Below are 53797 nucleotides of genomic sequence, written 5' to 3' on the forward strand. Positions count from 1 at the left end.
CTGCAACTTGATGAGACTCAATGACCTCCAGGGTCTCCTCCAAGCAAAATGATTCTGTGATTCTAAGAGCTTGAGAAAGTAAATCCTCACAAAACACTGTGAACCAAATGCATTTGAATACCTATGAATTTTATGTAATGTGGAAAATCAGCAACTCACCTAGTTAGGTAGGATTGGGGATAAAAACCCCAACCAGAAAACAAGGATGTGTTTCCTTCATAGCTTTCAGAGATGTAGGCAGAATTCACTTGTCCAAACTCCAAACTATAATTTTGAGGGTGGTTCCTCAGATGCAATCCTGAACTCCATTCATGACATCTTTTATAATTGGAAGCTCCCAGCACATTTCCCATCTGACATTGAAGCTCCTTGTCTGTGTGGGAGTGGGCAGCTCAGCATCTTGCCCGTGGCAGAGCCCAAGGATTAGAGCACATGGAAGGAATCACACTTCTTCATAAGGTGCTTTTTCCCCTTGGAAATCTGACTTTTCATTTTAGAGATTTATGTTCTATGTAGTCCCACTGTTACTACTGCAACTATATACATACATACATACATACATATATATATATGTGTGTGTGTGTGTATGTATGTATGTATGTATGTATGTATATGTATATGTTTATCTCCATCATGATGGGTTCAGCTGGTCTTGCGGAGTTTGCATTGAACAGAAGGAATTACAAACCCTTTCTGCCCTAAATGAAATAAAAAACAGAAGGGAGAGCTAAAAATCAGTTAAGATGCTGTTGCTGTCTTTGAGAAAACTTCTAGCATTAAAGCACATTTATTTTATTCGTAAACCACAACTGATACTAAGAAATTTTTCTAAGGATTTATTCCCAGGAAGCTTAAATGTCATCTTTTGTCCTGCTGAAATGCTGTCTTGCCCCAGTTTTGAAGCTGGGAGCTCCTTCCTTCAGGTTTTCATCATCAGTGGACACCCAAATGCTAAGGGGATTTCAGAAGTGAGTCAGCCACACTGACTGAAAATGTTTCAGGGACTCAGGAACCACAGAAAAGTGAAGATGGCTGTTGTTATAAAGTTCAATGAGTTAAATATGCAAATAGTTTCCTGAAACTGTTTTAACAAGCTTAATAGCTAAACAGCTATTAGATACAAACTCTCTCCACATGGGAACATTGATGAGGACACTTAAAATCTTTGGGTTTTTTTTTTAAATAACTCACTAGAAACAGAACTACTGTACCTGATTCACATTTTGTTTCATATTTTTTTAGTGCAGTTGCAATTCACTGCAGAAATTTTTGGCACTTGGTCAGAAAATCAAATCAGTCTCTTGGCAGTATTTCTGCCTGTTGTGTTCCTCCTCCATGGTCAGTGTCATGTCAGCCAGCACTTGGATAATTCCTACAAACATAAAGGGCTGCCAGATCATTAGCACAGATCTGAGATATCATTTATTATACTCGTTTCTTATTCAAAGGTGATGATTGGGCTCTTCGCTGAACCTTTAATACATGACAGTAACTGGTGTTTATAGCACAGTTTGCCTCCAGTCTTGGCAGAGCAGGATCCCAGTTTATGTAAGGCACTGATTTTGAGTAGGCCAAACTTGATATTTTTGCCCCATTTTAAGGTAAGCACTTTCTTTTGAGTAGCTTTCAGCAATAAAATAGGGAACAGAACGCTTTATGTAAGCCACAGATAGCCTCTTTTCTCCAAATAACTTATACAACAACGTGCTAAAGGGGTAAAAATAACAATCAAATCTCGGGGCAGTTAAATAATAGCCTGAGACTGAGCAGTTAAAGTGTCTGTATTATTCCTACTTTTTTCCTCTTCAGTCACATTCGAAGCATAGCATGTCTCAGCTGTTTCCTAGGACATGGGAGATGCTGTCCCAGTGATGTGGATTTCTTTGTGTATTTCCTGGGGCCAAGCTGGCCCCACACACACCTCACTGATGAGACCTGGGAGAAGGAACACTGGGAGTCATTCTCCATTATTAGGGTGACTTGTGTTACTTCTCACAAAAACACCCCTGTGTGACTGCTCAGGGCAAGCCAGAGAACTTTTTTCTGCTGAAACTTAATAGCAAGAAACTGAAGTATCTCAGCTTTGTAAGTACAGAGATTTTTCATTAGCTTCTCTCCCAGAACACAAATGTTTCTGGTTTCCCCTCAGACTGTGGTCTTATATGGCTGAAAGTACAGAATCAAGTGTGGTTTTGTAGAGGACATATGAACAAATTACTAGTTACAAGAATTAATCTAATTTTTTTAAAATCTGTTTCAGTCTGTTATTTGTATTTTATTCTGCTTGAAGGTCACTGGATTACTTTTAAGGGCACCACATCAATTTACTGACTTTGTTACAAATTCTGTGTCTATGTATTGGTAAAATCTGGTGTCACTTTAAAGCAATATTTCTTCCCCAAATCAGAGACTCTTTAGCTTCAAAAATTATATAAATAGCATAATAATACTGTCATTGGCCAGTAGTAAAAATAAGCTCTTTAAAATTGTTTGTGCTTAATAATTACTATGGAAGCCCCTCAAAGAGGCAAAAAACAGCACAAAAAAAAAAAAAAAAAGAAGAAAAAAAATTAGGCTTCACTAACAATGGACTGTGCTGTGTTCTGCAATATCCAACTGGATTGTGACAGAGATATACTCTGGCCTTGAACATCTGGGAATCATGGACAAATTCCTTTCAGGATGAAACAAGTCTAGCTTGAGAACATCGAATTCTGCTTGCTCCTCCTCTCTAATCTCTGTATTGGAGCCAGGAGGATGGCAATTTAGTGTGTGATTTTCTAACAAAACTAAAGGCAGTCAAAAGGATTAACATTTTCCAAAGTGCCTGCTTAATTTTGGAGTCCTTGCAAGGTTCTTGCCCACAAAATAATACACTTGCTTGTAAATCTCTTACCCCAAAGTCTCTCAATTTGATGGTGCCACTTCTGATTTAAAAACAAAATAATCTTCAGTTTTGAAATAGCCTTTTTATTCCTGGCAGAAACTGGTAGTTTCTGAATGCCTAATGAGAGCCTAAAAGTGGCATTTAAATAAATTGTATGTTTTGCCAGGTTTCCTCAAGACATTAGTTTGATTTTGGTTATTAAAAACCAGGTAATATAGTCCTGTTTAGCATCAGAAGCGCCATGCGAGTTTCTCACTGCTGTGTTTGAAGCCAAAAGGCCTCCTCTCCACACACTGCTTTTCAACCATCTGAGTTGTATAAATAGTGAAATCTTTTTGTCTCATTTGTAAGGAGCACCAAAGCATGGCATCAGCAACCAGTTTGCTTTGAAGACCATCCTTGTTCCTGGTTTCTTTGGGCTTTAGATAGGGATCTTCTGCTGACGTCAATGGGAGTTGGATGAGACCTCAAAGAAAGCCTGCTGGACTGAAAATCTTGATGTGTGTGTCTAGATTGCCAGTGATTTCACCCTGTCCTGATCAAAAAAGTCACAGAAGTTCTTATCTGATTATCCCCTAGTATTAAATAGAGACAGTGAAGTCAGAAGTAGAACTGAAATGAAGTGTCCAAAGCTGTTACAATTTTGCACTCCCAATAAATCACTGCTCCCATTTCCAGTCGGTTTTGTGCATGGCTGCACATGCCCGGACAAGGCTGGGGGGAATATCTTGGCATGTGCCTCCTATTGGAGGTCCCTCACCTCCATCTCCCAGCCCCATGCTGGGGACAGATCCTGCACACAGCTTTGGAATGCAGGAAGGAATGGTGTTACTTCCATGTGTCTGTAACACTCTGTAGCTGCAGTCTTTCTTGCAAGATGTGGAGCAGGGGCTGTGGTTATACTTTTACACAACAGCTTCAAGAGCTCATCGCTCACTCTACTGATGAGCCGCCCTCATCCTTCAATTCAAGGGCAGGAAATGTAGAGGCAAGGGCAAAGGTTTCGTCTTTGGAGCGGGGAGGATGGGCAGAGGTATCTTCTTCTGGAGGGGAAGAAGATGCTGCCAGTGAAGTGAACTGCCTGGGGACAGCATGGAAAGCCAGCACATATTCCTGGAGGAGGAGAAGCTGCAGCAGATGGTGGCTCACTAGAAACAGATTAAAGCAGCTGGTACAGAAACAAGATGCGGCACTGAGGGTCATTCAGATCCGAAACACACTGTTCCTAGCAGAGCTTGGCTTGGCTGGGAAAGGAGAACCTTGTGCTCATTCCCTCCTCAGCACAAGGAGATTGAAGTCTGTGTGCCCCATCTACCCCAGGAACAGGGACCTCCAAGGGCTCAGATAACCTGAAAAGTGGCACTGGGAGGAGTAGGAGGCAGCAGGGATGAGCTCCCTCTGCGTTGGAGAGATTATTTTCCTGTCACGCCCACTGCAGCAGTGTTCCTGAGTGATGAAGTGTCCAAACCCTGGTGCCAGTTCAGTGTGTGACAGACACACTAATTTGCCCTTCAGCTGTCCCAATATTAAAGCACCAGGAACCTGGTGGATTTTAGGAGCAGGCATTCCATGCTGCAGAGCCTGGCACAGCTGAATCCAGCGTGGCTCACAAGGAACAGGGCCTGCATCCATCCTTAGAACCTGCTTTCACCTGGGAAAATCATCTGTGGGAGAGGCATTTTAGTACCTCTCCAATATTTAAAATTTACATGTGTGATGAATCACAGTACCCTAGAGAAATGAAATCACAGAACCATGAAGGTTATTGGAAAAGACCTCCAAGATTGTTGGGTCCAACTTGTGACCCACCTTGTTACCCAGACCAGAGCACTGAGTGCCACATCCAGTCCTTCCTTGAAAACCTCCAGGGATGGGGACTCCAAACTTCCCTGGGCAGCCCCTTCCAATGCCTGACAGCCTTCTACATTTCCAAATACATTAAGCACTTCCTGAACTGCAAATATATCCTTGCCTAGTCCAGAGTTGGGAGCAACTATTGTCCCCACTCCCAAGACAGTCCTCCCTTCTCCCTCCTTAGATTGTCAGAAAAAGCCTTTTATTGTCCAAAGCATGTTGTTTTGCTTAGGTACTAGGCACACTTTGTACAAGAACAAAGAAATGAAAAATGTAGATATTTGCAGTATGTCTTATAAACCCTAAACTCAGATAAGATTTAAAAAGAGATTTACCCATGCTTGAAGGCATAACCTTCATATTTGCCATTCAAGTGCTTTTTCTGAGGAATATCTGATTTCGTAATGCAAGGAGGTAAAGAACTAAACCTATATTTCCTTATGATGAGTAGCTCTGCCATACAATCATGCACAGTCAAGGGAAGAAAAGGGTGATCCTATTAAATAGAATTTGCAAAATTCTGTTGCATTTTTACCTTTACTGAGAGCAGCAATTCTGGAGTGGTGGGAGGGAAGCCTCTTGTTCTTCTCAGGAGGGCTCCAGACAAGGCCAGGCAGTGTCTGCTCACTTCTCTTGACTTTCAGCTGCTCCACTCTGATTATCTTTTTATACAACTTTCAGTGTTTCTGCTGCTGCTGCTCTGAACTTGGCAGGGAAAGTAGAACAGTAGGACAGAAAGGGTTCTATAGTGGATCAAAGGACACAACTGCCTCTGAAAGCCTTTCCTGGATAAATTACAGCCTATGGGGAAGGTAAGATTCCGGAGAAAGTCAGTAACCATTTGAGAAGCAGCTTTTTCATGTGACTGCAGGTGGGACAAGTCAAACAATATTTGCTTTTTCTACTTTCTGATTGAGTGTAACAACACTGGGGTGTTTTGTTGTCCATGGAATTCAAGATGAGAATTCACAAAATAGGATCTCAATTCCTTAGATGTCTTCCATTCCGGAAAAGAAATCCAGTACACTGGGGTGAAAGAAACGAAAACTGCAACATTACAAAAAGAATGCTACTTTTATTTTCAAATGCTGTAAAAAGCCTCATATAAATCTTTATAATGCTTCTATGTAACTTTCCCAATCACAACTAATGAAACAGTCTAGGAAAAATATAGCAGTTGCATTTTGACTCCAAGAACGAGCTGCTGTGAGATCCCAACAGTAAAGGACAAGGTTCAGTGTGTTACAACGCCTGCAATTACTTGTGTTATTGAGAAAGTGAGAGCACTTCCTAAGCATTACCTGGGCTAGACTGCAGCATTCCCTGCTTGCTGGGCACAGGAGGAATGTCAGCCCTGGGGAAGGAGCTGACAGCAGAGCTGCGTGCTGTTCCTGGTGCCCCCTGGCTGAACTCCCCCTGGCAGGTGCCCTTATCCCAGACTGTCTCCAACGGCTCAGGTGGGGAACAATTGACCTATAAAAATAACACTTCTATAACTCTCCAGCAAGGCAAATTGAACAGTGCAAATGCCGTATCAACCAGATTTGATTTCTGAATGCTGGCAATTTTTTTTTAACTCCTTTTTCACATGAGACAACCTCTGCTGATATCCTGTACCTAAGGCCACTCACTCATGCTGATTGGAGATGGAACGAAGTGCAAAAGCTCAGCTGCAGTCCCCAATCCAAGCTTCCTCCCCACTTTCAGGGAATTCCAATCCAGAATTTGGATTCAGGCTCTTCACTTCCATCGATGCACTCAAGTTTTCCCTGCTGGAATAGGTAAACATCCCAGCAAACCTCTGATAACAATTTGCATACACAATTTAGCATTTTAACAAAAGTTTAACAAAACATACTTCCAGAAAATTAATTTTCACATGGTTGCAATCATCAAGCCATTTCAGGATCTTTGGTACTCCAAGAATAAAAATAAATGGCACAGTGACAAACGTTGCCGAAGGAAAACACAACCTTCCAGAGGAATCAGATAGAAATAACAAAATTAAAGATATGTTGCACTTCCTTTTTTTTTTTTGAAAGCCAGTGTAGATTAACCTGCTGTTCTCTTTAATCCAGTACAGTGTCACAGTTTCACCTTTAAAAAAAAACCCCTATCATCCTAAAAGCAGTAGTTAATATTGTTTAACTTTACTTACTGATTAAAATAATGCTATGTTTACAAAAAAAATTTTAAAAACTCAACTACCACTATACAGGAGTTTATACTAGATAGGCTGCAGGCTGTTTCCTTATGGATATAACTCCTATGTGAGCACTGATATGATTAATCATCTGCAATTTTAAATTAGTATTATCTTTAGTGTTGCAAGTAGAGGGGTTGAGCTTTTTCCCGAGTTTGTAAACCAATGAGTATGTACAGACATAACTATTCAATAGATAGCTTTAAATTAAGTGTGTATTTCTCTGCCCTCCCCTAAGCCCCACAGGAAAAAAAAATCACCAGTATCACTGAGCATTTGCAGTTTCCATGAAACTGAGCTTGTCTCAACAAGTTTGAGCAAAGACTTGTTTGTAGGTCATGTTAATGGGGTTACTGTGCTCTTCTGAAAGGTGGTGGTTGCAGGAATTCCAATTCCAGTGCACACGGTGCCCCATGGATGAAAGCGGAAATTAAAACCAATGAAAAGTATTTTGAATAGCAGTGTCCTTTGAGGCCAGATTTGCATCTCAGGATTTTTTTCCTGCTTGAGTTTCCCTGTTTTGGAGTCAAGGCCTTAAGAAAGGCATTTCCTTTCCTGAGAAGCCTCAGGAGCTGTTGGGGCACTGGCAGAACAATGCCTGAAAGGTGGATTTAAGTGATTTATTGTTTTCCTACAGCCTTTGGATGGCCACAGGTTGAGCCTCAGCACACTGACAAGGCTAAGAACAGCACTGGGGAATTTTTAAGGACCTTGTCCCAACAGCAGTACAGGGGTGTTAATTTGTGTAAGGTCTGGGAAGCAAATCTGGGAGATGAAGGAGCTGTTCCTACCTCAGTCCAGCATTCAGGCAGAAGCTCAGCTTAGCTTTGCTCCAGTACTGGATGGGCCTGAGGCAGTGGCTATCCTTCTCTGAGGAGCTGAAGACTGAAACTGTTTGGTATAAGTAACAGATATTAGATGCTTCAAGGGAGACACAACCATGGAGGAAAGGCTGGATCAGGGAAGAATATCTGCCCATCACAGGCACTGATGCACAGAAATCTTTCCAGCAAATGGGCTCTTATGCAACAGATCAACATCCCAGTATGTTTCTCAGAGCATACAAATAATTCAGAACAGCTGAACAGCTGACACTACAGTGCCTAACAGCAATAAATATTTCTCTAATGGCTTTATAACAGTAGTTTCCATATTGCTACAAAAGTCTGTCCAGTGGAATCTTTCCTGCTGTATGCCAAAACATCCTGTGCTCCACTCAGAAGGGGCTGCAGAGGTTAAGGTGCCTTTCACTGGTGTTCAGAGGAGGGAGACAGCAATAGTGACTCTGCTTGTTCAGTCACTGGGGAACTGTTCAGTGCTGTACATCTCTTCTGACAACAAAATGACAGCAGAGATCTCTGCTGTACTGTGACAGATTCAAAGCCTTGCAAATAAGCTGTAAGTACAGGCAGAGAAAGTCACCAGTGACCAGTAATTGCAAACTGCTCAGGGAGTACAACACAGTCCTGAACTGCTGCTGAGCTGATGAACAAAACCAGAGCCTACACATGGAGTTATTTCTGCTTCTGTTTCCTCTGCCCGGGGAAAGGACCCTGGCTCCACTGTCTGGTTGTCACCATCCTACAGACTGGCCACAAGAACATTTAGGTGGTCCCTGGAAATTGGGCTGCAGGATCAGCTGATCCCTTCTAATCCCATGGCCATGCCAAGGAGATCCTGGAAGAAAAGGAGCCCACTGGAGGATATAAATCTAGTGGGACACTCAGTTTCCTCTATGTGAGCAGAGGCTGTGATTCAGGAGAGGTTAGAGCAGGATCCCTTCTGCCTGCAGGTGCTCAGGGAGGAAAAAAAAAGAAAAAGCACCAATCTCATCACTTCTCTGGAAAACATTTTGCACAGAAAGAAGAGAATGTTTGAATTATGAGCAGCTCAAAGGTGATCTGCTTTAGAGCAGAGGTAGGAATGCAGTCTTGGAAACTCTGCCATTCCCTCAAAACTTCCTATCAGTGTGTTTCCCTTCTGCTAAAAATATTGATATTTTTATTCAGATTCCTTTTTCCTTCTGAAATTGCCAGCAGGCATCATCACCTCTAACAGCAACACTGCCAATGATCATTTAAAGCAGAAATACCACTAAACAGATCACAGGGACTGCCTCACTGCCACACACTGTGGGAAAAGGGACAAAAGGGATGATGACAAAGGGCTGATAAAGTCCTGCACTCGGGGCAAGAGAGGGCACACAGGACGCAAGGAGGCCCAGAGGACACTGCTATTTAAAATAATTCCATGTGCTACACTCATGGGGGATCTGCAGACCACAAATGGAACACCCTTGAGCAACTGCTCAGAGAGGTTTGCAAATGTGGACAGTTTTCTTTATACTGCATATCTAAACCCCACCAGCTGAGCAGTACAACACCAATGCTGCATCAAATGATATGTTTCCCTCCTTGGTGGATTAGATGGTTTACAGTACAAACAAAGCCACAGTACAGAGAGGCATAATTAACCGTTATCCACACGTAGGCAGTGCAGGAAAAGCGATGCACGTTCCTTTTATTCCAGTACCTTTGTATAATAAAGTTAACAAAAATATTCAAATATTAAAAAAAAAAAAAAAAAAAAAAAAAAAGGAAAGGACAAAAAAAAAAAAAAAGGAAAAAAAAAAGCCAGCTGGCACTGCCAACTAATTTCTGTAGTAGTCTTAGAAATCCTAATCCTGTAGAATTTCCATGTGAAATTGATGCGCACCAAGTCAATGTGTTGATAACTAACGCCAAGCGGGCCTGGTGATGCAGCTACCTGAGGTTTGTGTTTGCAATTTCCTTTGGGGGGCTGTGTTCTGTTTCACAACTTCCCAGCTTTCATGTAGGAAGGGATGGAGCCACGTTGGGTGAGCCCTTCAAACCTCTTGTAGGTGTAATTGAGGAAAACCCAGTCTTTGGATTTGTAGTCGGGTTCTGTTGTGTTTGGCACTAGAATTCAGAAACAAAAGCAAACACACATTAGAAGAGTTAAACCCAGGCTGCTTCTCAGAGGACTTTTCACAGAGCTAAAGAGTCCTGAACTCTTATTTCCTTAGCCAGCAGAAACTCCTGGAAGAAATCCTGCTCTAATCAGGTCAGTTGCCTTTTGTCAATGGTCTGAGATATAATTTCAGCATAGGACTCAGAAGGATAAAAAGGGGTTTTTTTTTTGTTTTGCCTTTTTTTTTTCTTTGAATTATGTGTACACACTCTACCAGGTTTCCATATCTTAACAGAAGACTCTAACACACCCACAGGATACACAATTACAAACATCATGACATTTCTGATGTACTGATTTTTAGGTATCTACACATACAGTACCATTTTCAGTGGGTCTGAAATGCCAAAATAATACAAATGTTCTTGGCATTATCCAAATATGGACATAACCAGCTTAGGCACTGGAGATGGGCTGCTTTGCATTAAAAGGACAAACTTCCTCACCATTAAATAATAGCCACTTCAGAAAAAAAAATTAACCAACAGCTTTTAGATAATGCTTATGGCTGTTAACACAGCTACACTTAGCATACAGTAATTAATCATCTGCCAATCTTCAAGTAACTGAAAACAGTGGGACCTTGGACTATTTGTATGTCACAGAACCAAGTCTTTTACATATTAAAATTTCCTGTAACTTGCCAAGAGAAATCAACAACTAAAAAAAACCCTGAATTGATTTACAGTGCAACTCAGGTTCATTAAATACTGCAATAAGTAATCAACTGTCTGAAAATTCTTACCCATAAATATCTCAACAATTATGTTTGGCACAAACCTCAAAAGTCACTGAAGATGAAAAGCATGATGTTTTACCAGAATCTGGTTAGACAGACTGCCTGGCAGAAAACTCCACTGCTTTCTGTGCTCACTACCTCTGTAAACCATTTTTACCAAGAATTTGGACTCTTAAACTGGGCTTTGCAGCTATGAGAGATGACAAATTTACACTCTTATTTCAAAGAAAATATAGAGACTTGATCTACAGACTAACTTGATTGGGTCATTAGAAAAATTAACATAAACAACAAAGGCATCTGTGCAGTATTCTGGCATGTCACAGATGGAGATTTGGAATTCACAATGGCAGTCTCACCTGGCTGTAAAATGTCCGATTCAGGAAATTCATCAAAGTTGGAAGTATCATCAATACTTTTGATTTCTATAGGAATTGCAGCTGGTCTTTCTCTGCAAATAAAGATAAATGCCAGAAGAGTGAATGTTGGGAAATGAGACATTAAGTTCCAGTTTTAACTTAGCTTTTTACACTTAAAGCTTCCCTTAATGCAGAGCACAAGGGTTCCACTGAGTGCATCACAGCTGAATCTGACTCTCCTGTTTGCTGACACCATGGGGAGATCGTTTGGTTCCCTATCCCCATTGGTGTCTTCCTGGCAGGCTTGGGGCAAACATCATTTTCCCATTGAGAGAGCATCCCACACCTATCTGCCACATAGCTATCACCCTGATCTTGTCTCCAGCCACCACTGTGGTTACCCTGTTTCACAAACACAGCCCAGCAGGATTGCACTTGCACCCACAGCTTTACAATTCCAGTGCTCATCAGCCTGGACCTCATCCAAAACCTTTGGACTGTAGCTCTTCTTTGTAACACTCAGCATCTCTCTCCCAAACCAGGCTGGCTCTGCTTTAGCACCTACACAGTCAGGAAGCCCTTGAAGGAGTTTTAAGGCGGCTTTTGAAAGTGCCCAAGGAATCTGTGCCAGCAAAACCTTCACACTGGGACACAGCACTGTGGAAAAGGCAGTACACCTGTAAACTCACCACAGGTCTAATTACTACACTTACAATTAAATCCACAGCCACCCTACAACAATTTCTTATCGTTCTGGGCAGTCTGGAATAATCTGAGGTATCTCAAGTTAAACTCTGGCCATTTCTATGCATGTCAGCAAGGCCAGAAAGCCTTCAGTGTCAACCCACTACTGCCAGTAGCTGCCTTTCAAAATGAAAGATAAATTAGAAATAATTGTCCTTGACATCACATTACATGAAATTCTTGCTTTCATGGCTTTTATTCTCCCCGTAAACTTGTGTGTATATACATACCTGATATGTCCCCAGTCTACTCCTTCAAAAAATGGATGACTTTTTATTTCCTCTACTCCATTGCTACCAATTCTGTTTTCTGAGTCAATACAAAATCTGGAAAAGGGGAAATAACAAAGGGAATGTTTAATAAATTCCACATAAACAACAGTACCCAGTATCAAGAATTTCAAGAAGTTCTGTCAAATTGTTTCACCACTTGATGTTACTTGGGGTAACATCAAAGCAGCCCAGTGCATCTAGGAGAGAAGGGAAATAGTAGAAGCAGGACATTGTTAAATCCCGAAACAAAAAGCCACAATGCCAATAACTGACACCTTTTCTAAACTGCTGCATCACCTTCTTCCAAGTTTGTGAAAAGTTGCTGCATGTTCTGGTCCTGTAAGATCGGTTTGGAATGGAGGCTCAAATCCCTACTACTGAGAGCTGCCCTGGCATGTTCTCAACTATTTAAACATCTCTGTTTAAAGTCAAACTAAGAATAAAAAAATACTTAGCAAATCAGGACTACTCTCTGATGTCATATTTGGGAATCCCAGTGAGCCAGCCCGTTCCAAACATGCCATGTCCCTATTCTCCCCTTCAGTCTCCTCAGAGGTGCAGGTGGTGCAAAGACCCAGGACCTGTTTCTGATACAGCCCTGCTGCTTAACCTCAGCTCAGACCCCACAAGAAACTGTCAGTTTATGAGAAGCAGCCATGAAACAGCAAGAAGAAAAAGGTGAAATTGGAGAGAGAGGATTGGTGAGATGGGGACTGTTACCTGCCCCAGCAGGCCACAAGGAAAAGCCTAAAATCCTAAAGAAGGAAAATAGGGAGGTGGAAGCTCTCTGACAGCAACTCGGTGACCTCAGTGACTTGTTCCAGGGAGCAGCAGAGGCTGACCCTTCTCCTCTGGCCTGGAAAAGCCTTTCAAATATCTCACCCAGGAGATGGGAATACCAACATTTGCCTAGAAATTCATTAAATCCCAGCCATCTTCTGCATATGCAGCACAGCAGGTTAGGCTATAAACTGTATCCAGTTATAAATTAAAGTGCTTTTTTTTGTAGTTGGGTGTCAGTGGGGAAGAAAACCTCCCTGTATTTGTATTGCAGCCCAGCAGGCTGGGTGGTGCCAAAGACTAACAAGAGACCTGTAACAACACTCAGCCACAGGATTTGTCAGGCTTTGTCCGAACTTGAGCTTGTTTTAGTTTGGATTTATCTCCATCCACAACCCTTTAGCTTTATCTGCATCTCCCGTTAAGCTAAAACACACGTTGCCTAACTTGTTCAAGCTGTAATGGACAAAATACCCAAAATGTCCACGTGGTTGCTGTCCAACCTGTTTTGACCTCATTTTAACAGATTACCTATAACTAAGATGTTCTACCCCAATTTCTATTTCAATTCTACCCAACACTCTTCTCCTTGTGAAGGCAAACTGATAAATTGAAGTAGTCATTGTTTAAGTAGATGCATGAGCAAGACATACTAACAAATACACTGAAATCCCTAAAAATTCCCCAAACACAGCCAGGATTGAGGAGGAAGAAATCCTCAGCAGTAATGCTCTACTCTGTTCAGCAGAGAACTTGGGATGTTGACAAGGAAGGTTGAGCAGAACAGTAGAGAAATAGATACTGAAAATGCAGTATTAACAGTTTGGCACAGACTTATTCATGAGGATTAGTGCCAATGCAATTATTTGAGCTGTTAGTATCACTAGCTGGATGTAGGATAACTGTTTCTTGTATTTGTTATGTTTTTGTAGGTTACTGGAGCACTGCTGGAAGTAATTATAAATTCTAGTTTTGTGAAGTACATTCCCCTTTTTGCCTGGAACAAAATTATATAAGGCTATAGCATTAGCTTTGAAAACGAAAAAATATCAAACCCAAAACAAATGTGGCCAATGTGGCCCCCAAACCCTCCCAGGATAAGAGGGCCATTTCTGTAAAATGAGGTAATTCTGTAAAATTTTACAAGAGGGTCATTTCTGCCTGACCTTGTCACAAAAACCTCAAAGCAAACTGAAAACTGGGATTTTGAAAGAAGTGAGTAAATCCAAAACATCCCAAGATTTCTATTCAGTGCATTAAATGCTGCTGAATGGTTATTTTTCTTGCCACCTCAGAGAAGAAAAAAATTCTGTGTTGATCACTTTATTTCTGGTCTGTTCTGTTTCTCTTTATACCATGGTATAAATCAAGATCATTCCAGCTTTTTCCTTCATATTAAACAAGTGGCAAAGAGAAAAAGACTTAAAAAAATCCATCAAGGATGGTGACAGAAGAAACCAGCCTTTCCTCCAACATGAAGCTTCCTTTACACACAACAGGAATTTACCCTGAAGGAAGATGACCCTGGCTGGGCACGAGGCCAGAACTGGGTTCTTCTTACTGACCTTAGAATTAAATCCTTTGCTTTCTCTGAAATGGGCACCTCTGGAGGAAATACCAACGTTTCTTTCCAGTTCATAACTTTCCTGTAAGTCTCTTGTGGTGTTTCTGAGCAGAAAGGTGGATACCCTGCACAAACAAATAAAAAATTATTAAGCTTTTCCCAGGAGAGCAGTGACCTCTCCCAAATATAGCAAGTATTAGCCAGAGGTTTTCTCTTCTGAACAAATGGACCCTTGTTACCTTTGAACAACTCTTAAGTTGGGGTTTTTAACATACCTATTAGCATTTCATACATAATCACTCCCAAGGACCACCAGTCACACAGCTTGTTGTACCCAGTCTGCATAAACACTTCTGGAGCAATATAGTCTGGGGTTCCCACAGTAGAATATGCCTGGAAAAAAGAAATCATGTCTTCAAAAGAGAAATACTGTGGTTTTACACTTTGCAATACCTTCTTCTGGGGATTTACATACAGGATCTCATTGTTTGGGTGAGCAAGAATGCTTAATTTGAGAATTCACAGGAATTCAAGTCTTAAGAATATTATTCTTTTATAATTATAAACACAGAGAACCTCAAAAATAAATGGAAATCATCCTCTTTAATGTGATGAAATCATAGAATATTGCAACTGCAATATCAGAAGGTCATCTTAGCTTAATTTTCAGGTAGCTGCATTACAAAAATACCCAAGAAGTTCTATTGTTGTGGTCTTTGTTTATTTTTAAAGGCATAATCAGTGGTAGATTCCCAGGTGTGGCACTCATAATACACAAGCCATGAATTGGGAATTTCTCTTTACTGATGAAAAATCCCCCATGAGGCAAGAGGGAGAGGAAAAAAGCAAAATCCAACAAAAAAACCCCAAACCCTTAAAGAACAAAAAAGTCCCCCAAAAGCAGTTTTGCCACAAAAATACTTTCCATTAATTTGTCTGACCATAGAGAAACCCTTTGTTTGATTGAACAGACCTGAGATATTTAGGATTGAACCAAGGGAAAACTGGAAATGCGGCTCTTTTCCCAACAGTGTTGATGAAAGTTGTCATTTTAGCCTTTTATTGTCTCTGTGGGACTGTTCTTCACCACACCGTTCTGCCACATCAGCCTTTACTGGACTTGAGACAAATTCTTTTCAGGGATCTAATTCCAGGCTGGAATAAGGCTGTGAAATACAGCCCCATGAGGAAGTGTGGTGGCTGCAATGTAATCTCATTTTAGGAAAGAAGAGACCACCCAAAAGCTTTTGGGGAATACTGCAGTAGATCACTTTTTAAAAAGGGTATGGAAAAATAAAGGGTCCCAAAATTTGAGAGTTGAGGTTTCTTTGGTGAAAATCATGGGCAGGGGTGGAAGTCTGAAAGGCCATGGCTGACAGACACTTTGCTTTGGTTCAGTTTATGCCACAAGTCCCCCCATTATTGACAAATCCTCACCACAAACCCAGGCTGCAGCACTCCAGCACCAACACCCTCCCACAGCCTTTCCACCACATTTCTTTCAGCAGAATGGGAATTCCCCAGAGCTTTCTGAAAAGGAATTCTGCAGCCACACATCTGCTTGTGACTGAGCTGCAGGAATCAGAGCCATGAGTCCACACTGTCCACACCAGGCCAGTGATGCAGAGAGCCCCAGACGGCTTGGCCATGGGGCTGAGGACACCTGAGGGCTTGGGCCAGTTGCTCACAAGGCAAACAAAGGCACGGAGAAAAGCAAGGCCTTGGTATTCCAACCTGGACCCCCTTCTTTTGAGTTATTAGTGATTTTGGGAGCTTGCAGAGAGCCACATATGAGGACCTTGCAGGTTTTAAAAACCAGGAGAATTAGCAATGAGTTTTAATTTAACACTTCCTGTAACTAGTTTAAAAGCAATCCAAGAATTATACATTAATTAACTCACCAGCTGTCGCCTGTTCTTCTTCCATGTTTCTGCTTTCCTCTTTGAGTTCATATTCTGAAATGCTAATTTACAAAATAGTTATTAAATAACAAGTGTATTTGGGAGAATTAAGAGAAGAAAGATTTATAGGGCTCCGGTTTTAAGTAACTATCTTGGATATTTAGAACCCTAGTCTAGAAACAAATACTTGATTATAACTGAAAATGGGAACATGAAAATAACTACTGTTCAATGCACAGCTGAAACTCATGTAAGTAGGACACATATCAGCAATTCTAAATTAGAACTTGTTAAAATTTTTAGATCAGCTTCTGAGAAGTTTCATGAGACTGTCACTGACTGCAGTCCTTTGGCACATGGAATCCATGTCCCTCCTGAAAGAGTAGTTCTGTAACTTCACTAACATAATGAAAAATACATTACAATATAGATACAATACATTATGTGCATTCATATCTGTGTATGAACATGAACAAAATACATGACCACTGCAGAAATCATCATTTCTTGCCTGTGAAATGCTCCCATGACCCAGGGAACAAGCATTTCCAGTTTTCTAATTGAATGCAATCAGCCTGCTCCATCTTGCTTATCCCAGCAGAAACACAGGTACAATGTACAGCTGCAGCTCAAAACCATTTACATGTTCAACTAGGACAGCTCATACTCACAGAAGTCACTTGGTGGGTTGTGTGTGAGGTTCCTGTAGAACTCTGTTCTGTGAGCTTTTTTTAAACCTGTGCAGAGCCCAAAATCAGACAGCTTTACATGACCCTGAAAAAACAGAGAACACAAAAACATTATTTACATATGTAGATCTTGGGGAAAAAAAAAGAGTTTTAATCACTGCACTTGCCCTCTCAGGCCATGATGGACTAGTACAGGACAAGCAGGGAAACAAAGACTGAACCTTGGTGTACTGGGAAGGGTCTGTTTTCTCTCCAACAGGCTATGGCCTCCCAGGAATGGTCATATCTACAATTTCCCAACAGTTGAGGGCAACTACTTTGCCTGGTTTTGTTTTGAACTGGATACCACTGTGACTGAGCAAGCCTCCAGGACAAAATTCCTTTGCTTTGTTCTGATAGTAACCTTGGCTTTAATCAGATTTCCAGACATCAGTGCTGATAGAACCCATCAAACCTGACAGACCTGTGCATGCTGGGATAATGCCTGGCCTCTATCATCTTAAAGATCTTCTCCAACCTAGATAATTCCATGATTTGGAGATGCTGACTGGGTGCATTTTATGGCCAGAATGGTCAGTCTAACTGAGGGAGTTTCCACAGGTGAGTGGGTGATGAAATAAATGTAACTGTAGGAACTGAACATTTAGCATTGTCTGAATTGTCCACAGCTACTTCAAGATGCATGAAAGGAATGATGCACCTTTTAATGTATATGAATATCTGGCCACCCTGAGTGGGTTTTCTTCCCCTTAAAAACTTTGCCCTAAATTGGTTAAAAGGCTTCTGAGTAAGATTTGGCTTTGATTAAACATACTGGTGTTCTCCAGAGAAAATATATTGGGCATTCCCAGCCTTCCCTCCAGCCAGTTTAAAGGTGCTGGCTGGCACCAGTGGCTCCCACTGCTCTGCAGTGGGATGTGCAGCCTGGGATCTTGGAAGCACCAGCAGTTGGTGAGCCCAGTACATGCCTTGGCATCCAGCAGGAGATTGTCTGGCTTGATGTCCCTGTGGATGAATCCCAATTGGTGAATGGCATCAATGGCCAACACTGTCTCAGAAATGTAAAACTGGGTCTCCTCCTCTGATAAAGTGTCCTTCTTCATCAGTAAGGTCATCATGTCACCTCATCAAAGAGAAGAAAAGACAGCTTAGGGATCAAAACATTTTAAATCACAAAACTGTAAGAAACCCCAGTAGAATCCAAATTTAACCTTGTAACTGGCCTTATAGTTACTAATCATAAAACTATTACTGCAAGGACCCACAAACCAAACTTACTTTTTTAGTTGAAAATCCTAAACAGGAATTTTAATTGAGCAGCCGGGAAAATACAGTGGATTTTTACATGTGTTAAATTTATTGCACAAACTGTTTGAACAAGGGCTTTTCGTCTGGTTTGCTTTTACTGTCAACAGCCTCAGTTGTAAAAAGCAGAAATTTCTATTAAAATGATTGTTTAATTCAAGTCTATTTAACACCCCTTCAACCTTTTTCCTTCCCCCTAAAAATCAGAAATTGTCACATGACTGGAACTTCATTTAAAAGAATGTTAACTTTTTTATTTTCACAAATTATACAGCATGTTTGTTTATAATATTTTATAAAACTGCCAACAAAAACTAAGGAAGAAGTGCCTGTATCACCTGATGCCACAGAACCCAGCTTACCTCCAGGTAAAAACTCCATGATCAGGTAAAGGTTCCTTTTATCCTGGAAGCTGTAAAACATTTTCACTACCCAGGCTCCATCTGCTTCAACCAAAATATCTCTTTCTGCTCTGATATGGGCCACCTAAAATTAAAAAAAAAAATTAAAGTGCAAATATTGAAATATTTCAACAAGGAACATCACATTCCTAGCCCTACAGCACATTTTCATGACCTTTAGCAAAGGAACTATTTTTCTAGCTCTTTTCATACTCATATTTTCCATTATTTTTTACAAGACCCTAGGGTTTCTCTAGAAACACAAAGCACAGCTTGTTAAGCTGGTTCTGTTTCTTAGGAAGAACTGAAAAAGCTGGTGGAAAAAGTACAAGTGAGTTCAGGAATATTCGACCTTGCTCAGGGTATTCTGGTTCCAGCTAAGGTTTTGGGAAATACAGGGAAAGCTGCTACCCCATAATTTTCTGGAAATTAAGACTAATGGAGATTGGAGAAGGGGTGTGTGTTTTCACTACAAAATACCCTCATCCTGGAGGAAAAATTCAAGACATATACATGGAAAAATATTTCTTGACAGCTGTAAGAAAAGCAGCAGTCTTCTGCATCCGTTCCCCAGTTCTACTGCTGAGGAACATCGTCACATGAATCTTGTCACAGGGTTGCATGGGGCAAAGGTTCTTCCTCTGCAGGACACATTCCAGCCTGCATTTATCTGGCTTTATTTAGTCTCATTAGAAAGTACTTTTTCCACCCTCAACTCCTCAATGCAGCTCTAAAATACAACAGGAAAACTTTGCTTAAAAATAGCCAGGATTTCTCACAGCGCTACCAGGCTAGGGAAAAAAAAAAAACAAACCAAACTAGATTTTTTTTTTCATATGTGTCCTCTGTTGCCTCTCAACAGAACAAGGCAGGCAATGAAAATTCCAGCAGATAAACACTGGCCAGGGAAGATCTGTCTCAAACTGAATGTAGAACATGAGCTCAGACTCCTTCCCACATCAGGTTCTGAAATGGGGGCAGCACCACACAAATCCTGACTGCTCTGCACACCCTGCTGCTCCTCCAGTTCCCTAAATTCAGGGCATGGGTTGCAGGAGACAAAATAATTTGAGCCAGGAAAATAAAAAGCACCACTGCTGCAGGGAAATGATGTGCAAATGATGGGTAAGGTTTGGACTAGTATGAAAAAAGTCCTCTTTTATCTCCTGAGATATCCACCCTTGATTCCTTTGCTTTGTGGTGCTAAAGTACTTGCTGTATCCTCACGGTGAATTGCTAGCTAAAAAGTAAAAGCAAAAACCAATCAAACTAACAAAATCAAAACAAATAAACCCCCAACAAGATTAACCCAACTATAAAGCAAACCCAAGGAAGATGATGCTGATGAACAATGTGATTTCTGCTGGTTTTCTTTAAAAAAAAAATCAAATACCTCTGTTTTTACTTTGGCACAGGATTATTTTTCCAGAAGTATTTTCCTTGAAATGCAGTTTTACAGATTCAGTACTATAAGCTTCATGTTGATAAGGGGGGGGGGGGAATAAAATCTTTGTAACAGTTCCAAATTAGTTATACTTTTTAAATGCAGTTGCATGACCTTATTTCCTAACTTCTGCTGCTTTTGTGCTGTGGTAGCAACAGCACAGATTCTTTGGACTGCCAGACCATTGTAGGGGCTTTCAAAGGTGGAAAACATTTTCTAGAAAGGGTAAGTTTGAAATTTAGGGGACTCAGAGATCACAAACCTGCTCTTTCTCCAGCATATCTGCTTTTCTCAGTATCTTCATTGCATAAATGTGACCTGTATCCTTCTTCTGAACAAGGCGGACCTTTACCAAGAGAGAGAACCCAGTCAGTCTTCTCTGTCTCAGAAATCCACTGGAAGGCTCCCAATTGCCAGACATGGAAAAGTTCTCTTGTTAAATATTTAAAAACACATTTAAATATGTTAAATACTGAAAAAGGAATTATTCTGCACCATGTACAACACTAACACTAATGAGGAACAGTTTTTGTTTTAGGAAAAGTCAGCAGGCATAGTGAATCCAGGTAGCTTGGACTGTGTAGGTTAAAATTCAGGAAAAATGACTGATTGACACAGGGCAGAAAGGAGGTTTATCAAGAGGGGCTGTGCCACTGCAAATCCATAACTGCAGAGGGCCATGTGGGCAACATCAGTGTGGGAAGCCATGGGAAACTAAGTGTCTTTCCAGAAGCCTTGGGAAATCAATGCATGTGATTAATCACTGGACTTCTCACACTTGAAGAACAGCACAATTAGCTGCTGTTCTGCGATAAAACAATTCATCAAATTGTAATTAGAATGTTTCATTACAGTGGTCAATCCCATTTTAATCTCCTGTTCAAGCAAGAATGCCACAAACCTCCCCAAATGCTCCTCTTCCTATGACTTTCAAAGACTCGAAGTCATCCAAGCCGAGCCTGGTCCTCTTGAGCCGCAGAAACTCTGTTTCCTTGCGAGCATGCTGTGACCTGCGCAGCTTTTTCTGAGGACACAGGCACAGGAATCTGTCAGTCATCTGGCAATAGAGAGTCAAGATATGCACCCTCCCTTCCTGGGAAGTTGTTCTCTGGAATCCCAACAGGAGAAAAATTTCTCCTTCTACATTTCTTTCTGAATTTCTCAAAGCATAATCCTTGAGTACGGTCTTTTCTGTAAAAGCCTCAGGCACAGTTTCCCACCTTTTTTGGTTGGTGGTGGTATTTTAATTTTATTACTTGGTTATTAAAAAAAAAAGAAAAATTATGAAAAAAACTATCATACTGGTCCAAACAAAGCTGTATCAGTCCCAAGGCAAAAGTCACTGCCTGAGGCAGGGACTCTGCATTTTGGGCAGTGTGAAGGACTAATAAAAGCTGAAACTTGTAACCCAAATGTTGACAGGCAACAAGGAGCTTAGCAAACAGCAGAGGCCCTGGTTACAGATCTACAACAAAACCCATTTGGTTTATGGCAGGCAAGCACTCAATTCTGAAAGAAAAATCTGTCCAAATACCATCAACTATTTTGTCTGATGAAAATGTCACTGGGATTCACCCGAGAGAAGACAAATGGTGCACACAAAGACGCTGAGAGCTCAGTGTCTTCTAAGGAGGTCCCTGGATCAGACACCTGCCAGACTCTGTGCTGGGATTACAGTGTCCTTTAAAGCCACAAGATGGCAATACACACCCACACTCATATTCCCACTTCTCAGGAGTTATAGCAGCCACAAAAACTCCAGAAGGACTGAGACACTCTTCCTACTTATTTCCCAGCCTATCCTGAAGGCAGACATGGTGTATTGGACCTCAGAAAAGCAACTTATTGACCAAAGTTCTCAGAGGCGGCAACCAGATTGAGATCGTTCCTCATCTGTATGCAAAAGGAGTAAAGGTGTGATGGTTTATTGTTTAAATCAAGAAAAAATGGTTCAGCATTTTGCTTTCTACCCACTTCTAACCACTTTTTTTTTCTTGCCAAATAAAATAGCAAACAATTTTAATCTTTGCAAAGCTTGCTAGCTACTTGCTGTGGCCATGTCTCATAAGAACTACAGGTTGCAGGAAAAGTCTCGGATAGCTATTGCACGTATCAGTCAACCACATTCCCAGCTTTCCTAACATAAACAGGTTATTAAAGGGGGAACACTCATGTACAAAATAACACCTTCTGTCATACTGGCTGATGTTTCTGTGAGCTCTTCAAATGCTCATCTGAAGCACTGGGACAAAAGCAAAGCAGTCTGTAGAGTTACTTAAGCAGCATTTACCTCCTCATCTGCAAGGCCTTCCTCTTCCATAGCCACTTCCAGCTTCTTCTGCCTGCCAAGGAGAAAAACAGGGAATTGCAGCTTTTATTATTTATTAAAACCAAACATAACACCACAGCAAGTCAACACCTTTGCTTCACATACTCCAAGTACTGAAGAATTTGCCTCAGATGGAAATTTGAAGGCAGACAGCCCCACTCCACCCAGTTACTCATTTGCGAACAAAGCTGAGGAAAATGTAGAAGCAAATTTAAGCACATGCTTATGTATTTACAGAATCAGGCATTAAACCTATATGAAAAATTATGTTATTAGATTGTATTTTGTTGAATTAAGGTGGTTTTTATCAATTAGGATTACAAACCAGAATAAAAATAGGTTTTTTTACCATTTCTAGCTCAGCTCCATCTCCCACATGCCAGCCAGCTCCAGCTTGCATCCCCTCTGTGTGATGACTTCCCCTGGGTCACACACCTGGTCCTGCCCCACTTCTTACCATGCCAACTAAACTCCACCCCCTGAATGCACCATCCTCTCCCCCATGGTGTCCTGCCCAGGCCAGGGCTCACAGCTCCAAGTCTGCCACCAGTGCCATGCCAGGCTGGGAGGCTCTGAGAGGGGAGCAAAGCCCCAGAATACCCCACAGGTGGCAGGGGGTCAGCAAACGGCAGTGTGGTTGCAGGACCCCTTTCTGTCCACGCACAGGAAGCTCCTTTACAGCTGCCAGGGTACAGCTTTCTGAAGGTTGGTTACTCCCTGCAGCAGGCAGGAATTCAAAGATTTGGAGCCAGGCTGCTGGTCCCTTTCTGCACTTTGGGAAGTACAGCAGGATCCTCTAAATTACAGGCCCTTGATAGACAGTCTATTCTTCTAACTAGAAGCAACTCTATTACATGGAATAATGACTAAATACGATGAAGAGAGAAACCCTGCTGCTTGACTGAAAACCCTTCAATTAAAAACATATTACCAGGGGAATGATAATTTCACACACTAAAGACAATCCAACACAAAATTCATTATAGTCAAACACTTAGTGCTTTGACACCTAATTCAAGTGGCACTTCACACCTCAGAGACAGGACTGGGCACTGCTGGGAGAAGCTGAGTGATGATGACCATCCCATACTCCCATGCATAGAATACCAGGCAGCACCATCCAAGCAGAATTTATAGACTGGGATTACATTATCCCCAAAAGTCTTCCTGCCCACCTGAGAGCCTCTTAAACCCTCCATCATAAACCCCTTATTTCTTTGCTGCCACTTATTTCCACACCAGCTCTTTGCCTCCTTTCCTTACCCCACCATCCCATCAAACACCTCTCAGCTCTGTTCCCCATCTCCTATAGACTCCCTCCTGCAGGGTTTGGGAGTCTTGGCATGAGCTCCCTGGTGCAGAGCAGGAATAGACACCACAAGCTGCTGCCTTACCCCAAACCAAGCTCCCACCCCTCAGTAGCTCTGCAGTGTTCATTCCCCAGGGCACATGCAGAGGAATCAGAGGTCCCCAACCTCACACAGAAGGAGAAACCTCATGTTACTGCAAAGTAACACCCTGCACAGAGCAGTTTCCACAAAATAAATGATGAGGAGGTGAATTGCATGAAAACATCAGAAGTGGAGCTCCTTGACCACTTGGTGACTGGGATGTTCACAAGACCCCCCAAAGACAGCTTGTCCCCTCTAGGAATTCACTCCCTGCTGCCACATACACAACTTCCCAGAGCTGTCCCATTCCTGGGGATTGAAGTGCCCTTGAACAAACAGCAAGAAAAACTGCAGAGGGCTGGGAGGAAGCAGAGGTATTACCTGGTTTCCCTCTCCTCGTGCTGTATAATCAGATTGCTGTAGAAGTTCTCCAGTGTGAGTTTGGCCACTGTCACTCTCTCCCGGGTGTGGTTACTCATGGGAAAGGATGTTGTAGTCCCTGCAGTCATCGCCATGGTAACATGTACTGAAACAGAGCAGGTCAAATCATTAGTCACTTCAAAAAGAAAATTTTAAAAAATATATATTCCTCTTTCCCACTCTCCATCTCCAAGTTCTTAGGCACTACAGAATTCACAGTAAAGGCACTGTTCTTTAGATATAAGAAAGTCTACTAAAAGCTACCTTATAAAATTATCCCAAGATAGCAGGAGGATGTGCTACCCACTCTCTAAAAAATAACATGTTGGCAAAACAAAGAGTGAATCATAGCAAAGAGCACTGCATGCTCTGGGCAGTTCACCCAGCTGTGCTGGTCCACAAATAAGGAAAATGTCCCTCTGGCAGACCTGGGCCCAGCCTGGGGGAGGAAAAAGGGTAGGAGAGAAAAGGATCAGGCAGCTCTCAGAGCTGGACTTGTCACAAATCTGTGACAATTTCAGACTCCAAAAATTCTAGATGCTTAAAAAAAAATAAAAATAAAAAAAAAGGATGGGATAAAATGAGATAGCAAATGGAGAAAAACCCTAACCCCAGTCCAGAGAAGTTATTTCAAAGATAAAGATAACCAGTGAATATATTTGAATTTTAAAGCTGCTCCACAAAGTTACACATGGCCAGAATGTGTACTTATGGCTTAGGGCACATGGTCACTGGACACCTAAAAACTGGGAAGAAAGAAGAAAGAAAGCAGAAGGAATAAATGCTGCTCTCCTTGAGAGTTTTCATCCTGAACCCAAAGAACTTGGATGTACTGGAACAACACTTCTTAATGCTGGAAAAAGACATCTCAGGGCAGCTCTGAATGCACTGCAGCTGATTCAAGAAAGCCAGGGGAGATTTAAAAACCCAAAGAACCAGCACAGTTTGTCCTAAGATTCATGTTCTACCTGGAAATGGGTTGAGGCACTTCAGGAGAGCTTCATGGAAGAAAAGGATGAAAAGCAGCATCTCAGCCCCACTCCCATTTGGTCAGGTTGTTTTGAGGTTAGTTTTGGAAAATTACACAGAAGTACGCATCACAGAACCATGGAAAAGCCTGGGTTGGAAGGACCTCAATTACCTTGTTCTTCACCCCCCTGCTATGAGCAGGGACACCCTTCCGCTAGCCCAGCTTACTGAGAGCCCCTTCTGGGCTTGGACACTGCCAGGGATCCAGGGGCAGCCACAGCTGCTATGGGCACCCTGTGCCAGGGCCTCAGCACCCTCACAGGGAACAATTTCCTCCTCATATCCAATCTAAACCTCCCCTCTGTAAGTGTGAAGCCATTGCCCCTTGCCCTGTCACTCCAGGCCCTTGTCAAGAGTCTCTCTCCATCTTTCCTGTGGGCTCCCTTCAGGCACTTGGCTTCCTTTTTATTATTTATTTAATCCTTCCATTTCACCAGAGTATTGTGCAGAAGACAAATCCTGAATTAGGCTTAATTTAAGCAGATCCTAATGGCTTTTAAGGTGAACTGATTAGGGGGTTCATACAGAAGAGAACTCTCACATCTACACTGGGGCAGGAGGATCACTGAACTCTGCTCCTGGCTCTTTGTTCTGATTCTGCCTGCTGCACTCTGAGAGAGTGGGATTTTTTTCCTGTGGATTTTTCATGGGATCTGATGTGACAATAGGATATTTGTTGCCAGAGACGCAGCTGCTGTGTCACAAATAAAGGCGTTTTATAGCATCATGTGGATATTATTTTAGCTGTTTATTTTGAAGTGCACAAGACACCAGAATTCTGAGAATAAAAATATATCTCTCCATAAAGGCACAAAGAGGTTTTAATAGCACTACAGCTGCTTCAAAGTGATGTCAATATTTCTATTTTTAATCAATCTTTTATTCCCTTCAGTTTTCTACTGAAGAAAGATGAGATCTGTCAATTCCTAGCAGTGTTTACTAAAAATTAGGCAGTACTGTTCTTCACACAGAAACATCCCCCATGCTGGACACATCTCCAAAAGCTGGGAGAACTTAGCACTGGTCTCCCCTGTTGTGTTTATTGTAGAATTTTACACTTTTTCCCTCAATAGGTGGGAAAAGATAAATACAAATCAGTTGATAAGAGCAAATCAAACAGAGCAACAGCTGACCACATACCGGCATCTGTGATTAAGTTATTTCAAGAAATGACCTAACAGAGTAAAAACCTGCCTTCTGATAATTTTGGAACATTGGGATAGAGCAGCATTAAGCCAGGCTTGGAATGGATTAACCTTTACTTAAGGTATAGCAGGCACACTCTCACACCGGATATTTCTCCTTTGCACGTCTTGTATTCCTGATAGGATAAAACAACGCTGCAACTTGATTTCCTGTTCATTTGTTTTGCCCATGCTCTACACTCACAAATGCAGGGACTGCCAGACACCAAATCCAAGTCACTGGGTTTTATTAAACTTTTAAAAAGGAGATCCCAATCCCAGCACTGGCATCCCACACTATCAACAGTGGGACTGACCCTCATTTGCTTTACAGGAGAGAAAGACAGATGAGTGTCCCCAGTTAGTTCTGCCACTGTGGGGAGAAAACCAACCCAAAATCACCACAAAGAAAATATTTGTAAAACCAGGAGATGTCTTAAGCTCTCCAGAGTCCCAAAGTAAATGAAAAAGAGCACAGACCTGGCAGGAGGCACGAGATATCCCACAAAATCTTGTGCGAACTCACAGCCGAGAAAACCTCTTCAGCCTTTTTCCTTTTTCCTCCTGTCTCTGCTTCCACTAACGAGCCCCCAAACACAGCACAAATCCACATCCCAGACAAAATATTCAGCTGGGAGTCACCAAGTAAAGTGCTTAAGCATGACCTTTAAAAACAAATGATGCAGAGGGATGGGGGCGGGAAGGAAGGAGCTCCAAAACAGAACCTTTTATTGACAGCATACTACTTGTACTGACATCACCACATTAACGGGAACGCTTTGAAAAGGTGCCACCCATAGTTCTTGGAAATGCCCTCAAAAGCCTACTAGTTCACCCAAATCCATGCCACCTCCATAATGGAACCATTCCACTCCTGCAGCATCAGTGGAATTACTTTAAGCTCCCTGGACCACAAAGAATGTCATATTCAACCAGCTGGACACATTTAGCCAGAACTCCTCTAGCTGACAGGGATTTTTCTGAAGGGCCTGGAACATCTCCAAGTGTGAGGAAGAAAGACATCAAACGGGTGTAATGGAGAGGAGGCACTGAGCCCGCGGGAGCAGGGCTCGGAGCTGCCAGGAGCAGGGATGCCATATGTGCTGCCTGGCCTAGGAAATGGGCCCCTGCCTCCTGCAGGGATGGCTGAAATCCCAGCCTGAGCTCTCCTGATGCCAGCTCGGCACCTGCAGCATGGGGATAAGGAGCTATGGATGTGCAGCCAGGGAAAATCTTGCTACCAGAGGCAGGAGGAAGAACAGGGAGGAGGGGGAGGAGAGGAGGAATGTTCCTGAAGAATGAGGGAAAGCAGGGAACAGCTACAGAAAGGGGAAAGCAGCCAAATGCTACTGAACTGGAGCCTTCAAGAGATGTCTCCAAGCAAGTCCCTCCTGATTCATCATTGAATAGAATATGTCAGTTGGATACAACTCTCCCTCTCCCTCCTAGCAGAAAAATGTTGCCTAATCAAAGCATACATTTAACCTTTTTGTTCCCAGATTGGGAAGCAAAGAAAGGCCAAGCAGCATTGACTACAACTTCAGTTTGCACTCCCATTTGTCACAACACCTCTAAATCAAACTCTGCCTCTGTTTGCCTGGAGTTTCCACCCTTTAAACCGCCACATCCAATTTCTGCTACACCACTGGTAACTCCAAACCCCTCATCCTCTGTGGGGCACCTCTTGGCAGCTCCCACAGCCTGTCATTAATGTTTTCATTAAACTATTGGATTGAGTATGTTATTAATGAGTGCAAAAATCACTGAGGCATCCAATCCCACCTGCTGCAGCAGTTCCAAAGAGGAGAGATGGAAGAAATCAAAGCAAATGGAGAACTGCTCTGCCCTGAAACACAGCATTTCGCGGGATCACTTTCTAATCGGGAAGGGATAAGATAGAATCCAAGCCTCCTGCACAGCTGTGTCAGTAAGAAAAGCCAAAGGGTATTTCAAATCAGGCTGGATCTATAGTATCAAATTAATCTGAACCTGAGTCACACACTGGAAACATTTTTCTTTTTGAAGCCACATGTGTAGTACAGTTACACAGTAACCCTAGAATAAATTTACTCAGGACTCAGTAAGTATTTAAGTTAGGGAGCAAACCCCACACCAAATTCTGCCAGAGAGAAAAACACCATTTTTCCACATGACAGAAGGATGCTGCTGGTCTCCAATTTGGATTTACAATGTCAAGCTACATACATGTTCAGCAGGACAGGGAAGAGCAATCCTCCCTCCAAAATGACATCAATTTACAGAAAGACTGATAATAATTTTAATTTATCCACCCAAGCATCCTCCTAAAGCCCAGCAGTTAGGAAGGCAGTTTGCTACTACAGTAAAAACTGTCAAGTTTATGATATTTCCATGTAACATTCCTAGAGAATTTGCCTCTTGAATCAAAGACTCTGTTAAGTCAGATACCAAAACATATTTATACCTTTAAAAATATCTGTGGTTTCATCGTGACATTGAACTTGCTCCTGAAATGAAGTATACAAATGGCATTTTTCAAGAATTAGGAAGTAAAAGAGAAAGGAGAGACAAAGCAAACATGTAGAGCACAATGAAGTGGGTACCTTCAGAAATTCCAGCTGTCAACACCGTGCCCAGAGCTGGGGCTCTTCTGGGTGAGAAGTGAGAGCAGACTCTGCCGGCTCCTTCCAGACAGCCCAACAACCCAACAAGCTGGGCACTAAACCCCAAGGCTGACAAGGATTATATTAAAAAAATGACAAGGATTATATTTAAAAAATGAGGTGCTATCTAGGAAAGCAGCACAGAAACGGCAAAGCTTTGAGCACAAGCGCCAGCCCCACGGTCTCCAAATTGTTTGAATTCTCTTAAAGAGAGACAGGATATATATAAAACTGGAAAAAACCAACCCACCATACACAAATAACAGCATGATTCACACCAAGGGGCAGTGGGCAGGGCCAGACAAATGAAAAAAACAGCCCAAGGCTCAGCAGGATGATGTGGTGGGATGTACTCTGAGCAGCTTCTGACACATGCGGCCATACGTGGGGTGAGCAAACAGACAGCAAAGATAAAAATGCTGTACAGAAGCTGATAATTCCAGTGAGGGAACAGAAGGAGAAAGTACCATCAAGCCCAGGAGGAAAATTACTTTCTGCAGTTGAGTTTCTGCTAGCACAGGTTTGGCAACTGTGCTGTGCATATTTTCACTATCCAGTTGTTTATACTTAATATACTTCTGTGATCCTCAGCAGGAACCTCTTCCTGCTGAGGATCACAGAATGGCCTGGGCTGGAAGAGACTTTGAAGACCATCCAGTTCTAACCCCCTGCTATGGGCAGGGACACCTTCCACTAGCCCAGCTTGCTCAGAGCCCCATCCAACCTTGAAAAATTACAGCGATGGGGCAGCCTCAGCTTCTCTGTGCCAGGGCCTCAGCACCCTCACAGGAAAAAATTTCCTCTTCACATCCAATCTAAACCTCCCCTCTGTCACTTTGGAGCCATTGCCCCTTGTCCTGTCACTCCAGGCCCTTGTCAAGAGTCTCTCTCCATCTTTCCCGTGGGCTCCCTGCAGGCACTGTAAGGCCACAGTGAGGTCACCCCAAAGCCTTCTCTTCTCCAGGCTGAACAATCCCAATTCCCTCAGCCTTTCCACCCAGCAGAGCTGCTCCATCCCTCTGATCCCCTTGGTGTCCCTGCCCTGGCCTGGATCCAGCAGCTCCCTATCCTTCCTGTGCTGAGCCCAGGGCTGGATGCAGCCCTGCAGGGTGGCTCAGCAGAGTGGGGCAGAGGGGCAGAATCCCACCCTACCCTGCTGCCCTGGGGCTCTGGGGGTGCAGCCCAGCACCGGGGGGGGGGGGTTCTATCTTCTTTTTCTAAAACCTAGTTTAAATCCAATTTCAAAGTTTTTGATTAACCTCCAGAAAAACTCAACAGGACCCTAAAGTCTCCAAGCAGCAAGCTGACAAGGAAACCTCGCTAGTCCCATCTATGTCAATCATGGACCAATATGGGTGTGATCTAAATATTTGTGTTATTTCTAGGTACAGCTTTCTGTGCTCAGAACAGAAGCTTGCCCAAAGTTCACTCATTTCAACAAAAAACCCCTTCAGCTCAATGGATTTTGACCTAATAGTCCCATTCCAGCCTCGGGATGATGCTAGCTGCTGTTACTGAAGTTCATAATTATCAGATCAGCATGTTTGCCAAGCACTGCTCTGGAGTATGTTTCAGACAGAAAAATAAATATTTTGTTCCTTCATAATTCACATTTTCAGTAATATCACCATTCACAAGCCCCTGTTTTATTTAATCTGCTACTGAAAGGAAACAACATTCCTTGCCAGATAAAACAAATCAGATATTTCGTGTGCAGATTCTTCTTTAACATTATTGCCATGACTAGATCCTTCTGACACCCTTCCATTGTTACAACAGTCTCCTTTTGGGAAGGGAAAACAAAATAAGACTGCAACATGCCATCACTGACACTTCAGCATTTCATTTACCTTGTTTATTTACTTCATCTCCTTTAGCCTTCTTTCCCCAATGTGCAATAGGGATGAATAAGTTTTGTTACTTGAAAGTTAAAGAATTAATTACACATGTTCTATTGAAAGCACCACTAAGAAACCAAGTAAAATTAGCCCCATTGGAACAGGCTTTACTACTTAAAAGGCAAAGATGTTCAAATGTTTTAGCCATTTTCAGCCATTCTTCCCCCATGGGGCATTTGGGTGAGGCGCCTGTTATAGTCCCAGCTAAAAACAGAAAGTGCTCCATGACTCGTGAACCAAAAGGAGGGGACACTCCCAAGAGCCTGATCCCCAGGGCTGTGAGAAAACCCTGGGGAGACACTGCCAGGCACACAGGACTCAGGATGCAAACACTGCACAAGTCCTGCAGCCACCGTGATGATGATGATGACACCAGGGGAACCTGGGGGATAGCAAGCATTTTGGGGTGTCAGCAGCCAGCTCTAATATGCTCCCTAAACACCAGAAGACCTTAATGCACCCAAAAAAGATGTTTTCAAGATGAAAGAAGGTACTTTCCTGCCTTGAGGTTGATTCCTAAACCTAAAAACATCCCAAAATAGCAGTGTGGGGCTCTGATTAGATCAGGCAAAAAATCCCCCTGCCAAACAGCAGGAACCCTCCCAGGCCAGGCCAGGCCTGGCCTGTGTGCGTGCTGTAAGCTGGCACCAGCCAGGACTGTCTCTGAAAGGAGCCATCCCATTTTCCGTCCAACCATCTGTTTGTTTCCCTCCCGCTGCTGCTTCGTGCTTTGTGCCAGCACAAGAAGCTGCATGACCCACACTGAGGAACCATTACTAGGCTGAAATAAATTCTTTTTAAAATAGTTTGGGTGAGGCTGGTTTCAGCTGCAGGGATTGACAAGGGCCACCCTGCCCCAGGCTGAGCCCACTTGGCCCTTCCCATGGAGTCAGTCCGAAAGTGGGAAATAAGCGGGCATGGCCTCCTTGTCTTTTAATCTGGCTCACAGAAATTAATCTCGGGAATCATTCCAACACACCCGCAGTAATGATAAGGAAATATTTCCTAATATGGAATAAAAACTGAATATTGGAGTTGTGCTGCACTCCAGGATTTCCTGCTATTCAACACAGCTGAGCAGCAGAAATCTCCCATGAACAGCGGCTGATATTCAGCTCTCTGCTGCTTTCGACGAGCAGTGAGCGCAAATTCATTTCCCTAACAGGAAAAGGTACAGGCTGAAACTATGTATGGGTATACAAGAGTATACAGGGGAATATATGCATTAAAAAAACCCTAGGTCTATCTACACCTATGTAAGATCCATAAACTATGTTTATTTCCCTTGGGAGTTAATCTTTTGTCCATTCAAGCAGCAGAGAAACTTTTGATCCAAACGTCATAACCTTGGATTTCACAAACAATGGGAGACTGGCCATGTGAAGTTTAGAAAAGCAAATCTACTAGTAAGGACACTTCCATCTCAGCCGCACTTGCCTTCAGCCTTGGGTGATACAATTACATTCTTTAAGCTTTACTGTCAATAGCTCTGTCCCATAGCGAGGAGCACATTTCAAGACATTCCATACTTAAAACACTCACTCAGCACTGAAGGACACACAATGACTTACCAACACCTTCCTGAGCTCAGTTCTTTCAAATAACTCATTTTATTCCCTTTACTTCTTAAGACAATCCAGCCTTTGGGGTTTAGCAGTATCCACTCAAACTGCCTCACTGAGCATGTGTGTGTGGCTGCGGGCAGGATTCCCCCACCCACCCCAACCTCACTGAGAAAGGGGACACACAGGGGGTTGTACTTCTGCTCCACCTGCAGGGATGGAGGGCTAGAGCTAGGAACAGGAAGGGAACAGAGTTGCTAGTGTCTCCACACACTGCTGTCTTCCAAGGAGTGCTCCAAGTGGGAGGTCAGCTCAGGACAACACTCTGATGACTAAATGAAGCATGAGACTGATGAGGGAACCAGACCTGCAGTCCCAAGCAGCCACTCCTTTACTTCCAGTGTTTACCACTGCATGCATTTTAATTTCCTGGGGACAAGAGAAATCAGTAGCTTGTTGGAAAGCCCACAGTGCTCTGCAGTGAAATAACATTTCAAAGCTTGCTTTACCTCACTTCTATCTGTCCTTTCTCCTGGCTCTCCCCACGTTTCACAGGGCTGCAAATCTTTATTTATTCTCTCAGAAGTGTCTAAAAACAGGAAGCTTTTCTATTTACTGGAGTAACTGCATTCCTGTGCACTTAAGCATTCTCACAGCTTTTAGCAGGTACTTGCATCCAGGAGTAAGAAAACACTGTTTTAAGACCCATTGAATTAACTGGCATAAAAAAAGCCCAAGCTAAATATCTTGCTGCAATGTTTTGCATCATGAAATAATTACAAACAGAGCAAGGTCAACAATCATAAATCTGCTTCCTCCTCAGTTACTGGTTTTCTGGATAAAGTCCTACTCAGGTCCAATTAAAAACATGTCCTGCTCTAAAACATGTACAACTGCCCAAAGGTAACATTCAGTCACAGGGAACTTCTCTACATCTTTTGTGACAAAGAGGCAAAAGTTGGCACAAAAGCAATGAATAAGCAAAGAAGCTTCTAACACAGCACCAGTACAAGTTTCAAGGAAACTGTGTTACATTTTCAGATGTCATCCAAGAAGCTCTGCTCTTAGATTTTAGGTATTTTGTAAAGCCCTTCTACTTCCTAAGGAGCCTAGCAAAGCAGGACCTTTGAGAATTAGGAGGGACTGCTGCACTGAAGAATGCTAGAGAAGGCACCAAGTTTGCTTTTCTTTTCCACTGATGTATGTTCAAACCCCTGACTCTTGCCAGGCTCTTTTTAGATCACATCAATCAAATTAAGTAATTACACATGATAAGTCTGTGCCAGCAAAGGAGCTGACTGCTAAATGAGATGCAGAATATCAGTGCCCGGCCATGGCCTGTGCAGTGCCTCCAGTCAGGGTTAATGAGCACAACAGATCCCTCTGGCCCTGCAAAACTGTAAATGCAGGTAGTGTCTGTTGTCAGTGTACACAACACTGAAGAACAGATGTTTGCCCATTCAAATCCCACTACAGCACTTCATTACTTGAACTGGGATATTTGGAGCAGCAGACAGCTGTTGGCACACAAAGCAGACTAACTTGGTGAGGGCCCAGAGATAAAGAGATGTCTGTGGTTTCCTGACGTAAGAGAGGAGCACTTGGTACCACCCTCCTGGTGCCTGAAGCTGGGAAGCAGATTTGGAATGGTGGGGATGTATCTGAGCCATACTTTTACCACCACATCACCAGCAACAGAGCTAGAGAATGAAGCTTTATCTCATAAAGGAACCCTAATGATTACACCTAATTCCCATAGTGATAATAAGGATAACTGAGAAGAGAAAGCTTTACCACTTATCATCAGACTGGTTTAGGGGAGAACAGTCAATACAACAGTGGTTAATATATTTCAACATTTCTATCACATTGAGAATGCATATATCACAAACACACAGCAAGTGGGTAGCTGGAATTTATCCCTCTGAAATTTAGTGTTTAGGTAGAGAGGAAACAGCTCTTGCAGAAGCAGACTGCCTTGTGAAATCCCAGAGTCTTCCTGCAGCCTTTCCTTCATGTCCCAACTGCTCATCTCCTCCAAGGCTGAAGGGCACCAGGAATGCCTTGTTATGACAGTCTGTATGTCCACATAACTGCATATTCACCTCCTACATAACTGCATATTCACCCTCTAGGAAGAGCAGAGGAAGGCAAAAAAGGAACTGCATGCAGGTGAAAGATAATGAGGTTTGTGATGGGCATTAGCTCCCGGTGAGTACCACTTCTCCAGCCTTGGCCTGGGAAAGTTTACTCAGAATGGGTGCTGTTTTCCTTTAAATTCATCTCAGATATTTGATTCTATTATCTGGTTTCCAAGTTAAAGGAAAAGAGAAGCAAATCAGGGCATGGATAAATGCTCTGGCTATATCCAGCTGCAAAAGTAGGGGAAAAAGAACAGAAGAGATCTGCTTAAGTTCCTATAAGATATTAAGGCTGTATGTTAAGCATGCATGAAAGCGTAAATTTCCAGATTAAAAATAAATAAATAAAATTTAAAGAGCCAGTTTCCTAAGCTTTCAAGATGAAATAGATTATGGCAAGAAAAGCAGAAAAAGATGATAAATTCTCTAGGAGCAAACCTCTCCCACCAAGGAAGCCTTCAGAACAGAAAGCCTTGGAGCATGTCCTGAGGGCTAAGCACTCTTGACTGAGAAAAGGAGCAGGACTCATCAGTAGAAGAAGGACTCTTCTTGAACAGGGGTCACCTCAAGCAAAGGAGAAGAAACACTTGTGTTCCTACAGAATGGCTCTCACAGTTCCTTTTCAAGGTGAAAGTCTCTACTGCCCCTGTAAGGCGACCAAGTGTCATTGTGCCTCCATTTCTTTATCTGTCAAGTGCAGATAAATACAAGTGGAGTTACCTGCAGGAAATCTGAACGGAAATACCAGTTTTGTACAAACAATGGGTCAAGATGGAGACTGGTGGAGTGGCAAATAAAGACTACTTTCAGACTGTGATCTGAATTGCTTGACAAATTGCATACAAGCAGCTATTTCCCATAAATAGTAACCAGAGAAAAACCCAAATAAGCCGTAGGAAGAATGAGATCATTTCCACTTTTGAAATATTATTTAACATTAACATTTCCTTATGGGCATGGGCCCTACGCTCAAGGCCTTTACACAGAAAGGACAGATATTGCTGCCAAGTCCTGGTTCAAGGACTTGTCAGTGCAGGTCTACAATTGGTTGGTTCTTAGAAAGACAAGAAAATTCTCATCCAGGGTTCCAACAAAGTCCCTTCCTCTCCACTGGGCTGATCCCTCACGTTCCACCCACACATTCCTACAGTTTTCCTAATAATGCAGCCACAGTCCAGTTAGGGCAACTCAGCAGCCTGACAAAATTAAGCTACCAACCAGCTCATGCTCTTCTGAAAAGGAGACCACTCTTCCATAAGATCAGCAAATTGGTTTGTCCCATCCTCCAACTCCACAAATTCTGTGAAAGAGGAGGAATTAAATAGGGACAGGCACAGAGGACAAGGGGGAGAACAGCACTGTCCATTTTGCAGGCAGCCAGGCTTGGACTACATCCCAGTAAAGTTTGGATACACTTGTGGCAGTGGGAGTACAGGGTTGTCCCTTTGGACAGAGGCCATTTATGTCACATCGGGTGCAACAGAAACCCCAGAGCCCCACAGTGACAACTGTTATACAAACATTGACTCTCACCAATGAGTCACATACCTCTTGCCCCCACTTTGGCTGGCTCCCTTTGGAAATGGGCTGGTGGAGAGGAGAGCTGTGCAAAGCTCTCAGAACACAGGCTGTAACTACTTTCTGACATTCCCTTCTCTTCAGGCTGCAACAGTACAGAACACAATCCATTTGATTCTAGTGGAAATGGCCAAGGTGAGGCTACCCATGATGAACAGCTGAGCACCCATCCATGTGCTGCACTCCCCATGGATCACCCCAGTCACATTTACAAAGTCCAGGAAGGGTATGTACCATGTGCTGCTCCCATTTGCCTTGTGAGCTCTCCCAAGTTCTCCTGGGGCACTGCTTGGTTCCAGCACACTGAGAAAAGCCCAGCATGGACAGCAAGCTCCAACAGCAATGCTGAGTTGCAGCAGAAGCCCACCCTGCAGCACACACAGACACATCCCGTACTTCAATCTGAATAGTTTTATGGTCACTCAAACACTTAAAGCAATGCCCAGTACCTGATCTATGCGAACATATCAGGAACATCCACTTAAAGGCCCATCCTAATTTCTCACTCATTCCTAAATGCATCTCCTCTCAGTCTATTCAACCACTCTCCCAGAAGAGTTGCCTGCTCAGGTATTCCTAACAAAACCTCTAATGGTGACTTGAAGTGGACAAATCCTGCAGAACAAAACCACATTAAGTCTCTGTCATTTGCCAGTGATGCAAGCATTGAAGTAGTGAATATCTGGAGTTTTCTGTTTCTAATTGCAGATGATGTATATACAGAGGAAGGATGCTCTTGTGGTTACAGCACAGGAAACTGCATTAAGTAACAGATGATCTGGATTCTATTTTACTTCCTATGTGCAAAACCAAACCATACAGAAAGAAAAAGAAAACATGAACTTAGGGTGTGCCTCTGTCACCCTACAAGAAAGCAAACATCATTCCAGTAGCCAGCAGGTCATGTTAGGAGGCTTAAGGAGTTCACAGGCACAAAAGACTGGGGTCTTAAGAATTAAGAAGTTATTAATTCATTCTGAAAATTCATTACTTAACCTACAACACAAGACATAATATGAGACGTGGGCCCTCCTTTTTAGGTGCACTTGTGTGAGCTGCTCATTTGAGGGCTGCAGCCAAGCACGGATCTGTATATTATGGGTTTGGAAAGGTGTGTGCCAAGATAAGCACCTGAGACAGCTTGCACTGTTCCAAAGACAGGGCTGAAATCTCACCATGAATTCAGAAACAGGGGGAAAATATATGGGAATAAGCAATAGGAAGGACAATGAGTATCAATGCTCTGCAGGAGGCCAAATTTGGTGATAGCATGTCCAAGCTGAGCTCCAACAGGCTTGGAGAAATGCTGCTCTTGTGAGTCCAGCTGAGAGCATTCCTCCAATGACTCTCCAGGCAATGTTTACATATTCTGTTGCTCACATGCAAGTAACATTAATCAGCTGCTTTTAAAGCACTGATAAATAGGCAACCTTTGGAAAGTTTTACAGTTTCCCTGTAAAGCCACACGCAGTATCAGGAATGTGGTTTGTCACACTGATTTAGCACAGGGTAAGAGAGAATACGTCCCAGTTTCACAAATCACAAGGAAGCAGCTGCTCTGCTCTATTCTCTTCACATCTGAAAATGTAAGGAGCACCAAAAAATAAAGAAAAAGTAGTCTAATAAAGTAGTATTAGCACAGAATAAAAAACATTTACATCTGATTCCTCAGATGATTACTCAGATTAATTATTGCTTCAATTGAGCCTTAAAATATATTTTACCTTGCACTCATTTACAAAATGAAAAGCAAGTGAAAGCCCTTATTTTAGAACTACCCCTGGCAGTCAGAAAAGGTCTGGGAGAAACTAGCACTTTTTACTCCATAGATTATGCTCTCTTGATACCAAGCCCTACCTCCCTAGCCTAGATCCAAAATAAAAAATCAATTATTCTCCCTAGATCTAAAATGGTAACTCAGGGTTGGAAGCAAGATCTGGAGGCCAGTCTACCTTTTATTTTTTTTTTTTAATCCCCTTGAGTAAAATTTTGCAAAATAAATTATGGAAATTTCAGCAAATCCTGAAAGCAAAGGGAAGCTGCTCTGCTGGCAGCCTCCAGGAGGGAAGGTGTGCCCTCCCTCTTCCCAACATGCTCAAAGCTGCAAAGGTCTCTTGGGGTTGCTAGCAAGCCTCAAGCTGCTTTCCTCTCCTCTGGGTTATCCCTTGTGTTAATAACGCAAGAAAGGATCTCCATCTTGCAATGAACTGGAGCTGCAGCCTTTATTCTGCTTCCCTGTGTCATGTAGCTTCCACCCAGCCTTCAAGCAAATTATTTTTTGACCTTGAAAAATATTTTCCAACCAGACCTAGAGGTACTTTGCAAAACTGAAACATAAAACACATGATCTTGATAATGCAAGCTGGCACCTGTATCACCTTGACTGAGAAGGAAATGAAGTAAAGCCAGCCTTCAGTCCTGGCAAGATTTTGAATGTGTATGAGCAAGGGAAGATCCCTGACTTGCCACAAGTATCTGCAGCAGCCTCTAGGGAACAGGCTCCTTCCATTTAGTAGCAGAAATTTATCCAAGAAAGCAAAGAATCCTAGAGCCATCAGGGTTGGAAAAGACATGCAAGATCAAGTCCAGTGACTTGATTAAACAAGTCAAACACCAAACACCACATCAACTCAACCACAGCATTAAGTGCCACCTAAAATAATTTCTTGAACACTTCCAGGGATGGTGAGCAACACATGCTGACAGCACTCTCCACATACAGTTCTCAAAAAATGCGGACAATTTCAGTCTGATTTCAGAAATGCAGAAAGCAAAGCATAACAAAATTAATCAGAGCTACCAAAAAATAAATTAAATCAAAAGTTAACTATGCAGCACTGGTGTTTGAGGCACAATGAGTAATTTGCAGAAGCTGCCAAAAACCTGAAGGAAGAGACGAGGCACAGAATGAGTCCTGAATCTCACCTTGAGTTTAGTATTACAGTCAGATCAGGTCAGCGCTGGGCAAAGACACACTGCTCCTCTGGCAAGGCTTCACACAGACACACGTTTGAAAAATAAAGTGTGTGCACTTCAGGAACATAAAAATGCTTTATGGAATCCTATTTTTAACACCAAATGCACAATGAACTATGGGAAAATCTAGAATTACAGCAGGAAACAGAAGAAAAAGCTCAGTTGACCTGAGCCAGGGGATTTTTCAGAGGTGCAACTGCAGAGGATCACAGGAGCCCTGGGGCTCTCAGCTGCTGTTGAGGGAACACATTCTTCATGCTCTTTTGGAGAAAAACAAACAGATCCTGACCACTCTGCTGGCAAAACAAAAGGAGGCTTGGAATTCACAAGTTCTTGCTTGCACCTGCAGGGATATTTGACAAAATATTTGACTAGATCCTGTTATTGTTGACATTTCACCTGCCCCAGGGAGCTAATCAGAAGTCACACAGCAGTATCAGGGTGTTCACTTGAGGCAGCACAACTGCAAGTCCACCCAGGCCTTCCCTGCACCCAAATTTTTTCCAACTGTAGCCACCCTTGCAGGAGGTAGAAGCAAACATCTCCTCCCAGTGCTTCTCCAAGTCCACTGAGCAGCCAGGATGGTTAACATGTCCAACTGCCTCGGAAGTGCAACTTTTAAACACCCAAAGCCAGGTTGATGAATCCTGCCTGACATCTAACACAATGCCAACTCTCATTGTGCTGAGGATATCTGGAATGAGTCTTTAGATTTAGCAGCTTGCTTCTCCTCATAATCTCCAAAGCCTCTGTTGGCTATGCCTGCAACAGGTTTCTCAAACACCTTTAGAGACTCATCCTCAGCAAACAGTCCTACAGCAAACAGATTTCACTTTCAGTTAAACTATGTTCCAAAAGCCCAGTGAAGCAAAGAAAATAGGTGGCATACCTCCTCCCCTTATCCCCACCTGCACCACAGGACACTGGACCCTCCAGCAGAAGAAGGCCAGGCAAGACTGTAATGTGGATAGGCACAGCTCCCACCAAATTTAAGACACTTTGAATCCAACTGTGGCTTCAGCATCTTGTCATTTTTGCAGCCTTTAACTCTGGCACCTCACAGACAGTAAAAATATTCTTCACATAAAGAAAGAAGATGAAGATCTGAAGCTCCATATATAGAGCTTGCTAAAAATACCTCTTTGGAGACATCCCTTGCCAAATAGGTGCCAAAACTTCAAAGGCTGAATTATCATGTTGAAATATTTGAAATGGAAGTTGTTATGACTCTTGTGAGGCATGGCTGGCAGGCAGAGATGGCATCTTTCAGCTCCCAGACCTGGTCCAGACAATAAATGGAAACAGCTCTTTGGTGGCTTATGTGAAATGAGTCAAGGGATTTCAGTCCAGCTCTCAGCAAATTAGGAACCATGTCACAAAAGCATCAGTAAGTGTCACTTCCTTTGTTGATACCATTCTGAAGGCCAAGGACTGAATAAAGTAGGGAAAAAGAATTATCTTCCCTCAAAATAGCACTCTCCTTCAAAACACAAATTGCTTTTATTCAGCATCTTTTGTGAAAGCATCCCAATGCATTTTTGCTAAATATGAACTAAGTATTCCTTTAAGTAATACCTGAAATCTAAGTATTCCTTTAAGTAATACCTGAAATCCAACGCTTTACCAGTAGTAAAGCCCAAGACCTACTGGCTTCCAACATGCTAGAACCATGGAAAAGGAGAGCAGGAATATTCCCATCCCACATGCTAACTGTACTTCTTTCTGGAGCCAACAGAAGTTTCAGAGCTCTCAAGCATTTTTCTTTAAGAAAATTTAGCACAGAAGCAGAGGTTCCCCTTGAACCAACCACTTCATTTCAAAGAAATCAATCATTAGTTACATTTGCCTTAAAATCTTGCCAGTAAAAGGGCATGAAGCAGGTGAGCCAAATTTAGAAAATTAAGTAACAATATTTTAGACTCTGCTTTAAGAAAACAAAGTAATTTTAGCCGGATGTGTCACAATTCAGAGCAATAGCTTTGAAAGCATCACTTGATCCCATTAATTAACTGGAACTTTCTGGGATGGCACAAGGTAACTGAATCTAATCACACAATATTAGGGGATTGGTGCTGCTCAGTAAATTCAGAGATGCCAAGTTGAGCAAAAAGAATGTGTTTCATTCAGAGATGAAAGCCTTCTGAATTTTGGTGCTTTGTAAACAGCTGCTAAACTGATTGAACAATGCCTGTGAAGTACACAAGGACAAATGTGGTCAGTACCTCAAAGAGTACCACATTTCAATATTGAAAAAGCACTTGTGAAAAACATCTCAGCCCACACATATCTGCCTAGCACTTAAAAAACGTCCTAAGAATCCACAGCAGAGGCAGGATTATTCTTTGTCAGTCCCCTCTCCCTCAAAACTGATGAGAATTATACCACCAAATTCAATATGGGCAGTAGATGTATCAAAAAAAAAAAAAAGAGCCTTCTTGGTTAGAATTAGCACTGACTGAGGTACCAAAGGAAATCAAGAATTACAAGAAATTCTTTGGTGTTTATTTTATGCACACATTAGTCTGCCATTAATCTGGAAAGCCATTGGAATGCATTCAGTAAAGCTTACTTAGCTAAATTTTATTTCATTAAAGTCAGGGTAAAACATAAACTACCTTCCTGATCTATCCAAGGAAGGGAAAGCAAAGGCAGGCGCTTGCTATAGCGCAGGACAAAAAGCTCCTGTTTCCCTGCCTTGATGTACATAAATACTGGCAGCCCACTCGTGTCAGTGACTTCATCTTGTAAAACAGGTGCTTTGCTGACAAGATCATCCCCACCCCACTTCCAGACAGGAGTCTGGCCTTCCATCCAAGCCAAATACGGAGCTTGAGCTGCAGTGCTCCTACTAGGGGGTTTCCCATTTTGCAATATCTGAGGAGGATTTACTTTAGGATTCAAGGAGAAGGGGGGTGAGTGGTCCTTAATTAACCAGCCTTTGTGGCGAAACCCAGCCTTGCCTTGGCACGCAAGTGAGAGAGGGAAAGCACTTGGATTCCACACTGACTGAAGAAAATCTCATCCTGCAACTGCGTTCTCCAGCTGCACACAGGCAGATGCATATTCACCCTCCCTAATGTCCCAAGTAAGGATACAGAAGCTTTTGTCTTCTCAGTCTGTACATCTTTGAAGATGACACTACTGATGAGGAGCACTTCAGCAAAAGAACCAAGAAAATACATTTATGCTCTGGTTCTCAGACTGAGAAAATTACAGGCATAGAGAAATAAGAAAGACACTGTCAGGACTCATTTAAAAAATTAGCTTCTACAAGGAAAAAATACAAATAACACTAGCAGCTTTCAGTTTCTTGGATTTTTTTTCTTAAAGCAAAACAGTATAAGCAAAATTCTCATTATAATTCTTCTCTTGCAGCCTTTGCTCCCCAAGCAGCACAAGCTCATTCTGTGCCTGGGGGTCAACACCTGAAACTGGGCTGAACCATAAACAGAACTGAAATTGGCTTTCTAAATATTGCTGCTTGTTTAACAAAAAAGGCAGAGAGAAAATTAGCTAAAACTACTTATCTTTATTAGAATACAACAATTTCCACCCCCCAATTACTTCATAATTACTTTCTTTTTCTTTTGTGACTTTCCACCATGATTTCAATCCTTTCAAATGCAGTGACCCAAAGTACACATTAAAAAAATATGTGTATCCATTGGTTGTTCTCCCAATGTTCCCTTTGGATGATTGTTTTACAGAGCAGAAACGTTATTTTGCTTATTTGAACATAAAAAGGGCAAGCATATTGCTTCTTTGTACCCTCACAAAGGCCAGAGTTTTGTATCTTACTGAGCACCAAAGGTGAAGGCAGCAGTATTTTTGGCAGACTCCAATGAACCTCTTTGCAGCAGAGGTGCTCAGCAAAGTTATTCTGTCAGCAGTCAGGCTGCAGCACAAGCTGTGAGCAGCAGCTCTAGTCAGTGCTGCAGGTCAGGGTGTATTCAGACAGGAGAAATTCTCTCTTCCCTGGTTTTGGTGACACAATGTTCATCTCTTTCTCCTGAACTCTGAAAGGGATTTGTTCTTTCTTTTTTCATGTGCCACTACAAAAGTGGCTTACGTGTCTGAGAGCAAAAGCAGTCAGTTCACGTGAATCAGGTGCCCTCTGGGATTAAATGGGGCTTAAAGGTATCCAAGTGTGAGCCTAAGACTCTGGAGTTATGAATGAACCCCAGCTGTCAGAGACAATGCTTACAATGCTTCCAGCCTGACCTGGGAGCAGGGAACAGGGCAGGTTGTACTCAGACGGCTCCTGAAAAACCAAGTGGAAAGATCCTTTAGGTCACTCTACAGCAGCATCAGCACCACCAATCCCCATGGAAGGAACTGGGATTAGAGTTGAAACACATTAACATAAGTATCCACATACTGGTCAAACCCACTGACACAGCCATGGCCTGAAATTCTCTGCACTGATCATATTAGAATGGCATTCATTTCACACTCCTCATTGTGACAAAGCCCAGAGCAAGGCTGGGAAGATAAGAGCACACATCATCATTCCTGTCACTAGAAACATTCATACAAGTTCACGTGCATCTAAATTACATGGCAGGTATAACCAACCCCTTGAAAGGGCCAGAATTTACCTGCTCAAACTGATGAGCTGGTAACACATTCTAATCCTCACCTGGATACCTCCATACGTGACTAGCACACCAGCACAGCTGGAATCCAAGGATTCATCCCACAGATTGTTCTCCTGTAACACTACCATAGCTACCTGGCCTCAAAGATTGGAGACAGCCTTGCACATGGGGCTCAGAGTGACTTCACTGTGTTCCTTTCTCTTAAAGAAATGGGTGAACGTTGCCTGTAAACACTGTTAATTACTGACAACTAGAGCAGTCAAGAACTGGTGCAATATAAGAAAGGTAAAAAATTTTTCAATTTCTTTGAAGATTTGCCAGCAAAGCTTGACAATTTAAAGCATTCCACTTTGTTCTTTTCCCTTTATCACAAGCTCATGGGAAAAGGAAAAAAAAAAAAAAAAAGACAAGAAGAAAAAGATTTAACAGGCAGAAGAATCCCCTTTTGTATTCCTTTCATCTCCCAAACAACTGGTATTGTTTCTCCAGATCTCCTTCTCAAAATCTTCCTGCAATTCAATCTCCTAACTGAAACTATTTCTGAAGATGCTCATTCCTACCACCACAGCTCATCATAACTTAGTGATTTCCAACCCATGGTGCAGAGGGCTGGGAGGTAGATGATGGGCTGAGAATGTGCTGTGCCTTGACAGCACTCTGGGGTTCAATGGGCTTGGGAACCACAGCCTCAACCTCTGTTGCTTATTGTCATTTGGTCGAACTTCACTTTGATTTCACAAAGAATAAGCAACTTACAGGGGATTATTCCAGGTGTTCTTAACATAATTCTTACAGGCTTTTGTTTCATTTTTTTTTAAAGAAGGGAAAAAAAAAACCACAGGAAAGTTTCTAATTGCTACTTAGGCAATTGTGCAGTGAGATCACCATATCCAGACTACAAGCGAACTAAGATGCTCAAGTGATACAGACTTTATATGATCTCGTCTTCTCTGTTAAATTAAACACAGAGCACGAGTGTCCATACAATAATTAACCATAAGAGGAAGCATCTAACATACTTCAGTCCAAAGTGGTCATTTGTATTCTTTGCTCACGGGAGATTTGAGAGACGAATTCCTGAAGAACCCCTGTTTTAACAAACCTCAATTCTCTGCCTTTAGTCACTACTTCCTAAGACTACCTATGGCTGTGAAGATTAGGGAAGGACTAAACAATAAGACTTTACTAGAAACTTACAATATCACTAGGGTTGGTTGGTTTGTTTCTCTCCTCTCCCCTACAATAAACCTGAATATTAATATTTCCTTTCCTACAGCATTCATGGAAATGTAGATACATGCTATAACTAATTTCATTAAGTGAAGGCAATAAATTAAACTATCAGCAGACCGTTTAGTTTAGCAAGAGAAATTTTCCTTAGGCACAATAAAACTTCTGAAAAGGCAAGTGAAATATGGCAAGTCAGTCAGAGAACAGCCACACACCTGTTCAACCAGAGCTCTTTACCACTTTAGTGGAACCAACCAAGCACAAACAAAACCAATAAAAACCAGTGACAAATATTCAAGTTAATGACACCAGAAATTACATAATTCCTTTCTTTCACCTTATCTTGAAAGTTGGAATTTGCTGTGATGCGCTTGACTGCCCTTCCAAGACACACAACTACAGGACATGCACCACAAGCCAACCTCACTTCAGAGAACCGCAGACTGGTTGGGTTGGAAGGGACCTTAAAGAACATCCAATTACAGCCCCCTGCCATGAGCAGAGACACCTGCCACTATCCCATCTTGCTCAGAGCCCCATCCAACCTTGAACATTGCCAGGGATGGTGCAGCCTCAGCTTCTCTGGGCAACCTGTCCCAAGGCCTCAACACCCTTACAGGGACAGTTCTCATATCCAGACTGAACCTGCCCTCTGTCACTTTGGAGCCATTGCCCCTTGTCACTCCAGGCCCTTTTGAAGAATCTTTCTCCTTCCTTCAGGCACTGCAAGGCCACAATAAGGTCACCTCAAAACCTCTTCCCTGGGTTGGCCAATCCAATCTCTCCTAGCCTTTTAAACTGCCTTGCTAACTCTCACCAAGAATATTTGCTACCCCAGTGTCTCATAAGCCACAGCCATTGTATGGGAACGTGCTTTAGCAGCTGCCTGTTACCTGTCTGTACCAGCTGTGGCTCTCACTGCTGAATGACTGTGTCCCACATCCCACAGAGAACCTTGTATGCAGAACACAAAATTCCCTTATAGTTCCAGATTTTACAACTTGTTAAATTATACTTTTAATTACTGTTAAACAGGCTTCAATCTACATAACCAGTTGCTACTGTTTGAAGAAACAGGTACTCCCACTAAATCTGTACCTTGTGATTAAATTTGTTCTCCTTTCCTGCTCTGTGAACGCCACAGAGCAATCTTAAACTTCAGCTGCTGTTTCTGTTGTAAGAAACAACAGCTGTCTTTAAACAATGCAGTGCAATGCTTTTGTCTGGGGACCTACTAATGTAAGCTTTCCTCTTCATACAGGACTCAGCAGGCTAAAAATTAGTGACATTTTAAGTGGAACAATTCTTTCATCATCAGGCTGATATTTGGCTGCCATTCTGGTTACCTCCCTTATAAGGCACCAGCAAGAGGGAAGGGCAGGGAACACATTATGCAACTGCTCATTGTAAAAAGTAATTAAAACAAATTTTAAGAAATGTCTGTAATAAACACTTTTCCAATATACAAAAGGCAAAAGGAGCCTGATGCCATTGGTCTAAGGTCTGCCATTTCTACTGGGCTAATCTGGGAAAAGGGGATTTCTCCTGAAAAGTTTTCGTCAGTTTTTATGGGAAACAGTCGAACATTGAAGCCTGTGAACCAACCCTGCCTTCTCCAGAGTCTGGCTCAAATCTAGCTAATCAGCCAAAGAGGCAGCTCTGCCCTGGGTAATGAAGGGGTAACACTAGAACACCTGCATCCTGTCCCCTTCTCTGTGCACAGGTGTGATCCATGGAAATCTAAGACATCTAATCCCAAGTAAAAGGTTTTGTGGTGAGGCCATCCACATCTTGGTTGGTTTGTACATAACAGCCCTCCTGCAGACACAGAAATATCCTTTGGAATTTACCTATCAGTTAAGATGTAAGTAGGTTTTTACCAGTAAAGTCATATAAACACTGAGGCTTTATACCTGCAGAACAGATTCAAGAGTGTCCAGAGTGGCAGTGATCTGGCAAGAAGAGGCCCCCATCTGTCCTTTTGGGGGTTCTCAGTGATCCTGGAGGAAGTTCATGGCACAGCACAAGCATGCCAAGAAGCTCTCTCCCTCTCTGTTGCAACAGGGATGGGGACATGGATCCTGTACCACCAGCAGAGCCCCCAAGCACACACAGATCCCCACTTGTGACAAGCTGCTCCTGCCAAGCCCCTCTGCTTTGCTGCAAAATTCAGCAGCCATTCAGGGTAGTCAGGTGTCCTACTGAAGTGATGACTTTCATTCCCTCCTCATCCCTTGGCTATGGGACCGGAAGTTATGACTACGGCCCCTTCTGTACACTCCTGTTTACAAAGCTGAGTGTCTTTGCCACTCCTGTGGTTTGGTGTGACCCAGTATCTTCATTTTACCTGCAACCAGCTGATGCACAACTGTGTTTCTCATAAGCATTATTCTACTACAGTGGCTCATAAAAAGGGCCTTCAATCAAGTACAGCTTTCGGGGAAGGCCAAGTTTTCCAAGGGTTTGTCTGGGGGATGGTCGGCTAGGTTTTGTTTTCCTACCAGGAGATGTAATTGCTAAAATACCTAGGCACATTTTATAAAAGCAGTACTTAATGTGACATTACACACAGCTCTCTCAGAATTGTAAACAGCTCTCTTTATTACACAGAGTAGAAAAAGGTTTCACAACCTTTCATCTGGACAAAGACAAGAAAAATATTTTTTGTTTCCCCTTCTGTGGAAGGAAATTTAACACACTCCAATACACCAAGGTCTTTGCTAAGACTGGAGCTCCTGTGCAGCAGGTCAGTGATCACAGGCTCAAACTCTGGAACATAAGAGACATAGCTAATATAAGTTGCAGTACAGTAAACACTCTTTCTCTCTCACACGGATTGGAGTTATTCCTTTACTTCCTCACTGCCATTTCATTCTGTCACCTTTGATAAACTCCATTTGTTTGCACAACCTGTACACACCAAACCATTACTTCATCATGGCTGTTCCCTGTTACTAAAAGGTGAATAGTTGATTCCCTTTTTACTGCTTCAGGACATTCTCACTCTTGAGAAATCCCATAAACCCAAGCTATCATTTTAATCAAACACTGCTCTTTTAACTAGTCAAAACAAATACAACTGTTCCTTAGACAATCAAAATCCCATAGAAGTAGTCTTCGAAATTCTAGGTCTCTTTTCTTCACATTCTGATCAGTTGTAACTCTCATGAAACCACGAGTCAGCTAGCAAATTTGCAAGTCAGTAGGTATAAATATTAAAGACACACAACACAAATAAAGTTTCAGGTCTACAGTACAAACCAGAATATAAAATCTAACACCTAAATAAATTACCAAGAAATCAGAAAATCAGCTACTTGAAGTATAAAAATTTATTTTCTTTCCTGATCCACCATTTTCCTTTGCTTTTTTAATCTGATAGAAGTATTTAATGAGATATCAATGCATGCCTTACAAGATTACCTGATTTCCTAAGTAAGGCAGTGTTAACTATGACAACTGCCCATTTTAATGCTTTCCATCCTACATACTTCCCACACTATCAATGCTTCAAATTATTTATGATAAGGAAACTGAGTTTTTCTTGATCATTTATTTCTTCCCCTACTTCCTGTTTTGTTTTATATTGTTAAGAGGAAAATGTTCTATTACTTCCCCACACAAATACTGGAGCAAAGGGACTGCCAGAAGTTATTCTGTTTTAAACTACAGAATTGCAGGATTTTCTGTACCAATCAAATTATGAAGTCTGCTTTGCTGCATTTGACAACTAATTTCTGAGTCTTCAAGACAAGACTCTGCCACCTTAAACACAGTTCACTATTTAAATTCATAACACAAAATAAATAACTCTTCCCTGAGTTCCTACCCCACAGTATTAAATTGGCTTACCCCAGTATAACAATTTTTTGCACAACAAAAGCTGTTATTTAATCACCAGTCTTGGAAAAATTCTGCACCAACCCATCACAAAAATTAGACTCCAGTTATTTATCAAACCCATATTTTCAAGCCACAGCAATGCAATTACCACTAGTGGCAGGTCTGCTCTAAGTGCAGCTATATGTTGAAACGAGCAACAAGAGAAGATTAAATGATTTTGTGGACAATTGTATGCTTGATTTATGTCAACTGCCATTACCCTAAGACACAAAGCCTCTTTCTGGGAGACTAAAAGCAAACCATTTACCATATAATATCAGCTTAGCAGGCTTTGTGCTGATGAATACTGCATTCAGAGAAGCAATTCTTTTCATTGCAATTTCCATGTCTACCCTGCACCTCCTGGAATACAAATATCAAAGTTTATCAACTGGCTTCACATTTTAACTAACACTCAGCTTAAACTTGGTGGGAAGAACAACATTTTTATTGGAATAAACATGGACTGAGCAAAAGCTGAATCTGTAGGGAGGAGATAAGCTTTGAAAGCAAGACAAACTCACTGCCTAGACAGATCCAGAGGACACAGAGAGTGACTAAGCTCCTTGTGGTCACCACAGGATTCAAGAGCCATCCCAAACTACAGCAGCAACCTAAATGATTAAAAAAACTCCAACCCACCATTCAGAGTTTAGGGACAAAAAGACAGATGAGCCAAGGGAGGCTACACAGAACTCCAGAGAAAGAACAGGCGAGCACATCTCAGCCACATGCACTGAACTCCAGTGTGACATCCCATATTGCTCCGACCCAGGAGAGTCCCACCAGGGACTCCACTGAGGATCAGACCACCCAAGGTCAGCTCACACAAGCAGGGCCACAACAGATTATCTGACAGAAACCCAAAATTTCTGTTCTCCTGGGAACATTCCCTCACCAAGACCATAGGCCTGGTCCAAGTCCACTGCAAGTTAATGATGGGGTGTGCATTTACTGTTTGTTTTTTTAAGACAGACTAACTTTCTGAAAAAAAAGGGCAGAAAGAAATAAAGCATGATACCTGTCCTCTGTAAATATTTGCTTCTGAATACTGCTTAGCTAGTAGCTTGTGATTTGTTTTGCCCTGAAATGTTTGAGAAACAAGTGTTTAGAATTTTTTTAAGCTCTGTTAAGCAAAATTATTTAAATTGAACATATAGTATGCCAGGTACATTATGAAAAACAAATGAGTCCACAGAGCTATGCAAATTTGACTTTTCCTATCCAAGACATTTCTTAACAAAGCCAGGAAAACATGTCTACATATGGCATAGAAGGTAAAACTGCAGCAATTCTATTGGATACAGTAACAGATTTCTCAAATGCAATCAGGGTGCCCACTGATCATCACCTCTCAGGTCAGTAGCATGTGGCCTCCTATTTCTTTTCACTCTTCAGAGTAAAATTAAAAGCTGATATTCTTTCATTCCTGAAGGATAAGGAATGAAAACAATTTTTCAGATTCCTGTGTATATTCAGGCATCTTTTATGGAGCAGGCACAACTCTAGCAAGATTTATTAGCATCATAAACACTCATAAACAAGATCCCTCTGTTTTAAGTGACTTTAAAAAACTGTAATCAAAACACTGAATCAGTACACTTGACAAACCCCGACATCTACAGTCAAAAAAAAACCCCACTGCTCGCCAAAAAGAAGGTAAAAGCAAAACCAATACATCCCACCAAATAGCTTACAGGAAACGTCTCTTAAAAAAAACCTAAACAAAAACGAAACGTCGGCATTGCTTTTGATTCAGAGGCTACAGCAAGGCTCACTTATTCCCAGGGTGGCTTTTGCAAGAGGAAGCCAGGTACATCAGCGGAGGCACACGTGTGAACTCTGCTATTCTAACCCAAGGCGTTCCAGTTCAAGTAAAACCAAACAACTGCGCGACCTCTGTAAGTTCCTAGCATTTAACTTTTACCTGAGTCAACGAGAATTGTCTAAAGACACAGAGCACGAGCCGGACAGCCAAACCACGGGGGCCTCAATCCCAAACTCCTCCGGCTCTGCACAAGGTTTGGGATTTGCTCCTGCAGCGAGTGGAAACTTGTGAAGGTTGTTTGCTTTTCTAAGCGTATTACGGAGATAATTTCGTCCCTTGATTTATTTATTTATTTCTAAAGAGGGCAGGACACCCTTAAGCCCAGAGCCACGTTCTGTAGCACGAGTACAGCCCAGCCTTGACCCTGCCGGCGGGGTCTCCACACAGCCCCGGCCCCGCTCCCCGCGCTGGGCTCACCTCGGTCCCCGCACCGACACCCCCGGGGGCACCTCAGCCTCCCAGCCGGCAACAGGGGGACGAGCCACCCCGGGGGCTGCGAGAAGAGCAGCCCGAGGGACAGGCGGGCGAATTGCCCCGCAGCCCAGAGCCACCCTCGATCGTCCCCGCAGCCGAGGCTGAGGCTGCGCTCCCACAGCCTCCACGGCGATGGCTGCTCCTGCTGCCTCACGGTGCGGGGGGAGGAAAGAGAGGAGACAGGGGGAAATTCCCAGTCTCCAGCGGCAGGTGCCGGGGCTGTTTCCGCGGGCAGCGCCGTGGCGGAAGGTGCCCGACTCCCCTCAGGACCCGGCTCGCCTCAGGACTCACCTCCCGCCCGGTCCGAGCGCGGCGCCGCCCCCGCGCTAATGGCAGCGGGCGGGCCCACGGCGGGGGCCGATGTTTACCCGCCGGCTCTCGCGAGAGCCGCGCGCCGCCGAGCCCCGCTCCGCCATTGGCCGCGCCCGCTGGCGCGCGCCGCTCGCCCCGCCTGCCCCTGCCCGCCCGCCCCGCCCAGCCCCGTCCCGCGGCGGCGGCGGCGGCGGCGTTCGGAACCGGGCGGACGGAGAGCGGAGCGCGGGGCCTGCCGCGGCTGCCGCGGCTGCTGCGCTGCTCCAGCCGGGCCATTCCTGAGCGCACGGCACAGGATTGTGTCCAGATGGTTCTGGAATATCCCCAGGACTCGCCGTCCTCTCGGGACTCGGTCACTGGCCAGGGAAGAACTTGTGCCTCCTGCCCAGGTGGAACCTCCTGAGCTCAGTCCCTGCCCATTCCTCTGGTGCCATTGCTGGGCCCCTGGAGCAGAGCCTGGGCCCCGCTCGGAGCCCTCCCTGCAGACAGGGACACCCAGGGCTGAGGGCCCCTCTCAGCTGGGGCTCCTCTCGAGGCTGGACAGCCCCAGCTCCCTCAGCCTTTCCCTGTCAGAGATGCTCCAGGCCCTAAATCATCTCTGCAGCCTCCACTGGCCCCAATCCAGGATCTCCCTGTCTCTGCTGTGCTGAGGAGCCCAGGACTGGACACAGCACTGCAGATGTGCCTCCCAGGGCTGGGCAGAGGGGCAGGATGACCTCCCTCTACCTGCAATCCATGCTCTTCTCAGTGCACCCCATGATCCTGTCCCTCCAGCCCAGCGTAAACCTTGGCACTCAGCAAGCTCTGCCAGTCAGGACTCCCTGAAGGCTTGTGGCTGTGACAGGTCTCGCAGTCAAGAGTTAGGCTGGCCTCAGCTATGCAGAAGGCAAATCTGTGAGCTCACATGGGAGGAGTGACAAAGGAAAATTATCTGCTCCCATCACGACATGGAGCATGTAGAATTGAGGGAAAGTTTGTCTTGATGTCATCACTTGAGGAGAATTGCTGATGAGGAGGGCTTAACTGACAGATTTGATTTATTTTTCCTCATTAGTCTTTATGTAAAGATAAGGAACTTAGGAGTTCTGTGCACTAAAGCAGATTTCTTGTCCAGAGACCTCACAATTTCAGGATCCACAGGCAGCCCCAGAGAATCCACCATGGACCTCCTAGAGCACTGTGAACCTACCTGCTGAGACTGGCTTTTGAAAGCATTAGGTTGCTAGGTTTGAAATAACAGAAGCCTAAATTTAGCATGTCTTAACTTGAATGAGGTGCAGGAGTGCTTCCTGAAGAGACTGACTGTCCTTTGGGACATCTGAACTCAGGTCCCACGTTTGAAACCTGCAGAAGTTGTGTACTCATGTTCACCATGTTGGAAGTATGGACACATAACCCAGAAACAGAATTAGCAAAAAGGGAAAAGACACTCTACAATAAATAAATTAAAAATAAAATGGTTATACATCTAGAAAAGTGGTATTTCACTAAAATTCTTTTCCCAGAGCGGAAGTCCTTAAACATCTGTGTCAGTAGCAGTGAGTGACAGACATCCCTACCTTCTAGCAGGAGTGGGCACTGGTTTTGACCGGGGATTTCGGGTGTTTGTGAGTTGTAAGCTTTGATTTCAGTACCTTACTCCTGTCTGCTCCCCAAAGCTGCCACGGGGAAGCTGGGGGAGGCAAGGTCAGTCTGGGAGGGATGATGAGACCCAGCTGTGACAATGGAAATGGAATGAATATTCACAACGTGACGTTCCAGTTCCTGCCTTGCTGCCTGAGCTCCTCTGGTGGGTCCTGCCAGCACAGCAGATGGCAAGCACTGAAAGGCTGTTGTGCCAGTGGAAAATTACTGAGTTTTGTTGGTCGTGTGCATGTATGTGGATGTGTGAGGGGGGAAGTGGGGCAAACTTCCATTTATTTAATTATTTTCAAGAGAGAAAGGGAAACAAATGGCACCCTAAGACTAAAAAAACTACTGGCATATAAAGAACCAGTCTCTTGTTTTAGAGGAATGAGGCATGTCTGTTTGCTTTCCAGTTTTCTGTATGATTCCATATAACTTTCCTCATAAGTCAGGATTGTGAATTTTTCTAAATAAAAGTGAATTAAAAAGAGAAACAGTATATTAATAAAAGCACTGACTGTGGCTTAACAGACCTATGGAAAAACGAAGTATTTCATGTTTCTA

General features: G+C 42.9%; 1 protein-coding gene across 4 annotated transcripts; it reads right to left on the reverse strand.

Moving 5' to 3' along the window:
• Positions 1-6496: 6496 nt before the first annotated feature.
• Positions 6497-51655, reverse strand: STK38L (serine/threonine kinase 38 like). 4 transcript variants are annotated; one of them, XM_018918617.3, is made up of 15 exons: positions 51587-51639; positions 50921-51029; positions 24235-24379; positions 22424-22475; positions 21035-21157; positions 20396-20479; positions 18651-18774; positions 17952-18106; positions 16966-17068; positions 16295-16356; positions 14669-14786; positions 14395-14518; positions 12008-12103; positions 11034-11125; positions 6497-9883 (listed from the first exon to the last, which is right to left on the reverse strand). In XM_018918617.3, the coding sequence occupies exons 3-15, from the start codon at positions 24366-24368 to the stop codon at positions 9756-9758; spliced, it is 1395 nt and encodes a 464-aa protein (XP_018774162.1). In that variant the 5' UTR covers positions 24369-24379; positions 50921-51029; positions 51587-51639; the 3' UTR covers positions 6497-9755. The 4 variants fall into 4 exon arrangements, with proteins under 4 accessions (XP_018774162.1, XP_050842262.1, XP_018774161.1 ...); XM_050986305.1 differs by lacking the exon at positions 50921-51029 and adding an exon at positions 29069-29197 and having other exon boundaries at positions 51587-51602; XM_018918616.3 differs by lacking the exon at positions 50921-51029 and having other exon boundaries at positions 51587-51655.
• Positions 51656-53797: the final 2142 nt, after the last annotated feature.

The sequence above is a fragment of the Serinus canaria genome, chromosome 1A, assembly GCF_022539315.1.
Source record: "Serinus canaria isolate serCan28SL12 chromosome 1A, serCan2020, whole genome shotgun sequence".
NCBI classification, from domain to species: Eukaryota; Metazoa; Chordata; class Aves; order Passeriformes; family Fringillidae; genus Serinus; species Serinus canaria.

Bases quoted from the DNA above. Each gene is read 5' to 3' on its own strand.
- STK38L (XM_018918616.3), bottom strand. From the start codon at position 24,368: ATGGCGATGACTGCAGGGACTACAACATCCTTTCCCATGAGTAACCAC. The intron at 18,775-20,395 runs GTTTGTGATCTC...TTTTAATTTTAG, and splicing joins ATATGCTGGAGAAAGAGCAG to GTGGCCCATATCAGAGCAGA. The intron at 14,519-14,668 runs GTATGTTAAAAA...TTGTTTGTGCAG, and splicing joins TATGTATGAAATGCTAATAG to GGTATCCACCTTTCTGCTCA.